The sequence below is a fragment of the Lolium rigidum genome, chromosome 1 (assembly GCF_022539505.1).
Source record: "Lolium rigidum isolate FL_2022 chromosome 1, APGP_CSIRO_Lrig_0.1, whole genome shotgun sequence".
NCBI lineage: Eukaryota > Viridiplantae > Streptophyta > Magnoliopsida > Poales > Poaceae > Lolium > Lolium rigidum.
In genome coordinates this window covers 121,398,551-121,470,639 of record NC_061508.1, presented here as the reverse complement: position 1 = coordinate 121,470,639, position 72,089 = coordinate 121,398,551, and the positions used below count along the sequence as shown (strand labels likewise).

Genomic DNA, 72,089 nt, shown 5'->3' with positions numbered 1-72,089 from the left:
GACACAATCATTCTTAACACTTCTGGACATTGCATAAAGCTACTGGACATTAATGGATCAAAGAAATTCATCCAACATAGCAAAAGAGGCAATGCGAAATAAAAGGCAGAATCTGTCAAAACAGAACAGTCCGTAAAGATGGATTTTATTGAGGTACCAGACTTGCTCAAATGAAAATGCCCAAATTGAATGAAAGTTGCGTACATATCTGAGGATCACTCACGTAAATTGGCTTAATTTTCTGAGTTACCTACAGAGAATTAGACCCAGATTCGTGACAGCAAAGAAATCTGTTTCTGCGCAGTAATCCAAATCTAGTATTCACTTTACTATCAAAGACTTTACTTGGCACAATAAAACATAAAACTAAGATAAGGAGAGGTTGCTACAGTAGTAAACAACTTCCAAGACTCAAATATAAAACAAAGATACTGTAGTAAAAACATGGGTTGTCTCCCATAAGCGCTTTTCTTTAACGCCTTTCAGCTAGGCGCAGAAAGTGTAAATCAAGTAACATCAAGAGACGAAGCATCAATATCATAATTTGTTCTAATAATAGAATCATAAGGTAGCTTCATTCTCTTTCTAGGGAAGTGTTCCATACCTTTCTTGAGAGGAAATTGATATTTAATATTACCTTCCTTCATATCAATAGTAGCACCAACGGTTCGAAGAAAAGGTCTTCCCAATATAATGGGACAAGATGCATTGCATTCAATATCCAAGACAACAAAATCAACGGGGACAAGGTTATTGTTAACCATAATATGAACATTATCAACTCTCCCCAAAGGTTTCTTTTTAACATTATCAACGAGATTAACATCCAGATAACAGTTTTTCAATGGTGGCAAGTCAAGCATATCATTGACTTTCTTAGGCATAACAGAAATACTTGCACCAAGATCACATAAAGCATTACAATTAAAATCATTGACCCTCATTTTAATGATGGGCTCCCAACCATCCTCTAGCTTTCTAGGAATAGAAGTTACAAGTTTTAGTTTCTCTTCTCTAGCTTTTATGAGAGCATTTGTAATATGTTTTGTGAAAGCCAAGTTTACAGCGCTAGCATTGGGACTCTTAGCAAGTTTTTGTAAGAACTTTATAACTTCAGAGATGTGGCAATCATCAAAATCTAAAACATTACAATCTAAAGCAATGGGATTATCATCCCCAAGGTTGGAAAAAATTTCAGCAGTTTTATCACGAGCAGGTTTCAGCAGTTTTAGCGGTTTCGGGTAATTTTGCGCGCTTTGCACTAGGAGTAGAAACATTGCCAACACCAATTATTTTATCATTGATAGTAGGAGGTGCAGCAACATGTGAATCATTAGCATTGCTAGTGGTGGTAATAGTCCAAACTTTAGCTACATTTTTCTCTTTAGCTAGTTTTTCATTTTCTTCTCTATCCCACCTAGCACGCAATTCAGCCATTAATCTTATATTCTCATTAATTCTAACTTGGATGGCATTTTCTGTAGTAACAATTTTATTTTCAATATCCCTATTAGGCATAACTTTCGATTTCAAAAGATCAACATCGGAGGCAAGACTATCAACCTTAGAAGCGAGAATATCAATTTTATTGAGCTTTTCCTCAACAGATTTGTTAAAGGCAGTTTGTGTACTAATAAATTCTTTAAGCATAGCTTCAAGTCCAGGGGGTGTATTCCTATTATTGTTGTAAGAATTCCCATAAGAATTAGCATAACCGTTACCATTATTATAAGGATATGGCCTATAGTTATTACTAGAATTGTTCCGATAAGCATTGTTGTTGAAATTATTATTTTTAATGAAGTTTACATCAACATGTTCTTCTTGGGCAACCAATGAAGCTAACGGAACATTATTAGGATCAACATTAGTCCTATCATTCACAAGCATAGACATAATAGCATCAATCTTATCATTCAAGGAAGAGGATTCTTCAACGGAATTTACCTTCTTACCTTGTGGAGCTCTTTCCGTGTGCCATTCAGAGTAATTAACCATCATATCATCAAGAAGCTTTGTAGCCGCCCCCAAGGTGATGGACATAAAGGTACCTCCAGCAGCTGAATCCAATAAATTCCGCGAAGAAAAATTTAGTCCTCGCATAGAAGGTTTGGATGATCATCCAAGTAGTCGATCCATGGGTTGGGCAATTTTTAACCAAAGATTTCATTCTTTCCCAAGCTTGAGCAACATGTTCATTATCCAATTGTTTAAAATTCATTATGCTACTCCTCAAAGATATAATTTTAGCAGGGGGATAATATCTACCAATAAAAGCATCCTTGCATTTAGTCCAGAAATCAATACTATTCTTAGGCGGAGATAGCAACCAATCTTTAGCTCTTCCTCTTAATGAGAAAGGAAACAATTTCAATTTAATAATATCACCATCTACATCTTTATACTTTTGCATTTCACATAGTTCAACAAAATTATTAAGATGGGTAGCAACATCATCGGAACTAACACCGGAAAATTGCTCTCGCATAACAAGATTCAAGAAAGCGTGGTTTAATTTCAAAGAATTCTGCTGTAGTAGCAGGTGGAGCAATAGGTGTGCATAGGAAATCATTATTATTTGTGGTTGTGAAGTCACACAACTTAGTATTTTCAGGGGTGGCCATTTTAGCAGTAGTAAATAAAGCAAACTAGATAAAATAAATGCAAGTAACTAATTTTTTTTTGTATTTTTGATATAGCAAACAAGATAGTAAATAAAGTAAAGCTAGCAACTAATTTTTTTTGTGTTTTGATATAATGCAGCAAACAAAGTAGTAAATAAAATAAAGCAAGACAAAAACAAAGTAAAGAGATTGGGAAGTGGAGACTCCCCTTGCGGCGTGTCTTGATCTCCCCGACAACGGCGCCGTAAATTTGCTTGATGCGTGTAGGCGACACGTCCGTTGGGAACCCCAAGAGGAAGGTGTGATGCGCACGAGTGGCAAGTTTCCCTCGTAAGAAACCAAGGTTTAATCGAACCAGTAGGAGTCAAGAAGCACGTTGAAGGTTGATGGCGGCGGGATGTAGTGCGGCGCAACACCGGAGATTCCGGCGCCAACGTGGAACCTGCACAACACAACCAAAGTACTTTGCCCCAACGAAACGAGTGAGGTTGTCAATCTCACCGGCTTGCTGTAACAAAGGGTTAACTGTATTGTGTGGAAGATGATTGTTTGCAAGAAAACGAGTAAAACAAGTATTGCGAGCAGATTTGTATTTCGAGTATAAAAGAATGGACCGGGGTCCACAGTTCACTAGAGGTGTCTCTCCCATAAGATAAAAGCATGTTGGGTGAACAAATTACAGTCGGGCAATTGACAAATAGAGAGGGCATAACAATGCACATACATGTCATGATAAATATAGTGAGATTTAATTGGGCATTACGACAAAGTACATAGACCGCTATCCAGCATGCATCTATGCCTAAAAAGTCCACCTTCGGAGTTATCGTCCGAACCCCCTCCGAGTATTAAGTTGCTAACAACAGACAATTGCATTAAGTATTGCGCGTAATGTAATCAATAACTACATCCTCGGACATAGCATCAATGTTTTATCCCTAGTGGCAACAGCACATCCATAACCTTAGAGGTTCTTGTCACTCCTCCAGATTCACGGAGACATGAACCCACTATCGAGCATAAATACTCCCTCTTGGAGTTACTAGACTCAACTTGGCCAGAGCCTCTACTAATAACGGAGAGCATGCAAGATCTTAAACAACACATAGGTAATAACTTGATAATTAACATAACATAGTATTCTCTATCCATCGGATCCCGACAAACACAACATATAGCATTACGGATAGATGATCTTGATCATGTTAGGCAGCTCACAAGATCCAACAATGAAGCACAATGAGGAGAAGACAACCATCTAGCTACTGCTATGGACCCATAGTCCGGGGTGAACTACTCACTCATCACTCCGGAGGCGACCATGGCGGTGAAGAGTCCTCCGGGAGATGAATCCCCTCTCCGGCAGGGTGCCGGAGGAGATCTCCGAATCCCCCGAGATGGGATTGGCGGCGGCGTCGTCTCGATGAAGGTTTTCCGTATCGTGGCTCTCGGCATCGGGGGTTTCGCGACGGAGGCTTTAAGTAGGCGGAAGGGCAACGCGGGGGGCCACACGAGGGCCCCACACCATTGGTCGGTGCGGCCAGGGCCTGGGCCGCGCCGCCCTAGTGTGGCGGCGCCTCGTGGCCCCACTTCGACTCCCCTTCGGTCTTCTGGAAGCTTCGTGGCAAAATAGGACCCTGGGCGTTGATTTCGTCCAATTCCGAGAATATTTCGTTACTAGGATTTCTGAAACCAAAAACAGCGTAAAACAGACAATCGGCTCTTCGGCATCTTGTTAATAGGTTAGTTCCAGAAAATGCACGAATATGACATAAAGTGTGCATAAAACATGTAGATATCATCAATAATGTGGCATGGAACATAAGAAATTATCGATACGTCGGAGACGTATCAAACCCTAGGATATTATTCAAGACCTTCCCTAGAGAGAGAACCCATTTATGTTAAACATAGATATTGGTGACTACATCATTATCTTTGGAGAATAACCTTGGGTTGAATTGAAGTCCTTCCCAAATGAGAGAGACCATTCATACTAATCCTAGCTCTGTTTATTTAAGAATAAAGGACAACCTTTGAACTAAAGTATTAGGTTGTAAACCATTTCCCTTGGAGTGGTGAGATAACCTAATATCACATGGAATAATACCATATCCATGAATTGATAAAGTAAAGAGGAGATTAATTCAACAAAGATAGCCAAGTGGAGTTTTAGACTAGATATCTATTGAGATATGGTGAATACACCATAAACCCTACAATAAACCATTCCTTTATAAGAGAGCCCAAGCTAAGGTGCTACCCTCAAGAATGATAAAGCCAACACTTGAATGTGAGGGAGAGAACTATCCATATACCCAGATGATAATGTCAACATTATTTAAGTGGAACCCTAACAGAATATCTCAGGCATTTTCCTGGGATATAAAACTATTGAGACAACCATGACCATGTCCATCCTAGAAAATAGAAGTGCTATACCTTAATTGATCAAGACAATGTTTGATCATGGAAGTGAGAACCCCATTTAATGAGAGATCCTTAGGAAGCCAAACCTTGATCATTATAAATTGAGTAATGATCATAAACCCTAAGAACTTGAGGTAAAGATATCAAGAACAAGTTGATCAGGTCTAACCATGATCATGCTCTTGAGTTATGTAAGGATAAGTTAAACCCTAATAGGATAAGTAGATATCATTCATCACATGAAATCATAGGGAGGTAACTAGTAAGCAACCCTAGGCTTATATCCCAACCTTAACTTGTGAATCACTTGGTGATCATAAGTACAATTCTACCACATCTACATTCCACCTATCCTTCACTTAAAGAACCTAAGAAAACCTTAGAGTCAAACTCTATACTTTATATGATGAGCAACTAATCATCATTAGAACCAAAGTTAACTATAAAAAGAACCATACCTACTTTAGTTACTTTAATAATGGATTAAGTATAACAATAGTGGAATCAAATAGAACCAATTCTCAGATCCTTAGTAACTAGAGGAGCACATGAAATACTAAACAAGTAACTACTTTATCATGCATGGGGAAAACTAAACCTTAGCCATTATAAGTAAGAATGCAAGCCTTGAGAAATTATCCTTAGACCCCAAAGAGAAGGAAACTTGAATTGTCACTATTAAAATGTTTATTTGAAAAACCTATCCATATTCAAAACATAAATGAACAACCATATGGTCAAGAACATTGCCAGGGCCTAATGGTATTCCTACCATGAATAATCCATCAAGTTCAATTGATTCAAATAGAATTATATTCCAAATAAAAAAAGGAGTTTAAAACAACACCTATCTCCATGCCTATTTGATATTAATGCAATAGAATCAAATATAAAATATTTGTTTCAAATAGATAAGTGATGTAGAGATCATTGCACTACATCTTAATGGAATTAATGTAATAAGAACCCTGCAAGTAAAACAGAATTCAAATTAATCTCAAGACAGAAAATAGAAAATAATACAAAACAGAAAAAAAAAATGGAAAAAGGAAACTAAGAGAGAAGGGGGCTCACATGTCCACCACGGCAGCCAATGAAGCCCAGTAGCAGTCCACCAACGCGGCCCAGACCAAGACTAAAGCCAACCCAAACTCCAAACCGACTCGCTGAGGAAGAAAACCGAGGTCGTCTTCTTCCCCGATGGCGACACGGCGGCGAGTAGCTCCTCGTCTCGTCATCGATTCGGATAACGTCAAAGCCACGTGATCCTCTGGACATGAACCGCAAGGCACCCTCTCCATCCTCATCCAAACACGAAGTGATTCGTGCAGAAAACCTAGCCGTCATCTCCGCCGTATCCCGGCCATTGGCGACGGATTGCTGTTGATTTTGTGCCCGCCTTGAGCTATAAAGCCACACCGAGGAGCGCTGTGCTGCACTTGATCTCCAAATCCTCCAACCACACTCTCTGGTTCTCTCCATTTCGCGAAATCCACCGACGGGCATCGCCGGCGTTCATCACGTTGCCGTCGATGGAGGCCACCCCGGCGTCTAATAAGTGGATCTAGAGATGCGCCTCGACGCGTAGAGCATGTGTGCGGAAGCTGGCATCCAGGGGAGCTTGGAATCGGCCTAATTTCAACAATTCCTCCCTCAGCACCTCGCCGGAATCGGCGAATTTCTCGCCGTCTCCGCCATCAATCGCCGTCGCCGACCACACCGTTCGCTTCAGGGTATGAATCCGCTTCGTTAGCACCCTTTCTTGCATCCTAGGTTCGCCTGTAGCTCGCTTTCGAAATCTGGCCGGAGTGCGCGCCGCAGACAAGCTCACCGGAGTAACTCCGGTGAGCAATAGGTGGTGGTGATGTTACTCTAGAAATTATCTTTGTTATCGATTACCTGCTCGGGACGAGCAGGAACTAAGCTTAGGGATGCTGATACGTCTCCGACGTATCGATAATTTCTTATGTTCCATGCCACATTATTGATGATATCTACATGTTTTATGCATACTTTATGTCATATTTATGCATTTTCCGGCACTAACCTATTAACGAGATGCCGAAGAGCCGATTCTGTCGTTTTCTAGCTGTTTTTGGTTTCAGAAATCCTAGTAAGGAAATATTCTCGGAATTGGACGAAATCAATGCCCGGGGGCCTATTTTGCCACGAAGCTTCCGGAAGACCGAAGAGAAGACGAAGTGGGGCCACGGGCGCCGCCACACTAGGGCGGCGCGGCCCGTGGGGGCCGCGCGGCCCTAGCGTGTGGGGCCCCGTGACGCCTCCCGACTTGCCCTTCCGCCTACATATAGTCTTCGTCGCGAAACCCCCAGCACCGAGAGCCACGATACGGAAAACCTTCCACAGACGCCGCCGCCAATCCCATCTCGGGGGATTCAGGAGATCGCCTCCGGCACCCTGCCGGAGAGGGGAATCATCTCCCGGAGGACTCTTCACCGCCACGGTCGCCTCCGGAGTGATGAGTGAGTAGTTCACCCCTGGACTATGGGTCCATAGCAGTAGCTAGATGGTCGTCTTCTCCTTATGTGCTTCATTGTCGGATCTTGTGAGCTGCCTAACATGATCAAGATCATCTATCCGTAATGCTATATGTTGTGTTTGTTGGGATCCGATGGATAGAGAATACTATGTTATGTTGATTATCAATCTATTATCTATGTGTTGTTTATGATCTTGCATGCTCTCCGTTATTAGTAGAGGCTCTGGCCAAGTTTTTACTCTTAACTCCAAGAGAGAGTATTTATGCTCGATAGTGGGTTGATGCCTCCATTAAATCTGGGACAGTGACAGAAAGTTCTAAGGTTGTGGATGTGCTGTTGCCGCTAGGGATAAAATATTGATGCTATGTCCGAGGATGTAGTTATTTATTACATTACGCACCATACTTAATGCAATTGTCTGTTGTTTGCAACTTAATACTGGAAGGGGTTCGGATGATAACCTGAAAGTGGACTTTTAGGCATAGATGCATGCTCGGATAGCGGTCTATGTACTTTGTCGTAATGCCCAATTAAATCTCACTATACTCATCATATCATGTATGTGCATGGTCATGCCCTCTCTATTTGTCAATTGCCCAACTGTAATTTGTTCACCCAACATGCTATTTATCTTATGGGAGAGACACCTCTAGTGAACTGTGGACCCCGGTCTATTCTTTTACATCGAATACAATCTACTGCAATACTTGTTCTACTGTTTTCTGCAAACAATCATCATCCACACTATACATCTAATCCTTTGTTACAGCAAGCCGGTGAGATTGACAACCTCGCTGTTACGTTGGGGCAAAGTACTTTGTTTGTGTTGTGCAGGTTCCACGTTGGCGCCGGAATCCCTGGTGTTGCGCCGCACTACACTCCTCCGCCATCAACCTTCGACGTGCTTCTTGGCTCCTCCTGGTTCGATAAACCTTGGTTTCTTTCTGAGGGAAAACTTGCTACTGTACGCATCACACCTTCCTCTTGGGGTTCCCAACGGACGTGTCGACTGCACGCATCAAGCTATTTTTCTGGCGCCGTTGCCGGGGAGATCAAGACACGCTGCAAGGGGAGTCTCCACAATCCAATCTCTTTACTTTGTTTTTTTCTTGCTTTATTTTATTTACTTTTTTGTTTGCTCCATTATATCAAAACACAAAAAAAATAGTTGCTAGCTTTACTTTATTTACTGTCTTGCACTCTATATCAAAAACACAAAAAAATTAGTTACTTGCATTTGCTTTACTTATTTCAACATGTTTCCTTTTAATTTTACTGTAAAAGATATACTCGTGGGACAAGGGTCTATAATTGGAAGAGATAATATAGAAGAATTTTTCACCCATGTTAGTATGCATGAAGATCTTAAAGATATACCCCTTGCAAAAGCTGTCCCTACTTATGAAGATGCCTCTGTTTGTTTGGTACGCATGATGGAAGCTAGATTTATTAGTCTCAACCCCATGATACAACACATGTTTCTTACACTTTCTGATATAGAGCGGGGAGAGAAGAGAGATTTTGTTCTAAAAGACTTAGTGCGAGAATTTGCGGATATAGCTAAAGAAGCTAGAAAAGTTTTTAGTAAGCACGAGAGGCTTGGTATGATCACCGATTTTAAAAGAAAACTTGAAAAAATGGATATGGATAGAATTAAGTACACTAATAGTGTTAATGATGGTGGGGAGATTAAAGCACCAATACCATGTAAGCTCCTAGCGATGCATGAAGCTTTAGATGATAATTATGCTTGGCTTGTTCCTGAAAATTTGTTTGATGAGAGTAGCAAGCCCAAGACCAATGAAAAGGGAGCCGCTGAAACCTATGTATCCAAAATACTATGCATGGTTGAGAAAACTCCAAACCCCGCTGTCGATGCATCATCTCTTGATAATACTTGATACACACTTTCTGCGCCTAGCTGAAAGGCGTTAAAGAAAAGCGCTTATGGGAGACAACCCATTATTTTACTACAGTACTTTATTTAATATTTGAGCCTTGAAAGTTGTTAATACTGTAGCAACCTCTCCTTATCTTAGTTTTGTGCATTGTTGTGCCATGTGAAGTCGTTGATAGTAAGGTTCATACTAGATTTGGATTACTGCGCAGAAACAGATTTCTTTGCTGTCACGAATCTGGGCCTAATTCTCTGTAGGTAACTCAGAAAATTATGCTAATTTACGTGAGTGATCCTCAGATATGTACGCAACGTTCATTCAATTTGAGCATTTTCATTTGAGCAAGTCTGGTGCCTCAATAAAATTCGTCTTTATGAACTGTTCTGTTTTAACAGATTCTGCCTTTTATTTCGCATTGCCTGTTTTGCTATGCTTGATGAATTTTTCTATTCCATTGACTTTCAGTAGCTTTGTGCAATGTTCAGAAGTGTTAAGAATGATTATGTCACCTCTGAACATGTAAATTTTGATTGTGCACTAACCCTCTAATGAGTTGTTTTGAGTTTGGTGTGGAGATAGTTTTCAAGGATCAAGAGAGGGAGATGATACGATACGATCAAGGAGAGTGAAAGCTCTAAGATTGGGGATGCCCCGGTGGTTCACCCCTGCATATTTTAAGAAGACTCAAGCGTCTAAGCTTGGGGATGCCCAAGGCATCCCCTTCTTCATCGACAACATTATCAGGTTCCTCTAGTGAAACTATATTTTTATTCCATCACATCTTATGTGCTTTGCTTGGAGCGTCGATTTGTTTTTGTTTTTTGTTTTGTTTGAATAAAATGGATCCTAGCATTCATTGTGTGGGAGAGAGACACGCTCCGCTGTTGCATATGGACAAATATGTCCTTAGGCTTTACTCATAATATTCATGGCGAAGGTTGAATCTTCTTCGTTAAATTGTTATATGGTTGGAATCGGGAAATGCTACATGTAGTAATTCTAAAATGTCTTGAATAATTTGATACTTGGAAATTGTTGTGCTCATGTTTAAGCTCTTGCATCATATACTTTGCACCCATTAATGAAGAAATACATAGAGCTTGCTAAAATTTGGTTTGCATAATTGGTCTCTCTAAGGTCTAGATAATTTCTAGTAAAGAGTTTGAACAACAAGGAAGACGGTGTAGAGTCTTATAATGTTTACAATATGTCTTTTATGTGAGTTCTGCTGCACCGGTTCATCCTTGTGTTTGTTTCAAATAACCTTGCTAGCCTAAACCTTGTATCGAGAGGGAATACTTCTCATGCATCCAAAATCCTTGCGCCAACCACTATGCCATTTGTGTCCACCATACCTACCTACTACATGGTATTTCTCCGCCGTTGCAAAGTAAATTGCTTGAGTGCTACCTTTAAAATTTCCATTCTTTACCTTTGCAATATATAGCTCATGGGACAAATAGCTTAAAAACTATTGTGGTATTGAATATGTACTTATGCACTTTATCTCTTATTAAGTTGCTTGTTGTGCGATAACCATGTTCCTGGGGACGCCATCAACTACTCTTTGTTGAATATCATGTGAGTTGCTATGCATGTCCGTCTTGTCTGAAGTAAGGGAGATTTACCACTCATTTAATGGTTAGATCATGCATAATGTTAGAGAAGAACATTGGGCCGCTAACTAAAGCCATGATCCATGGTGGAAGTTTCAGCTTTTGGACATATATCCTCAATCTCATATGAGAACATTAATTGTTGCTACATGCTTATGCATTAAAGAGGAGTCCATTATCTCGTTGTCTATGTTGTCCCGGTATGGATGTCTAAGTTGAGAATAATCAAAAGCGAGAAATCCAATGCGAGCTTTCTCCTTAGACCTTTGTACAGGCGGCATAGAGGTACCCCTTTGTGACACTTGGTTAAAACATGTGTATTGCGATGATAATCCCGGTAATCCGAGCTAATTAGGACAAGGTGCGGGCACTATTAGTATACTATGCATGAGGCTTGCAACTTGTAAGATATAATTTACATAACACATATGCTTTGTTACTACCGTTGACAAAATTGTTTCTTGTTTTCAAAACCAAAGCTCTAGCACAAATATAGCAATCAATGCTTCCCTCTGCGAAGGGCCTTTCTTTTACTTTTATGTTGAGTCAGTTCACCTATCTCTCTCCACCTCAAGAAGCAAACACTTGTGTGAACTGTGCATTGATTCCTACATACTTGCATATTGCACTTGTTATATTACTTTACATTGACAATATCCATGAGATATACATGTTATAAGTTGAAAGCAACCGCTGAAACTTAATCTTCCTTTGTGTTGCTTCAATACCTTTACTTTGATTTATTGCTTTATGAGTCAACTCTTATGCAAGACTTATTGATGCTTGTCTTGAAAGTACTATTCATGAAAAGTCTTTGCTTTATGATTCATTTGTTTACTCATGTCATTACCATTGTTTTGATCGCTGCATTCATTACATATGCTTACAATAGTATGATCAAGGTTATGATGGCATGTCACTCCAGAAATTATCTTTGTTATCGTTTACCTACTCGGGATGAGCAGGAACTAAGCTTAGGGATGCTGATACGTCTCCGACGTATCGATAATTTCTTATGTTCCATGCCACATTATTGATGATATCTACATGTTTTATGCATATTTTTTTATGTCATATTTATGCATTTTCCGGCACTAACCTATTAACGAGATGCCGAAGAGCCAGTTGTTGTTTTCTGTTGTTTTTGGTTTTAGAAATCCTAGTAAGGAAATACTCTCGGAATTGGACGAAATCAACGCCCAGGGGCCATTTTTTGCCACGAAGCTTCCAGAAGACCGAAGAGAAGACGAATTGGGGCCACGGGGCGCCGCCACACTAGGGCGGCGCGGCCCAGGGGAGCCCGCGCGGCCCTAGCGTGTGGGGCCCCCGTGACGCCTCCTGACTTGCTCTTCCGCCTACATATAGTCTTCGTCGCGAAACCCCCAGTACCGAGAGCCACGATACGGAAAACCTTCCAGAGACGCCGCCGCCAATCCCATCTCGGGGGATTCAGGGATCGCTCTCCGGCACCCTGCCGGAGAGGGGAATCATCTCCCGGAGGACTCTTCACCGCCATGGTCGCCTCCGGAGTGATGAGTGAGTAGTTCACCCCTGGACTATGGGTCCATAGCAATAGCTAGATGGTCGTCTTCTCCTTATGTGCTTCATTGTCGGATCTTGTGAGCTGCCTAACATGATCAAGATCATCTATCTGTAATGCTATATGTTGTGTTTGTTGGGATCCGATGGATAGAGAATACTATGTTATGTTGATTATCAATCTATTATCTATGTGTTGTTTATGATCTTGCATGCTCTCCGTTATTAGTAGAGGCTCCGGCCAAGTTTTTACTCTTAACTCCAAGAGGGAGTATTTATGCTCGATAGTGGGTTCATGCCTCCATTAAATCCGGGACGATGGACAGAAAGTTCTAAGGTTGTGGATGTCTTGTTGCCACTAGGGATAAAACATTGATGCTATGTCCGAGGATGTAGTTATTGATTACATTACGCACCATACTTAATGCAATTGTCTCGTTATTTGCAACTTAATACCGGAAGGGGTTCGGATGATAACCCGAAAGTGGACTTTTTAGGCATAGATGCATGCTCGGATAGCGGTCTATGTACTTTGTCGTAATGCCCAATTAAATCTCACTATACTCATCATATCATGTATGTGCATGGTCATGCCCTCTCTATTTGTCAATTGCCCAACCGTAATTTGTTCACCCAACATGCTATTTATCTTATGGGAGAGACACCTCTAGTGAACTGTGGACCCCGGTCTATTCTTTTACATCGAATACAATCTACCGCAATACTTGTTCTACCGTTTTTACGCAAACAATCATCATCCACACTATACATCTAATCCTTTGTTACAGCAAGCCGGTGAGATTGACAACCTCGCTGTTACGTTGGGGCAAAGTACTTTGGTTGTGTTGTGCTGGTTCCACGTTGGCGCCGAAATCCCTGGTGTTGCGCCGCACTACACTCCTCCGCCATCAACCTTCGACGTGCTTCTTGGCTCTTCCTGGTTCGATAAACTTTGGTTTCTTTCTGAGGGAAAACTTGCTACTGTACGCATCACACCTTCCTCTTGGGGTTCCCAACGGACGTGTCGACTGCACGCATCATGCGCCGCTGCAGACAAGCTCACCGGAGTAACTCCGGTGACCAATAGGTGGTGGCGATGATACCATATTGCTCAGGGTGACGAGAGGATTCGAACGCACTAATTTTTGTAGTCCCTAGTGGTCTCTACCGTCACTGCCGTCGCTCACCGGAGCATCGCCGGCGTCCTCTCCGGTGAGGTGATGTGGCAGTGGGGGCCTTAGCGATTTTGACCCAGTCAAACACCCACCTGGCAGTTGACGTGGCGAAGGCCCACCAGTCAGCGAGTAGGTCTAGAAACGAATCGGTACAAATAGTATTTACATTTAAATGAAAAACCCAGAAAATATCTGAAACTTTGAATTAATGCAGAAAATTATTTATAACTCAGAAAAATATAATTAAGACATCAAAATTCTTAGAAAAGTAAACTCTACCCAATAAAAATATAATATGAAATTTTTATTTTTAATAAAAAATTAATTGTTTTAAACTTAATAATTAAGCTTTTTCTTTTATTCTTAATTGAATTAAAATTCAATAATTAGGAAAGAATTATAAAATAAATAAAACCAGTAAAGTAAATATAGAAAACATTAAAAATAATTTTCTTTATTTGGAACTTATTAAATCTTTATTAATAGGATTTAAACCCTGATTAATAATTACCCTAATTATTAATTGTTTAAAAATAATAAAATGCCAAATTCAATATTATTTTTATTTCCAAGTTACTAATAACTTCAACTTAAAAAATGAAGTTATTAATCATGGAACCACATGGTAAATAGCAAACCCTAATTCCATATGAACTGATATTACAACCTTATCATTTCATGTGATTCCTAAAATCCTAATCCAAATTGGAACCCTAGCTCCACTATTTTATTTGAACCCTAATTTACTTCTAAAACCTAAACCCTAGATCCTCACATGTAATCATGGTGTCTAATTTTCATACATCGAATCATAATAGCAATTAAATACTTGCCATGCCACATAAAATTGTAGGAGCCCTATTATCAATAAATTTAGTAGTCCATGTATGCATACCTATCCAACCTAGTTGATCAAATAAGGGCAACCAAATGCAAACCCTAGCTCCGATCCTTAGAGATATCAACCTTAATTAACCATGCTCAGCATCACACCATTATGATGAACTCCAATAGCATCTATGCCAATAGTATCATTACATAACCATAGTCCACTAAACCCTACAAGTACTTCATAATTATGAACCATCCTATTTAGGAGCCAATCATTTCTTACATAGTGGATCCAACAGCAAACCCTAGGCAACCTCAACCTTAATTGTAATACTTCTTATTACTTAAGAAGTATGTTCTTCAAAAGTTATTCTTTTGAAGAAAGTAAGGAATCATCATCAATCCTGCCTAATAGAACCTATAGCCAATAGTCAGCTATCATCAGCAAGGTAAACCAACCTTGATAGTAACTATTTATATTAAATTGCTCAAGATGCCTAGGCTTAACTCAACCTTACAAGTTCTAGCTTTTGATGAATCCAACTATGTTGTGATCCATCTCATACTCACTCCAGAAACTACTTGGAACCAGAATAAACTATAGCAAACCACAAACCCAATTGTCCTACTTGTTCTTTATTAAAGAACATGTTCTTCAAAAGTTATTCTTTTGAAGAATATAACAAGTAATCATTAACCATGCCATATAGTATTAAAATTGACAACTGCTCTTTACTTATTATACAACTACTATTCCTGGGTGTGTATGATTGTTACTATGCATTTTACCACTTGCTTATGATACTAAAACAACACAACCCCGAATAAGAACCTTGTTTGTGAATCACTCTAAAAGTGCAACACACCTTGAACTAATCATTACCACTCACTAATCCTAAATCATTGGGGTTAGGTCACGCTTAGAGCGATTGCATCTCATACTTATGCATTATTGCATCCTTGCCAATCTTTTAAACATCGTCCTTACTGGACGATGATGCTATTTCAGAATTTGGAGTTATTACGTATCGAAGACCTTGCCTGCATAATCTTGCAGTCAAGAAAGGCAAGTTCGTCGCTTGCTCATGTCATTTGAGTATTTTTATCAAATTACTTGCAAAGTACTATGTTTATCACTATTGCATAAAAAGCAAAACCACTATTTTCATAACTATGAATATGACTAAGTGGTGGGCAATGGAACCATGGATTGTGTTGATATGGTGGAGGTTCCATTGCAAGGGTTTATATCCATCTAGGATTAACAACAAATGTCGTCTAGTGATTCTTGTGTCGTAATACCCGTGTTAACCATAAGATCTGGAGTGGGACGGAATAGTCAATCGTATTTCCACCTCTCGTTCATCAACGGATGCGCTTTACCGTAGTACACTTGTAATCCAAGGGGGCAAGCTGGTGAGGCTGGGGAGTCCTAAGTCCCCACGGCATTGTCCGTAGTACACTTGTCGCCCGAAGGAGCAAGCTGGTGAGGCTGGGGAGTCCTAAGTCCCCACGCTATTGCGGTCTGGGATGGGTTGCAGCTACCGGCGAAGGAGTTTGGTTTGATCCCAGACTGTCGTCGTGGTCGGGGTCCATCCTTAATATGTGTAAGAGGACCGGCGAGGACCCAGGGTCGGGGCATGCAACAAAGGGTGGGTGTTCGAGGTAGCGGAGGAATATGATTGGCTATGACCTTATACCGGGCCTCACACCAAAGGAAGTGTGGACGGGTTGCGCGCCCGGTTGGCACCAAGGTTAAGATCTCTTATGGGTAAAGCAACACACCTCTGCAGAGTGTAAAGAACCGTGACCTGTCACTCCCTGTTCCGGGATTTGGAACTGCGAACGCTGTCGGAAAGGAACTCCATGAAGTTCTAGTAAACCGGTGAAGGCTGACGGACATAGTTCTTCTGAATAAAAGCAACCTTTTGAAGAAATGGTTATGAAAACTTGCATTGGTATTAGACTTTCTGGTCTAATGCTGTAGCTAGTGCATCACACACCTCTTTCCTATAATGAACTTGTTGAGTACGCTCGTACTCATCCCACTCTTAAATCCCCTGCTTAGATTTGGAGGCATCGAAGGAGGATCTACAGTGCAACTCGAAGGCCGAGGAGTCAACAACTACTTCAAGAGACAGGACCCTGCCAGAGGAGTCAGATACCACAACCAACAAGGAGAAAACCTAGTTTAGCCATAGAAGGGAACTAGCTTCCTAAACTTAGCTCCTACTTAGTTAGAATCTATTCTTAGCCTCTATAACTAGTTAAATACTCTACAAATAGAGTCCGTGATAATATTAGACTACGAGTCGTTCTTCTGGAGTTTATTTGCAGTTTTACCTCATTGTAAAGTAGGAGGCTGTGATGATCTTATGTAACAGAATCGATGTTGTAATTCTATAGACATGCCTTGGACCCGCATATGTTTCTGTTGTACCACTCTGAGCGATATAATACTAGGGGAACGATGTTTCATTGGTGTTATATCAGACTTGCATACTACACCATGCAGTGGTATGCCGGGTCACCATAGTTGGTATCAGAGCAAATGCTTTGACCCTAGGATTAAAACCCTTTAAAGGAGACCTATAGGATTGGTAGTGTCTATAGGAATTTGTCCTAGGTAAACCAAATACTTCTTATGACTTGAGATGGATATTCACTTGAGAATAATCCTGACACACTTGAGTCAACATTTCTTACCTAACTTACCAAGATAAAGTAAAGTTAGTCAGCTAATCCCAAGTATGTAGCATCCCATTAAGTTCTCAAGACAATATATGAGTAGATCACATTTGGTATACAATACATGGTAGTCCAAAGAGAGGATACAACCATAAGGAAGATATCCTATTGGAAGATGTGTACCAACACTTGTTATGGTTAAGTAAGAATTATCCAGACCTGTAATAGGAGTAATATCAAGTGATGAAGATAGTTGTATGAGGAAAATATCCTATTAGAAGGTGTAAACCAATACAAGTAATGGATAAGTAAAAATATCCCAACTTGTGAAACATTTGATAGTAAGTGGTAAATATAAGTTAGATGCAGTAGTATAGACCATGATGAGTCAATCATGGAGGAAATAAAGAGAGATAGGAATAAAATATGTCTACTTATAGGGTAGAGTTGTTAATCATGTACGATTCACCTGAGAATCGTTATGTGATGGACTAGAACATCATAAATATTTAGGAGAAGTACAATAAGAAGTCAAGTACTAAACAATAGTGCAAGAATTGTGTTCCAAAACAATGGGAAGTGTGCCAAGCACATCATGACCATAGTCTAATGATAGAAACACTTGGAAGTATAGGAGTTATATCTTAATAGATATGTATTCAGAGTAGCCATGCTAGAACTCAATGTATCATCGGAAGTAGTCCTCAATAGCACTTATATATGGTATACTACTTTGTTAGAAGTTCTAAAGAAAACTAGGTTAACCTTAACTATCCTATACCACTTTGTTTCAAGTTTATCTCATTGCAAATGTGCAATGAAGGTAAAGGTTGAGACAAATAGTAGAATCCCATATATTCGTGCTAAGTATCACGATATAAACCTATCTTATGTGGTGTTATATACTACACATCTCAGCCTGATGATTAGAGATGTCTTACTCAACTATCATATTCAGGCTTATGATGATATGTATTATAAACACAAAGATGAATCTTCTTGGATTTTATTGGATTTTCATTGTTTGACTAGATCCATACATAAAGTTTGGACTCTGCTATGCAAATGCATGTTGCAATATCAAGTTCTTACTTGATGCTATAGATCTAGAGGGTAATGGTAAACGTGTGAGGAAGTGACGAATTCTGGAAGATTCCGAAGAGAAGATGAAGGTGCATCAGAAAAAGGAAGTAAAGTTGTGGGAAGTAACCACAATACTCTGAAGAAAGTATCAATCAAAACTCATACTTAGTCTCAACAGAGGAGTACTTTAGTACATGAGAAGCATGAAGGTAAGAAATATGGTGATTATGGTGAAGCTGAAGCAGATCCATAGTCAACATAGAAGAGGGAATGCATGGGAAATCACTTAGGATACTATATTCATAGTGTCAGCTAGTGGTTTTCTTACAACAATAAACCCTCGAAGAAAGGAAGATGACCTATGAAACCATAGAAAATATAAGAAGACCACAGTTGGTATCAGAAGACCACAGTTGGTATAGGATCAAAACGGCGAGATAAAGTAGAAGATGTCTCGTCCAGTTGATAAGAACATATAATAGAATCCACTTTTAGTTAACAAATAGCCACAATTGGTATCAAGTAGTCCACCATTGGATTGTTTGTACCAAGAAGTTGTGAACAAATAAAATTTTGTTAGCCAAATAACAATGACCTATAATCATTTAGTCGAAGGATTAACATTGGATGTCCACAATTGAGTGGATACACCACAAACATTCTTCGTGAGACTTTTAGACAAGTATAAACCATAAGTTAGACCCATACCAGTATCCTAACCATAAGTCCAATGGTTGAAAGAAAAGGAGTTGAAGACCATAAGAAAACTCTAAGGGGTAGAGTAAAGATTGAGTTGGATGTACAATAACTCAATATTTTGAGCAAGATAGATGATGAAGGTCTGAACTGAGAGGAAGTTCGATCTTATTTTCATAAGATTATCAAACACTACCTTCAGAAGGATGTCAGACCAGAAGCCGAGGTTTATACCTCGAGGAAGTAAGAAGATGAATATAACTTGAGAAAGTGAGTAGTACCTACTCACAAGTACGAAAGCTCAAGTAAGTCAAACATAAAGAAGTTGGACGAAGAAAATACCGTAGGCCAAATACAGCTCAAGAAGGCCAAAGACCGAAGGAGATTGACCCTACCAAAACTAAAGTCTATTTGAAAGATTCCTTTCGTGGAACCTAAATAACCCAAAATAGTTATAGGTATCAACTATAAACCATGATTGGATGGACTAAATGAGTCTAATCCATTCTTAGTGAAATAAATAATCAAGACCATTTCCATGGTAAGTACCTTACCAAGTACCATTATTGCACTTTTGGTAGTAAGGGAAAATTAAAGACATATTAACCAATTAGGAGTTTATTATCAAATTAGTCCTCAGTTAAGACTAGCAGCACCAGAAGAAGTCCCATCATAGAATGTTCAAGGAGAAAGGAAACATGATTATAGTATTGAAAGGAATCATGGAATTGAAGTAAGAAGCCATGATTCAAAGACAGACACTATTGGATTCCAGGAAGAATCTGAACAAGGGATATATTTAATTATATCCAGTGAGATCACCACAGAGTTTGAGAAAAGATGTAGTCTGCACAAGTCAGATCCACACTCCAAAACGTGAGAGATATCAAACTTCGAGGACGAAGTTTAGTTTAAGGGGTAGAGACTGTAATATCCCAGGTAATGGGGTTACAAAAATAGAGGAAACAGATGTGTGCATTGCATTCATGCATAGAAAATCTGGGGAATTTTCGCGCTTTAAAGTAAAACAGTCACAGTAACTGAAGTTTCAGTTGATCTTGGTGGAATTGAAGTAGCTCATCAAGTCAAGTGCTATAAACCTCAATGTGACTTTGCTAAAACCTTGTTTTGGGTAGAGATGATTTGATCTAAGGGGTTAGATCAAATGGAATTAAAACTAACACAACAACCCTTTAATCAAGGATCAACTACTTGATCTTATTAAAGATCACAACATGGTATTCCTTGCCATAACATATGAACATCCATTTAATTGGAAATCAAGTAACAATAATTGGAGAAACTATTCTTCACTTATCTTTTCCATGTCTTAAGACTAATCCATGATCCTACCATGAAACCTCATGGTATTCATTCCACATCAACATTGGAATGTATAACAAGGAGATCCACTCAAGAAGTATATATTCTTCTCTATTCCAAATAGTTTTACATCAAACCTAAAGAGGTGAGAGTCCTATTTTATTTAGGGAAGCAATGACAAACCTTGAGGCAAACCTTGGATATAAATATCCATATGATCACAACATCATCTTCAAGAGGAACCCTAAGATATTATTCAAGACCTTCCCTAGAAAGAGAACCCATTTATGTTAAAAATAGATATTGGTGACTACATCATTATCTTTGGAGAATAACCTTGGGTTGAATTGAAGTCCTTCCCAAATGAGAGAGACCATTCATACTAATCCTAGCTCTGTTTATTTAAGAATAAAGGACAACCTTTGAACTAAAGTATTAGGTTGTAAACCATTTCCCTTGGAGTGGTGAGATAACCTAATATCACATGGAATAATACCATATCCATGAATTGATAAAGTAAAGATGAGATTAATTCAACAAAGATAGCCAAGTGGAGTTTTAGACTAGATATCTATTGAGATATGGTGAATACACCATAAACCCTACAATAAACCATTCCTTTATAAGAGAGCCCAAGCTAAGGTGCTACCCTCAAGAATGATAAAGCCAACACTTGAATGTGAGGGAGAGAACTATCCATATACCTAGATGATAATGTCAACATTATTTAAGTGGAACCCTAACAGAATATCTCAGGCATTTTCCTGGGATATAAAACTATTGAGACAACCATGACCATGTCCATCCTAGAAAATAGAAGTGCTATACCTTAATTGATCAAGACAATGTTTGATCATGGAAGTGAGAACCCCATTTAATGAGAGATCCTTAGGAAGCCAAACCTTGATCATTATAAATTGAGTAATGATCATAAACCCTAAGAACTTGAGGTAAAGATATCAAGAACAAGTTGATCATGTCTAACCATGATCATGCTCTTGAGTTATGTAAGGATAAGTTAAACCCTAATAGGATAAGTAGATATCATTCATCAAATGAAATCATAGGGAGGTAACTAGTAAGCAACTCTAGGCTTATATCCCAACCTTAACTTGTGAATCACTTGGTGATCATAAGTACAATTCTACCACATCTACATTCCACCTATCCTTCACTTAAAGAACCTAAGAAAACCTTAGAGTCAAACTCTATACTTTATATGATGAGCAACTAATCATCATTAGAACCAAAGTTAACTATAAAAAGAACCATATCTACTTTAGTTACTTTAATAATGGATTAAGTATAACAATAGTGGAATCAAATAGAACCAATTCTCAGATCCTTAGTAACTAGAGGAGCACATGAAATACTAAACAAGTAACTACTTTATCATGCATGGGGAAGACTAAACCTTAGCCATTATAAGTAAGAATGCAAGCCTTGAGAAATTATCCTTAGACCCCAAAGAGAAGGAAACTTGAATTGTCACTATTAAAATGTTTATTTGAAAAACCTATCCATATTCAAAACATAAATGAACAACCATATGGTCAAGAACATTGCCAGGGCCTAATGGTATTCCTACCATGAATAATCCATCAAGTTCAATTGATTCAAATAGAATTATATTCCAAATAAAAAAGGAGTTTAAAACAACACCTATCTCCATGCCTATTTGATATTAATGCAATAGAATCAAATATAAAATATTTGTTTCAAATAGATAAGTGATGTAGAGATCATTGCACTACATCTTAATGGAATTAATGTAATAAGAACCCTTCAAGTAAAACAGAATTCAAATTAATCTCAAAACACAAAATAGAAAATAATACAAAACAGAAAACAAAATAAAAATGAAAAAGGAACATAAGAGAGAAGGGGGCTCACATGTCCACCACGGCAGCCAACGAAGCCCAGTAGCAGTCCACCAACGCGGCCCAGACCAAGACTAAAGCAAACCCAAACTCCATACCGACTCGCTGAGGAAGAAAACCGAGGTCGTCTTCTTCCCCGATGGCGACACGGCGGCGAGCAGCTCCTCGTCTCGTCATCGATTCGGATAACGTCGAAGCCACGTGATCCTCTGGACATGAACCGCAAGGCACCCTCTCCATCCTCATCCAAACACGAAGTGATTCATGCAGAAAACCTAGCCGTCGTCTCCGCCGTATCCCGGCCATTGGCGACGGATTGCTGTTGATTTTGTGCCCGCCTTGAGCTATAAAGCCACACCGAGGAGCGCTGTGCTGCACTTGATCTCCAAATCCTCCAACCACACTCTCTGGTTCTCTCTATTTCGCGAAATCCACCGACGGGCATCGCCGGCGTTCATCACGTTGCCATCGATGGATGCCACCCCGGCGTCTAATAAGTGGACCTGGAGATGCGCCTCGACGCGTAGAGCATGTGTGCGGAAGCTGGCATCCAGGGGAGCTTGGAATCGGCCTAATTTCAACAATTTCTCCCTCAGCACCTCGCCGGAATCGGCGAATTTCTCGCCGTCTCCGCCATCAATCGCCGGCGCCGACCACACCGTTCGCTTCAGGGTATGAATCCGCTTCGTTAGCACCCTTTCTTGCATCCTAGGTTCGCCTGTAGCTCGCTTTCGAAATCTGGCCGGAGTGCGCCGCCGCAGACAAGCTCACCGGAGTAACTCCGGTGACCAATAGGTGGTGGCGATGATACCGTATTGCTCAGGGTGATGAGAGGATTCGAACGCACTAATTTTTGTAGTCCCTAGTGGTCTCTACCGTCACTGCCGTCGCTCACCGGAGCATCGCTGGCGTCCTCTCCGGTGAGGTGATGTGGCAGTGGGGGCCTTAGCGATTTTGACCAAGTCAAACACCCACCTGGCAGTTGACGTGGCGAAGGCCCACCAGTCAGCGAGTAGGTCTAGAAACGAATCGGTACAAATAGTATTTACATTTAAATGAAAAACCCAGAAAATATATGAAACTTTGAATTAATGCAGAAAGTTATTTATAACTCAGAAAAATATAATTAAGACATCAAAATTTTTAGAAAAGTAAACTCTACCCAATAAAAATATAATATGAAATTTTTATTTTTAATAAAAATTTAATTGTTTTAAACTTAATAATTAAGCTTTTTCTTTTATTCTTAATTGAATTAAAATTCAATAATTAGGAAAGAATTATAAAATAAATAAAACCAGTAAAGTAAATATAGAAAACATTAAAACTAATTTTCTTTATTTGGAACTTATTAAATCTTTATTAATAGGATTTAAACCCTGATTAATAATTACCCTAATTATTAATTGTTTAAAAATAATAAAATGTCAAATTAAATATTATTTTTATTTCCAAGTTACTAATAACTTCAACTTAAAAAATGAAGTTATTAATCATAGAACTACATGGTAAATAGCAAACCCTAATTCCATATGAACTGATATTACAACCTTATCATTTCATGTGATTCCTAAAACCCTAATCCAAATTGGAACCCTAGCTCCACTATTTTATTTGAACCCTAATTTACTTCTAAAACCTAAACCCTAGATCCTCACATGTAATCATGGTGTCTAATTTTCATACATCGAATCATAATAGCAATTAAATACTTGCCATGCCACATAAAATTGTAGGAGCCCTATTATCAATAAATTTAGTAGTCCATGTATGCATACCTATCCAACCTAGTTGATCAAATAAGGGCAACCAAATGCAAACCCTAGCTCTGATCCTTAGAGATATCAACCTTAATTAACCATGCTCAGCATCACACCATTATGATGAACTCCAATAGCATCTATGCCAATAGTATCATTACATAACCATAGTCCACTAAACCCTACAAGTACTTCATAATTATGAACCATCCTATTTAGGAGCCAATCATTTCTTACTTGGTGGATCCAACAGCAAACCCTAGGCAACCTCAACCTTAATTGTAATACTTCTTATTACTTAAGAAGTATGTTCTTCAAAAGTTATTCTTTTGAAGAAAGTAAGGAATCATCATCAATCCTGCCTAATAGAACCTATAGCCAATAGCCAGCTATCATCAGCAAGGTAAACCAACCTTGATAGTAACTATTTATATTAAATTGCTCAAGATGCCTAGGCTTAACTCAACCTTACAAGTTCTAGCTTTTGATGAATCCAACTATGTTGTGATCCATCTCATACTCACTCCGAAACTACTTGGAACCATAATAAACTATAGCAAACCACAAACCCAATTGTCATACTTGTTCTTTATTAAAGAACATGTTCTTCAAAAGTTATTCTTTTGAAGAATATAACAAGTAATCATTAACCATGCCATATAGTATTAAAATTGACAACTGCTCTTTACTTATTATACAACTACTATTCCTGGGTGTGTATGATTGTTACTATGCATTTTACCACTTGCTTATGATACTAAAACAACACAACCCCGAATAAGAACCTTGTTTGTGAATCACTCGAAAAGTGCAACACACCTTGAACTAATCATTACCACTCACTAATCCTAAATCATTGGGGTTAGGTCACGCTTAGAGCGATTGCATCTCATACTTATGCATTATTGCATCCTTGCCAATCTTTTAAACATCGTCCTTACCGGACGATGATGCTATTTCAGAATTTGGAGTTATTGCGTATCGAAGACCTTGCCTGCATAATCTTGCGATCAAGAAAGGCAAGTTCATCGCTTGCTCATGTCATTTGAGTATTTTTATCAAATTACTTGCAAAGTACTATGTTTATCACTATTGCATAAAAAGCAAAACCACTATTTTCATAACTATGAATATGACTAAGTGGTGGGCAATGGAACCATGGATTGTGTTGATATGGTGGAGGTTCCATTGCAAGGGTTTATATCCATCTAGGATTAACAACAAATGTCGTCCAGTGATTCTTGTGCCGTAATACCCGTGTTAACCATAAGATCTGGAGTGGGACGGAATAGTCAATCGTATTTCCACCTCTCGTTCATCAACGGATGCGCTTTACCGTAGTACACTTGTAATCCAAGGGGGCAAGCTGGTGAGGCTGGGGGTCCTAAGTCCCCACGGTATTGCGGTCTAGGATGGGTTGCAGCTACCGGCGAAGGAGTTTGGTTCGATCCCAGACTGTCGTCGTGGTCGGGGTCCATCCTTAATTGGTGTAAGAGGACCGGCGAGGACCCAGGGTCGGGGCATGCAACAAAGGGTGGGTGTTCGAGGTAGCGGAGGAATATGATTGGCTATGACCTTATACCGGGCCTCACACCAAAGGAAGTGTGGACGGGTTGCGCGCCGGTTGGCACCAAGGTTAAGATCTCTTATGGGTAAAGCAACACACCTCTGCAGAGTGTAATGAACCGTGACCTGTCACTCCTCGTTCCGGGATTTGGAACTACGAACAGCTGCCGGAAAGGAACTCCATGAAGTTCTAGTAAACCGGTGAAGGCTGACGGACATAGTTCTTCTGAATAAAAGCAACCTTTTGAAGAAATGGTTATGAAAACTTGCATTGGTATTAGACTTTCTGGTCTAATGCTGTAGCTAGTGCATCACACACCTCTTTCCTACAATGAACTTGTTGAGTACGCTCGTACTCATCCCACTCTTAAATCCCCTGCTTAGATTTGGAGGCATCGAAGGAGGATCTACGAGTGCAACTCGAAGGCCGAGGAGTCAACAACTACTTCAAGAGACGAGGACCACGCCGGAGGAGTCAGATACCACAACCAACAAGGAGAAAACCTAGTTTAGCCATAGAAGGGAACTAGCTTCCTAAACTTAGCTCCTACTTAGTTAGAATCTATTCTTAGCCTCTATAACTAGTTAAATAATCTACAAATAGAGTCCGTGATAAGATTAGACTACGAGTCGTTCTTCTGGAGTTTATTTGCAGTTTTACCTCATTGTAAAGTAGGAGGCTGTGATGATCTTATGTAACAGAATCGACGTTGTAATTCTATAGACATGCCTTGGACCCGCATATGTTTCTGTTGTACCACTCTGAGCGATATAATACTAGTGGAACGGTGTTTCATTGGTGTTATATCAGACTTGCATACTACACCATGCAGTGGTATCCCGGGTCACCACAATATTTGAGTCTTGGAAGTTGTTACTACTGTAGCAACCTCTCCTTATCTTTACTTTATTGCATTGTTGTGCCAAGTAAAGTCTTTGATAGTAAGGGTGATACTAGATTTGGATTACTGCGCATAAACAGATTTCTTGCTGTCACGAATTTGAGTAGGCCTCTCTGTAGCTAACTCAGAAAAATCTGCCAATTTTCGTGTGTGATCCTCAGATACGTACGCAACTTTCATTCAATTTGAGCTTTTTCATCTGAGCAAGTTAAGTGCCTCTAAAAAATTCGTCTTTATGGACTGTTCTGTTTTGACAGATTCTGCCTTTTATTTCGCATTGCCTCTTTTGCTATGTTGAATGGATTTCTTTGTTCCATTAACCTTCAGTAGCTTTGAGCAATGTCCAGAAGTGTTAAGAATGATTGTGTCACCTCTGAATATGTGAATTTTTGATTATGCACTAACCCTCTAATGAGTTTGTTTTGAGTTTTGTGTGGAGGAAGTTTTCAAGGATCAAGAGAGGAGGATGATACAATATGATCAAGAAGAGTGAAAATTCTAAGCTTGGGGATGCCCCCGTGGTTCATCCCTGCATATTTCAAGGAGACTCAAGCATCTAAGCTTGGGGATGCCCAAGGCATCCCCTTCTTCATCGACAACTTATCAGGTCACCTCTAGTGAAACTATATTTTTATTCCGTCACATCTTATGTGCTTTACTTGGAGCGTATGTATGTTTTTATTTTTGTTTGTGTTTGAATAAAATCAGATCCTAGCATTCTTTGTTTGGGAGAGATACACGCTCCGCTCGTTCATATGAACACTGGTGTTCTTAGCTTTACTTTTAATGTTCATGGCGAAGGTTGAAACTGCTTCGTTCATTGTTATTTGGTTGGAAATAGAAAATGCTTCATGTGGTAATTGGTATATGGTCTTGAATAATTTGATACTTGGCAATTGTTTTGCTCAAATAGATCATGTTTAACCTCCTGCATCATGTACTTTGCACCTATTAATGAAGAACTACCATAGAGCTTGTTGAAATTTGGTTTGCATGATTGGTCTCTCTAAAGTCTAGATATTTTCTGGTGAAGTGTTTGAACAACAAGGAAGACAGTGTAGAGTCTTATAATGCTTGCAATATGTTCTTATGTAAGTTTTGCTGTACAGGTTCATACTTGTGTTTGCTTCAAACAACCTTGCTAGCCAAAGCCTTGTACTGAGAGGGAATACTTCTCGTGCATCCAAATCCTTGAGCCAAAACCTATGCCATTTGTGTCCACCATATACCTACCTACTATGTGGTATTTCTCTGCCATTCCAAAGTAAATTACTTGAGTGCTACCATTAAAATTTCATTCCTTGTCTTTGCAATATATAGCTCATGGGAAAATAGCCTTAAAAACTATTGTGGTAAAGAATATGTAGCTTATGTATCTTATTTCCTATAAGTTGCTTATTGAGCGGTAACCATGTTTCTGGGGACGCCATCAACTATTACACCTTTGTTGAATATCATGTGAGTTTCTATGCATGTTCGTCTTGTCTGAAGTAAGGGTGATTTATCATGATCAAATGGTTTGAGTATGCATATTGTTAGAGAAGAACATTGGACCGCTAACTAAAGCCATGAATCATGGTGGAAGTTTCAGTTTGGACGTTAATCCTCAATCTCTTATGAGAATATTATCTGTTGTTGAATGCTTATGCATTAAAGAGGAGTCCATTATCTGTTTTCTATGTTGTCCCGGTATGGATGTCCTTAGTTGAGATCTATCAAAAACGAGAAATCAAATGCGATCTATCTCCTTGGACCTTTGTACAGGCGGCATAGAGGTACCCCTTTGTGACACTTGGTTGAAACATATGTAATGCAATGATAATCCATGTAAATCCAAGCTAATTAGGACAAGGTGCGAGCACTATTGGTATTCTATGCATGAGGCTTGCAACTTATAGGATGTCTTATGCATAACACATATGAATTATTACTACCGTTGACAAAATTGTTTCTATGTTTTCAAAATAAAAAGCTCTAGCACAAGAGTAATCTCTGCTTCCCTCTGCGAAGGGCCTTTCTTTTACTTTATGTTGAGTCGGTTTACCTACTTCTTTCTATCTTAGAAGCAAACACTTGTGTCAATTGTGTGAATTGATTCCTACATACTTGCTTATTTGCATTCATCATATTACTTTGTGTTGACAATTATCCATGAGATATACATGTTGAAGTTGAAAGCAACCGCTGAAACTTATATCTTCCTTTGTGTTGCTTCAAAATTTTCTACTAAGAATTTATTGCTTTATGAGTTAACTCCTATGCAAGTCTTATTGATGCTTGTCTTGAAAGTACTATTCATGAAAAGTCTTTGCTATATGATTCAGTTGTTTAGTCATTGTCTTTACCATTGCTTCGAATCACTTCATTCATCTCATATGCTTTACAATAGTATTGATCAAGATTATGATAGCATGTCACTTCAGAAATTATCCTTGTTATCGTTTACCTACTCGAGGGCGAGTAGGAACTAAGCTTGGGGATGCTTGATACGTCTCAAACGTATCTATAATTTCTTATGTTCCATGCTAGTTTTATGACAATACTCACATGTTTTATACACACTTCACATCATTTATACGTATTTTCCGGCACTAACCTATTAACGAGATGCCGAAGCGCCAGTTCCTGTTTTGTGTTGTTTTTGGTTTCAGAAATCCTACACAGGAAATATTCTCGGAATTGGACGAAACGAACGCCCAGGCTCTTATTTTTCCACGGAGCTTCCAGAAGACCGAAGAGGATACGAAGTGGGGCCACGAGGCGCCCTAACCATAGGGCAGCGCGGCCAGCATGGGGCCCGCGCCGGCCTATGGTGTGGGGCCCTCGTGCCTCCTCCGACTCTGCCCTTCCGCCTACTTAAACTCTCCGTCGCGAAAACCCTATTACCGAGAGCCACGATACGGAAACAGTTCCAGAGACGCCGCCGCCGCCGCCAATCCCATCTCGGGGGATTCAGGAGATCGCCTCCGGTACCCTGCCGGAGAGGGGAATCATGACCCGGAGGACTCTACATCACCATGATCGCCTCCGGACTGATGTGTGAGTAGTTCATCCTTGGACTATGGGTCCATAGCAGTAGCTAGATGGTTGTCTTCTCCTCATTGTGCTATCATGTTAGATCTTGTGAGCTGCCTATCATGATCAAGATCATCTATTTGTAATGCTACATGTTGTGTTTGTTGGGATCCGATGAATATGGAATACTATGTCAAGTTGATTATTGATCTATCATATATGTGTTGTTTATGATCTTGCATGCTCTCCGTTGCTAGTAGAGGCTCTGGCCAAGTTGATACTTGTGACTCAAAGAGGGAGTATTTATGCTCGATAGTGGGTTCATGCCTCCATTGAATCTGGGACGATGACGGAAAGTTCTAAGGTTGTGGATGTGCTTGTTGCCACTAGGGATAAAACATCAATGCTTTGTCTAAGGATATTTGTGTTGATTACATTACCGATACGTCTCCAACGTATCGATAATTTCTTGTGTTCCATGCCACATTATTGATGTTATCTACATGTTTTATGCACACTTTATGTCATATTCGTGCATTTTCCGGAACTAACCTATTAACAAGATGCCGAAGTGCCGGTTCTGTTTTCTCGCTGTTTTTGGTTTCAGAAATCCTAGTAACGAAATATTCTCGGAATCGGACGAAATCAACGCCAAAGATCTTAGAATCCCCGGAAGCATCCAGAACACACGAGAGGGACCGAGAGGGGGGCACAGGCCCACCACACCATACCCTGGCGCGGCCTAGGGGGGGCCCGCGCCCTCCTAGGGTTTGGCCAGCCCTTCGACCCCCTGGCGCCGCCTCTTCGCCTATAAAAAGCCCCTGGATCGAAAACATCGACAAGTTCGACGAAACCCACAGAAACCTTCCAGAGTCGCCGCCATCGCGAAGCCAAGATCTGGGGGACAGGATCTCTGTTCCGGCACCCTGCCGGAGCGGGGAAGTGCCCCCGGAAGGCTTCTCCATCGACACCGCTGCCATCTCCACCGCCATCTTCATCACCGCTGCTTGCTCCCATGAGGAGGAGTAGTTCTCCATCGAGGCTCGGGGCTGTACCGGTAGCTATGTGGTTCATCTCTCTCCTATGTGTTTCAATACAATAATCTCATGAGCTGCCCTACATGATTGAGATTCATATGATGATGCTTGTAATCTAGATGTCATTATGCTAGTCAAGTGAGTTTTACTTATGTGATCTCCGGAGACTCCTCGTCCCACGTGTGTAAAGGTGACGAGTGTGTGCACCGTGTGGGTCTCTTAGGCTAGATTTCACAGAATACTTACTCATTGAATGGCATAGTGAGGTGCTTATTTATATCTCTTTATGATTGCAGCATGTTGTATCACAATTTATCTATGTGCTACTCTAGTGATTTGTTATTAAAGTAGTTTATTCCTCCTGCATGTGTGCAAAGGTGACAGTGCGTGCACCGTGTTAGTACTTGGTTTATGCTATGATCAAGATCTCTTGAAGATTGCGAAGTTAACTATTGCTATGATATTATTGATGTGATCTATTCCTCCTACATATGCATGAAGGTGACAGTGTGCATGCTATGCTAGTACTTGGTTTAGTCTGTTGATCTATCTTACACTAAAGGTTACTTAAACATGAGCATTATTGTGGAGCTTGTTAACTCCGGCATTGAGGGTTCGTGTAATCCTACGCAATGTGTTCATCATCCAACAAAAGTGTAGAGTATGCATTTATCTATTCTGTTATGTGATCAATGTTGAGAGTGTCCACTAGTGAAAGTGTAATCCCTAGGCCTTGTTCCTAAATACTGCTGAGTTACTACTGCTTGTTTACTACTGTTGCGTTACTACTGCTGAGTTACTACTGCTTGTTTACTACTGCTGCGTTACTACTACTGCGTTACTACTGCTTGTTTATCGTCCCGGGCAAAACACTTTTCCGGTGTTGTTGCTACTACTTATTCATACCACCTGTATTTCACTATCTCTTCGCCGAACTAGTGCACCTATTAGGTGTGTTGGGGACACAAGAGACTTCTTGCTTTGTGGTTGCGGGGTTGCATGAGAGGGATATCTTTGACCTCTTCCTCCCCGAGTTCGATAAACCTTGGGTATCCACTTAAGGGAAACTTGCTCGCTGTTCTACAAACCTCTCGCTCTTGGAGGCCCAACACTGTCTACAAGAATAGAAGCTCCCGTAGACATCAAGCACTTTTCCGGCGCCGTTGCCGGGGAGGAAAGGTAAAAGGCTCTCATACTACGGTCCCGGGTAAAGTATTTTTCACGGCGCCGTCGTGTGTGTGCTCGAAGCTATTTCCTTTAGATCCTGCAATTGCATCTTGTTGTTTCTTGTTTACACTAGTTTGGCATAATGTACAAGAGTGAGCTTCTTATTCTATTTCCTGATTTAAAACATGGATTGTTTGATGCGAAAATTAAAAAACCTATGAAATCTTCTTTGCATGCTGGTAGTAATATTAGTATGAATGCTTTGAACACCATTGTTGATAATGATATAGAAAGTTCTAAGCTTGGGGAAGCTGGTTTGCATGATATTTTTAGTCCCCCAAGCATTGAGGAGAAAATTTTCTTTGATGATACTTTGCCTCCTATTTCTGATAATGATAATGATAGTGGTCTTTTTGTGCCACCTACTATGGAGAGTGAATTTTATTGTGATTATACTATGCCTCCTACACTTGATGAGAATAATAATGATAGCTACTTTGTTGAATTTGCTCCCACTACAACTAATAAAATTGATTATGCTTATGTGGAGAGTGATAATTTTATGCATGAGACTCATGATAAGAATGCTTCATGTGATAGTTATATTGTTGAGTTTGCTCATGTTGCTACTGAAAGTTATTATGAGAGAGGAAAATATGGTTGTAGAAATTTTCATGTTACTAAAATGCCTCTCTATGTGCTGAAATTTTTGAAGCTACATTTGTTTTATCTTCCTATGCTTGTTACTTGGCTCTTCATGAACTTGTTTATTTACAAGATTCCTATGCATAGGAAGCATGTTAGACTTAAATGTGTTTTGAATTTGCCTCTTGATGCTCTCTTTTGCTTCAAATACTATCTCTTGCGAGTGCATCATTAAAACTGCTGAGCCCATCTTAATGGCTAAAAAGAAAGAACTTCTTGGGAGATAACCCATGTGTTATTTTGCTACAGTACTTTGTTTTATATTTGTGTCTTAGAAGTTGTTTACTACTGTAGCAACCTCTCCTTATCTTAGTTTTGTGTTTTGTTGTGCCAAGTAAAATCTTTGATAGTAAAGTAAGTACTAGATTTGGATTACTGCGCAGAAACAGATTTCTTTGCTGTCACGAATCTGGGTCTAATTCTCTGTAGGTAACTCAGAAAATTATGCCAATTTACGTGAGTGATCCTCAGATATGTACGCAACTTTCATTCAATTTGAGCATTTTCGTTTGAGCAAGTCTGGTGGCCTAATAAAATCCATCTTTACGGACTGTTCCGTTTTGACAGATTCTGCCTTTTATTTCGCATTGCCTCTTTTGCTATGTTGGATGAATTTCTTTGATCCATTAATGTCCAGTAGCTTTATGCAATGTCCAGAAGTGTTAAGAATGATTGTGTCACCTCTGAACATGTTAATTTTTATCGTCCACTAACCCTCTAATGAGTTGTTTCGAGTTTAGTGTGGAGGAAGTTTTCAAGGGTCAAGAGAGGAGGATGATATACTATGATCAAGAAGAGTGAAAGCTCTAAGCTTGGGGATGCCCCGGTGGTTCACCCCTGCATATATCAAGAAGACTCAAGCGTCTAAGCTTGGGGATGCCCAAGGCATCCCCTTCTTCATCGACAAATTATCAGGTTCCTCTCTTGAAACTATATTTTTATTCGGCCACATCTTATGTACTTTACTTGGAGCGTCTGTTTGTTTTTGTTTATGTTTGAATAAGTTCATCATGCTTGTGTGGGAGAGAGACACGCTCCGCTGGTTCGTATGAACACATGTGTTCTTAGCTCATAATATTCATGGCGAAGTTTCCTCTTCGTTAAATTGTTATATGGTTGGAATTGGAAAATGATACATGTAGTAATTGCTATAATGTCTTGGGTAATGTGATACTTGGCAATTGTTGTGCTCATGTTTAAGCTCTTGCATCATATACTTTGCACCTATTAGTGAAGAATACATAGAGCATGCTAAAATTTGGTTTGCATAATTGGTCTCTCTAAGGTCTAGATAATTTCTAGTAAGGTGTTTGAACAACAAGGAAGACAATGTATAGTCTTATAATGCTTGTAATATGTCTTTTATGTGAGTTTTGTTGTACTAGTTCATACTTGTGTTTGTTTCAAACAACCTTGCTAGCCTAAACCTTGTATCGAGAGGGAATACTTCTCATGCATCCAAAATACTTGAGCCAACCACTATGCCATTTGTGTCCACCATACCTACCTACTACATGGTATTTCTCCGCCATTCCAAAGTAAATTGCTTGAGTGCTACCTTTAAACAATTCAAAATTTATCACCTCTGATTTGTGTCAATGTTTTATAGCTCATGAGGAAGTATGTGGTGTTTATCTTTCAATCTTGTTGGGCAACTTTCACCAATGGACTAGTGGCTTCATCCGCTTATCCAATAATTTTGCAAAAAGAGCCGGCAATGGGATTCCCGATCCCAAATTAATTAACAAAAATAGACACTCCTCCATGTTATGTGATTGTTGGACGGCACCCGAAGGATTCGGTTAGCCATGGCTTGTGTAAGCAAAGGTTGGGAGGAGTGTCATCATAATAAAACTAAAATAAAAAGGCACTCCTTCATGGTATGAGATTGTTGGCGAGGCACCCGAGGATTCGGTTAGCCATGGTTTGTGAAAGAAAGGTTGGAAGGAGTGCCACCCAAAAATAAAATAAAATGGGAGCCGCTCTTTGAAGGTTTGCCTGGCAAGGGGGTTAGAGTACCCGCTACCATTCGTTGACAACAACATACACCTCTCAAAACTTTACTTTTATGCTCTCTTTATGTTTTCAAAATCAAAGCTCTAGCACAAATATAGCAATCGATGCTTTCCTCTTTGAAGGACCATTCTTTTACTTTTATGTTGAGTCGGTTCACCTACCTCTCTCCACCTCAAGAAGCAAACACTTGTGTGAACTTTGCATTGATTCTTACATACTTGCTTATTGCATTTGTTATATTGCTTTGCATTGACAATTATCCATGAGATATACATGTTATAAGTTGAAAGCAACCGCTGAAACTTAATCTTCTTTTGTGTTGCTTCAATACCTTTACTTTGAATTATTGCTTTATGAGTTAACTCTTATGCAAGACTTATTGATGCTTGTCTTGAAGTGCTATTCATGAAAAGTCTTTGCTTTATGATTCACTTGTTTACTCATGTCATACACATTGTTTTGATCGCTGCATTCACTACATATGCTTTACAAATAGTATGATCAAGTTTATGATGGCATGTCACTCCGAAATTATCTTTGTTATCGTTTTACCTCGCTCGGGACGAGCGAAACTAAGCTTAGGGATGCTGATACGTCTCCAACGTATCGATAATTTCTTGTGTTCCATGCCACATTATTGATGTTATCTACATGTTTTATGCACACTTTATGTCATATTCGTGCATTTTCCGGAACTAACCTATTAACAAGATGCCGAAGTGCCGGTTCTCGTTTCTGCTGTTTTTGGTTTCAGAAATCCTAGTAACGAAATATTCTCGGAATCGGACGAAATCAACGCCAAAGATCTTAGAATCCCCGGAAGCATCCGGAACACACGAGAGGGACCGAGAGGGGGGCACAGAGCCCACCACACCATACCCGGCGCGGCCTAGGGGGGCCCGCGCCCCCTAGGGTTTGGCCAGCCCTTCGACCCCCGGCGCCGCCTCTTCGCCTATAAAAAGCCCCTGGATCGAAAACATCGACAAGTTCGACGAAACCCACAGAAACCTTCCAGAGTCGCCGCCATCGCGAAGCCAAGATCTGGGGGACAGGATCTCTGTTCCGGCACCCTGCCGGAGCGGGGAAGTGCCCCCGGAAGGCTTCTCCATCGACACCGCTGCCATCTCCACCGCCATCTTCATCACCGCTGCTGCTCCCATGAGGAGGGAGTAGTTCTCCATCGAGGCTCGGGGCCGTGCCGGTAGCTATGTGGTTCATCTCTCTCCTATGTGTTTCAATACAATAATCTCATGAGCTGCCCTACATGATTGAGATTCATATGATGATGCTTGTAATCTAGATGTCATTATGCTAGTCAAGTGAGTTTTACTTATGTGATCTCCGGAGACTCCTCGTCCCACGTGTGTAAAGGTGACGAGTGTGTGCACCGTGTGGGTCTCTTAGGCTAGATTTCACAGAATACTTACTCATTGAATGGCATAGTGAGGTGCTTATTTATATCTCTTTATGATTGCAGCATGTTGTATCACAATTTATCTATGTGCTACTCTAGTGATTTTTTATTAAAGTAGTTTATTCCTCCTGCATGTGTGCAAAGGTGACAGTGCGTGCACCGTGTTAGTACTTGGTTTATGCTATGATCAAGATCTCTTGAAGATTGCGAAGTTAACTATTGCTATGATATTATTGATGTGATCTATTCCTCCTACATATGCATGAAGGTGACAGTGTGCATGCTATGCTAGTACTTGGTTTAGTCTGTTGATCTATCTTACACTAAAGGTTACTTAAACATGAGCATTATTGTGGAGCTTGTTAACTCCGGCATTGAGGGTTCGTGTAATCCTACGCAATGTGTTCATCATCCAACAAAAGTGTAGAGTATGCATTTATCTATTCTGTTATGTGATCAATGTTGAGAGTGTCCACTAGTGAAAGTGTAATCCCTAGGCCTTGTTCCTAAATACTGCTGAGTTACTATTGCTTGTTTACTACTGCTGCGTTACTACTGCTGAGTTACTACTGCTTGTTTACTACTGCTGCGTTACTACTACTGCGTTACTACTGCTTGTTTACTGTCCTGGGCAAAACACTTTTCTGGTGTTGTTGCTACTACTTATTCATACCACCTGTATTTCACTATCTCTTCGCCGAACTAGTGCACCTATTAGGTGTGTTGGGGACACAAGAGACTTCTTGCTTTGTGGTTGCAGGGTTGCATGAGAGGGATATCTTTGACCTCTTCCTCCCTGAGTTCGATAAACCTTGGGTATCCACTTAAGGGAAACTTGCTGCTGTTCTACAAACCTCTGCTCTTGGAGGCCCAACACTGTCTACAAGAATAGAAGCTCCCGTAGACATCAATTACGCACCATACTTAATGCAATTGTCTGTTGTTTGCAACTTAATACTGGAAGGGGTGCGGATGCTAACCCGAAGGTGGACTTTTTAGGCATAGATGCATGCTGGATAGCGGTCTATGTACTTTGTCGTAATGCCCTAAGTAAATCTCATATTAGTCATCATGATATGTATGTGCATTGTTATGCCCTCTCTATTTGTCAATTGCCCAACTGTAATTTGTTCACCCAACATGCTATTTCTTATTGGAGAGACACCACTAGTGAACTGTGGACCCCGGTCCATTCTTTTACATCCGAAATACAATCAACTGCAATCTCTATTCTCTCGTTGTTCTTCACAAGCAAACATCATTCTCTACACCATACGTTTAATCCTTTGTTTACGACAAGCCGGTGAGATTGACAACCTCACTGTTAAGTTGGGGCAAAGTATTTTGATTGTGTTGTGCAGGTTCCACGTTGGCGCCGGAATCCCTAGTGTTGCGCCGCACTACACTCCTTCACCAACAACCTTCACGTGGCCTTCATCTCCTACTGGTTTGATAAACCTTGGTTTCGTACTGAGGGAAACTTGCTGTTGTACGCATCACACCTTCCACTTGGGGTTCCCAACGGACGTGTGCTTCACGCGTTATCAACCAGCACCCCCGCCGGCCACCAAGAGCCAGTGCGCACCCCACCTCTCTCGAGTTGTCAACCAGATGGCCTCCAAAATGCCCGAGCCGCCAGGTCCCCGGAACTGGAGCAAGGCCGTAGTAAATAGCGCCGCCACACCATGACTGGAAACCAACCGGAGCCGAGCATCGCGCCACCACGCAAAGGACATAGCTCGCGCGGCCCAAATCTGACCCAATCGGGCCCGCGCAGCCAGGTGTGAAGTAGCACGCTAGCGCGTCGCACCTTCCGACCTCCACCGCCCCGCCTGGAACTGCCGCATCTCGGTCCACCACTGCGCCGACGCCCACTTGGGCGAGGCCATCTTCACCCGCACCGACGCCCACTTAGGCACGGCTGGCCAACAAACCCCTTCCGCGTCCACCGCGAGCTCCCCCCAAGACGCCTTTGGAGGCCGGGGCCGCCACCACCGCGACGAGGCCAGCGGCAGCGGCGGAGAAGGAGGGCCCTAGGAGGAGGACCTGGCCGGAGGCGCTCGAGTTTCTCCGTGCCGCCCAAGCAGAGCGACGCCTAGTTTTTTTTATTGTTGCCGAGCAAGAACTCCAACCTGACACTCAAGATACCATCACCTAGAATCTTTCCAAATCTGGCAATTACACTGCTAAATCAGCATATAAGACTTTATTTGAAGGCTCAAATTTTGCCCCTTGCCACGGTTCCATTTGGGAGTGTTGGAGCCCTGTGAAGTGCAAAATCTTTGCCTGGCTTGCTTTCTTGGGTCGGTGTTGGATGGCAGAGAGACGGTGGCGCCATGGTTTATCCGATGATGACACATGCGCGCTCTGTGATCAGGAAGTTGAGTCCATCTCCCATATGCTTGTCCAATGTTCTTTCTCCCAATAAATCTGGCACAATCTTATGTCCAAGCTAAACCTGCTAAGCTGCATGCCCCGCTGATGAGAATTTTAACACCTGGTTTGCTTCAGCCGCCGCTGGTGCTAGCTCTACCCTGCAAAAAGGTGCCAAATCACTTATCTTGTTCACCATCTGGCGGCTATGGAAGATTAGGAATGAGGTGGTTTTCAAGGAAATTACCCCCAACATGCAGGATTTGGTGGTTTCCATTCTTGAGGAAGCAAAGCTATGGATGCTAGCTGGTGCTAAGGCACTTCGTCGCCTACCCCTGCACTCCAGGCCCCGAGATGACATGTTAAACTAGAGCATGTCAGGCTAACAAATGTTAGCCTTGTATAGTCTTCCTCTATCTTTTTTGGTTGTTCTTTGTTTGCTTTAGTTGTCCTTTCTTTTCTGTTCTATTCTTTTTGGTTGGTAGCTTGGCTACGCTGTTGTTATGTCCGTTTTCTTTGCGGTTTTTTCTAAATACAAAGACACACGCTTTGGCATGTGTTCGAGAAAAAATGATAAAAAATTGAGAAGGGGGTTGATTTGAATCAATCTCACTGTGCCTAAAATGTTCTGACTCAACTCAGCCCTTTTTTGTGTGTTTTTTCTCTCTGCCTTCCGTTTCCTCAATGGTTGCACTTGGTAATGAAGTTGTTTATGCGAATCTCTATCAAGAATGCTTATGTATAAAATAATGATCATATTAGCATCTTTAAAATTAAAATTATGTCCATTCAAGTGCTTGGTGCATCGGCTTAAAATTTATCTAAATCAAACAATTTAAGTCCTTTTCTGCAATGGTACAACAAAATACTTAATATATTGGCTACAGTATAGATAAAATTTTACCCAGGAAACATTTGTTGTAATGGAGATTTACTTGGAAGATTTTTACATAAGCATGAAGAATTCACATCTTTCATTTTGTATATCATATTTCCTGGAAAAGTTGGGTTGGACTTCCATGCATGGTATTTGTTTCTTTTTTCACGTTTGGGCCTTAGATTTAGATTTCGCATAGGCCCCCCAAATCTATAATATCTATAAAATTCATCCCCACTAAAATGCATTTAATGTTTGCAAGCTAAAAAATGAAGCAGCCACGTCACCCAGATTACTCCCATTCGTAAGATTTCAAATCAAGGGTCACTAGCTTACACACCTATAATCCTCAGCTCGTGAAGCAACATCGTGCTGATTTTCTTCCCCATTCTTTCCTCTCGAAAACTCATCTCCTCCGCGGACCCAGGTCATCTCCGACCCCTGCTCTTCAACCTTGGTGTGCTCCATTACTACCCTTCCTCTTTGTCTCCTACAGGCTACAGGTCCACTCACGGCTACGCATTGATGGATTATCATTTTCTTCGTCTCCTCCGCACGGGTTATAGCACTGCTCTATTTCCATCGTCTCCACCATACCTGCAAGGCAACACCACTGCTCCTATCTGAGCAGCCATGGAGACCATCCCTCTCCAACTCTCCTCTTCTCCACCCTATCTATTACCTCTCTCTCCACCATATCCTATTTGATTCAACAAGTTTCTCTCTCGAAAAGACAGCGCTACTAATTTGTAGGCATTGGTCATCGAGGCTCATCCCCTGCTGTATGGAACGAATTTGGATCCCTTGCCGTCGCTGCCCCTACTTCATCAGGAAGCCATCTCAGGTTAGCCCAATACCTCCCCCCCCAGTCCCCCACCGCAAATCCCCAATCCCCCTCTACTGTTTATTGCTTTGTTTACACTTCCCTGCAGTTGTATGTTGATTGTTTTTCCCTGTCTCTTGTGAGTACCTTTCTTGAGTTACAAAGGATGCTATATGCCACAGATGGATCTATGAAGAATTCAGAAGTCCACATGTTGTATTTACATCCTTCATTTACCTCATGTGTAATCTGTTGCCATTTCTTCAGAGCTTGCTAATTTAGCTTGACTGAATCCAACAACCATAAATTTCTTCATTCTCTGAATAAGACGTAATAGATTAAATTTGATTACCACACAAAATAACAAAACAGGGATCATTATTCTATTAGTTCATCACAGTTTCTAACATGAGATTCTAACATAATAATATGAAATCTTCTTTTAGATCTTCTACATTTTCAGGATTGGGCGAAATGGATATCCCAAAAAGTTCTTAGCATGGTCATCCACTTTCACAACGTCGTAGATGCACACACGGACCACACCATTGATCGGTCAATGTATGCATCAGTAAGTTCTTTACGTAGTCGTGCAGTTTCACGGCGCCATGGACGCCCAAGTGGACTTTGCCATCGGTCATCAGCAACCTATCACATTCGCTCGACCAAACCCAGTTGCTGCTGCTCACTATCGCCACAGGCTTATGCAATTTATCACAGGTTAGTAAGGTTCATGAAGAATTCTCCTTAATATCGATCAAATAACAGCATATCAATAATCAGTTGAAGAATTCTCATTAACTTTGCAGACACCATTTCTGCATTCATACATACCCATAAGATTTCGTCACATTTTCTCCTTGCAGCGCCTCACGAAGATCTGTGTCATGTCATCGTGCCTTCGGCATCCATCGCGATGTCCCAGCCGCCACGTCGAGCCAAATGTCAGACCTATAGTAGATTATCTATCTGATGGATCTAAAGTCTGCTATAGATAAAATAAAATAAATCTCCTTTGCTTCCAGGTAAAAGATTTATTTCTATATTCGAAATTTCTTTCTGCATTTTTCTTCCCTTCTACCCGGATTAAATGATAAAAAACAAGTGGGTAAATTGCCAAGTACAAGTTATTAGGACCTATCAGTATCCAACTTTATGATTTGCGGTCTATCTTGGAATGGAAATTTTACTTTTCTGAGTACTGCAAATTGTGATTTTCTAAATCTTGCTGTCCATTTTCAGGTATTAATACAAAATATATGAAGATAATGATTTTGGTACTCCTGCTGCTTTTTCTTTCTAATTCGTGTGTGTTAAGAACAGTATAGAAACTCAACATCAAATTTCTGCTGCTCTGGGTACCTTACGTCTGGACGTCCATGGTTCACCTCGCATGCAACTCAAACTCTCAAGCCCGGAGTACTGCATTCTATTCCAACGATCGGATTGTGGTGAGTTACTCCATGTGCTCCAGTCAGATCTCTCAGGTATATGCACTGTAATCTATTCTAATTTGGTGTTTTTCCTTTTCCAAGATAATTGCTGACTTGTGATGACTTTCTCTAGAGGCATTGTGTTTTTAGGATTTATGCACCACGACTCGCTCATTTGCAGACCAAGTGCTACTGCAAGATTGTGTCAGCAGACGTCATCCACGGAAATTACTCTTGCCTGCGCAACCCTATAGGCCAGTCATCATATTATTTAATCATTTTTCTTAAATAATAGCATGATCTGTGTTAGCCAAGTTAAGTAATTATCTCTATATGATCTCTACATGATACTCAAATATTGGTGTGCCATATTTCTTTATTCTTGCTTCCTCTTACACGTTCTTATTGTTGAATATGGATGTGCTTCTACCAATGTTACGTATTCTAATCATATATTTTCATAGACCGTTAATGCCATTTTTTGCATAGAAGAAAGTCATCTCTAATGCCGCCGCAACGCGTGGGGCATCAACTAGTTCTCAGGTATGGCCCTGCCCGTAGGAGGATCCCTACTATGGTCTATGGGTCATCAATGTTTGTGCAGTTATAATGGACCCCTGTTGAGTTACTTGATTAGTACCAAATCAGAGGGCTTCAAACTGTCATGCAACATTAGTCATAGAGTTGTGTCATAATCATTGCCTTTCAATTGATGGCAGTCAAACTTGATGTACACAGGCATGACCATAAACTACTGATCAACCCAACACACACAAGGGACGCCCTGTTGGGTGGTTTCTTTTTCTTGTACTATATTATCAATTGTATGTGTGTACACCTAGGAGGTCTTGGAACCTCTGGAGCATTCGCTGTTGCTCCCGTGTACTTCAGCGAGCGGATCAGGCGCTGTGGCCTAGAACCAGTGGGCTCCACTTCCCCGAGTTGTAACCGCCGCAAGCACCGACGCTCGCCTCCTTCATCTCTGCCTCGGAGACGCCGTTGTTGCAGAGGTTTGCGAAGGCCCTCATGTGTTTCATGCCGTACTGAGTAAGTGATCCGCAGTGGGATTCGAAAACGCGCACCTGACAATGGGCATCATTACAGAGTAAGTTGCAACATAAAACAGAAAGAACCTGGATGTACAAGCAACAGCAGAAACTCTATGGCATTTAAATACTACTAAAAAACTATCACACTTACCATCCTCTTCAAGCAATCCCAGTCGTCGACTACTGGTTGGCCGGAGCTTCTAGGAGCTTCAAGCACTGAAGGGCCCTTCTCAAATCCAAACACAAGCTTCCCGATGAAATCAATACTGCTGTCGAGGTGCTTCCTATGTGCCACGGTTTCTTTGATCTTTTTCAGAACCTGCACCTTCTCTTCCGATCCAGCATTTAGCTGCTCATACTGAAAGCAAGAGGACACATTAGCAGACAAATTTGGCAAACTAGAACACAGGGGCAAAACAAAACATTGTTGTGCATAACTTGAGCCTATCATGGGAGGATACAGTGTTAAGCTGAAAGTTAGTATATGAGCTGAAACCCTCTCAAGTTGGATGCTATTCTTTCCGAGTACTGTCAACCTGAAACCATATCTTCTCAACACCATGAAGCTACATTTCTATTTAGAAGCTTAAGGTCATCCCCATATATTCTCTAGCAAGTCGACAATCCTGGTTATGAGGCCTTTATAACCGCATAGATAGTACTCTGACTGGTTGGCCAATGTGAAAATTACATTGGAACAACGTTTGTTTAGTACATTTAAGCATAAGTATTCAATTTCTTTTATGCTAAGGATGAATTCAAAAAATAAGCAATTAGTTTGATTTAAGCAATCATCCAAAATATCTCCTCTTTTCCTCTAGAATTTCTACATTTTATTTGGAACATCGTAAGTAACCAAATTTCAAGGTTTATGGACCGCTACATCCTTGGAGATTTGCATTCAGTATCCGAAGGAGTTCAGGAGTCAAAACACAGTAATATGCATTGTTTCGCGCAGCAAGCACTGCTTCTACATGTAGCAACCAATAACAGTGAATATTCAGGAAATAACTGGGTTAACTGAAACAGAAGAAACAACTGAAATTTTACCCTCTTCCACATGAAAAGAATGTCCGCATCCCTTTGATTGATTGCACCCTCCAGGCTGGGCAAAGGCAGCCTGTTTGTGTTGTTGACATTTGCAGGATCAAAGCCTTGATAAAGGAAAAGCTTCTCGTCCTTGAATGTCTTGTCACCATACTCCATGACATGAGAACCAGTTAGGCTATTTGAGCTTGAGGTTCTCTTTTTAACCTGCCCAAGAAAGCAGTGAATTGATGCCACTAATTAACCAGAATGGAGAAAGCGTTCTCGAGACTTACCGACTCGTACTGATCCTTGATTGCTTCCTTCTTTAGATTGTGAGTTTCACTGCAAAGTAGGTTTTATGAGATGTCAGATGAGAAATAAAGTTCAGACTGTAGAGCAAAATATATTTCAAACGATTCTTACCTGTCTTCCATCCAAGACACACTGTAGACGTCACCTAAACAGGTAAGGTATTCGTGAGGAGGTGGTGGATTCCATCCTGGGCAGTATGTTCCCCAACTACTTTCCTGTGCGTTTGCTGCTGTTGTAACATAAATATTAAGATCTTGAGGCATTATACCCTCAAACATACTGCCACTATCACACGCTTCGACATATATAACCTGCAAAGATTGTAATTTTAATCACAGATAAGACTCTAATCAAGAGTACTATTTCATACTATTTAAAAGATATATTATTTTCTTAGGGAAAAAAACAAAATTAACGTTATACCATTTTTGAATAGCTCTTGGAAGCATGCTTTTCTCGCAACACCTTAATGAAGTCGCCAGCAAAAAGCCATGGATTGTTGGGCATACCTACAAACTTGCTAAGGTTAGTTCCGCTTCAGAAGTAAATCAGGTAAATGATACGTAACATTTATGTGGGAGTATGCACCAAGAGAACCAGCCCCCCCATGATCTGCATAATAGATGAAGATGTGATCATTCGGTTTGCTGTTTATGACTTTCCTACTCCCTCCGGTAACCGCTGTTTTGTTGCCCATGAGGACCGCGAAGAAGTTTTCAGTAGTGACCTGGTCACCAGTGTAGTCCTGCAATGGATGTTAAAATTGATCAGTACGTCTAGCAGGAATACAACAACATGCATTCTGTAGTATGTCAAATAAAACAGTGCTAAAGCTACGAATCATTCTCGGCTTAAAAAGTACAATCGACATTTAGAATTTCATGCACACTCTTCTTTGAAACTAAATTAAATGGAGCACAGCCAGACAATACCTTGGGAACACCCGCGTAAACATCTTTGCCTTTAGGATGGTTGATGATGACTCCACGTCTCGGGTTCTCATGGTTATTGGCGATGTCATCGTACATAAACACCACGATGTTCTCCTCCTTCAGCCCTCCCTTCTTCAGAATCTGGTAGGCGTGGCACACATCGGCCTGTCGTGCATCAAGAACACCACAACGTTGAGCAAGCACCCATAGAATTGCTTAGTGATCGAATTTTAACCAAGCACGTCCCATCAATTTTTCATATACAGAGCAGCATTGAGTCGTCATGATCATAATCTATAAAACAAGTTGCCCCAAATGGCCCTCACCCGAACAAATTTCTTTTCCAGTTATGTGTCTCGCACTACATTTTCTTATGAACTTAGACAGAGCTCATGTCCTGCTTTCATAGATGAAGTAACCCCAGCGGGTCACCAGTTTCAGCTAAGAAACTGAACATGTCTCGAGCTGTTTACAGAGATCTAAGATCTAACACACCCCACATATTGCAGAAATCAGTAGAGAGATAACCCTCTGCTGCAGCGAACAAACACTAACTCTGCAACTTGAACCAAAACTAAAAGAAAGCAAAACAGAAAGGAAAGAACTGGAACACAACGATAGTACAGGATAGTACAGCTGAAGCAGGATTTTAAGCCCGATGAGCTCGATCAAAGAACCAAGAAAATATTAGAGCAAATACTAGCTGGAACTCCCACAGTTCTGAAGTAACAGAATGATCATCCAAAGCCGGAGTCTCACCTGGTGACGGTAGTTCCCGTAGCCGGAGGAGCCCGCAACGAGCACTGCCCACCTCGTGATCCCTTCCTCCGCCGACGGGGCAGGGGCGGGAGCAGCGTCATGCTCATCCTGCGTCGGCAGCCGAATCAGCGGCTCCGCACTCCCCTCCGCAGCGACCGCGGCCACCGCCAGGAGCGAGAGGAGTCCGCACACCCACCAGCGAGCCATCGCCACCTCAAGAACAAGCTAGCTGGAGAGATCAAGGGAGAAAGCAGAGAGCGAAGTGTGATGTTGCCGGTGAGGACTGAGGCCGCATTTTATAGCCGCAGCGGCATGCTGCACGGAGACACGTGGACGTGGTGCGCGGGCCCTGACGCCGACGAGGCAGTTCGCACCTCGCTGGCGCAGCGCTCCCTAATCGGATTTGCGTGGCGTGGCTGAGACTCCAATCCTGCCTTGGGAATGTACGCCTAAACTTGCTAAAAAGCGCCAGGCGCGACGTCGTACTCGCCGCCGGCGGTGGCGGTTGGCGTCATGAATTAGCCAGCGGCATGGCTCCGTAGTTTGCGCAGCCTCCCGGCTCCATGGCGACGGAAGAGGAAACGGTAGGAGACTGACGCTACTCCTGCGGAGAAAATGGAGTTTGGCTCCAAAACTCATATTCAAAACTAGAGCAAGGTAATTAACCTTGCCACGCTATTATCTCCTCTCAGGCTCTCCACCAAACCGACATCTATGCAGAACATAATTAGCCGACTTTGGCCGCTGAGGTGCTTGTGGTGAAAGCCAGAAAAGGAGAACATGATCTAGTGACGCCTACGGCGACGCATGATGTGAGCCGACTTCGTAGAGAAAACATAGAATGTTCCACGACTTTGGAGGGACAAGGTAGTGTGTGGCAGTGGAAAACGTGAAGAGTTCAGAGGAGCAATGTATCCACTTATGTGCTGCAGCTGAATATGTGATAGTTTCACCTCACCTAGCCGCCCAGTTCGTCCTCACTAGCAACCAAAAAGTGGAGATAGACCTAATTGTTGTTGTATTTCTATCCCCGTGTGAGGTGCACCTCTATTGTCCATCTCTGAAACAAGATATGTGATAGCTCACTATTCTCACTCCATAGCAACTTCTCTTTTCCGTCTCTCTCAAAGGAAAAACTAAAATCTGTATAACACGGATTTTCTATACCATATAAATATATGTAATGATAATTTTTAATAATAAATATCTGACATATTTACGTTGCACAAAAACTTGAGTTTTTTCTATCAAATAAGTTATATCCTTAACCTACAAAGTTTGGAAATTGTATAATGTGTTTTTGGGAGAAAAATAAATAAACATAAAAAAATGGGTATGTAGGTGCTCAGTTACAACTCACTAGTACAAAACAAACGGGAAATCCAATTCGGCCGGGAAATCCAATTCGGCTCACGAGTGCATATGAACTCGTTGTGTGAAAATACATTTTAAAGTGTTAAAAAATTCTAAATTAAAGTTTGCATGTATATCTAGACATTCTATGTTCACACGCGGGAAAAAATACTAACTTTTTGTGTCTCGTGTGAAAAAATAAATTTTGATGCTCCAACATAGGGTTGAAAATGAAACAGAAACGGACGGAAACATGCTTTATCGTTTTTGTTTCCCTCTATCTTGTTGGAATCGAAAATCCCGGAAATGAATATGAAAACGGAAATCATCGGATGTGAATACAGAACGGATATGTAGCGGATACGTTACGAAAACGGATATTTGCGACAACACAACGCGGCATAATACCTTGATTTGTAGACTGAAAGACACACATAAATACAAAAATAATAAGACGAGATATATCACTTAACTTCGACAAGCGGTAATTCAACATAAAGTAACACACATAGTTTAACAGCTGCATGCACACGTAATTATACAAAGTGATTAGGGTTAGAGTAATTAGTGGACTTAATACATGGCCAAGCCCAGTTTCATGTGTAAATGTAGGTCTACTAAATACACGGGTCTCTCTAGGTTATATTTCCGGAAACTTTCCGTATTTATTTTTCCGGAATTTCCTCTGCCGTTTTCCTTTCCGTCAGAAAGGGCTCCCTCGTTTTCTTTTCCGTTTCCGTTTATGATTTTGCCGTTTTCGTTTCTTTTCCTCCAAATGCCGTTTCATTTTCAGTATTTGGCCCTCCATTTCCTTTTTCTTCGGAAACAGAAGGAAAGTTTCCCTTTCATTTTCAACCCTACTCCAACACGACTACGTACATGACATTTTTTTTAACTTTTTTGTATATGGTACATAAAATATTGTTTTCCCACGAAAAGTTGTGTACGAACATAGAATGTCACGATGTACACCTTAAATTTTATTTCAGAATTTTTTAGCATTTTTAAATTCATTGTCTAATTAATTTTTATAATAGGTGCATTTGCACCGATGAGCCAAAACGCCACCTCCAAAAAAGACCTTATATTCTTAGCTCCAAAGAGCATTAGCATCGGTTGTGCTACAAACCTAGACTAAAGGGTGCATTAGCACCGGTTCGTGCGGCCAGGACGTCGCAAGGGACCCGCAGAGCTTTAGCAGGCGCGAAACCTTTAGCATCGGTTCGTGCCACGAACCGGTGCTAAAGGTAAACATTAGCACAGGCTCGTGGCACGAACTGGTGCTAAAGCTCCCCCCCCCTTGCCTATAAATTCAAATCGCCCCACCCAGCCCTCTCCCTCTGTTTTTTCTTGGTGGAAGGTGTGAGGGTTGTGTGCTTGTTTGTTTTTCTTTTCTATGCACAAGAGGTGCTTGATGAAATACCTAAGAGAATGATGCCACTTGATTTCACACAAAATAAATGATATGAGGTGCCCGAGCAATACTTAAGCTTTCTCCTCTTTCTTTCCTACTCGATCGAGGTTAATTAGCAACTTTACCATTTCATTTGTACAGTGGTCATTTCACTATTTATGATGTTCTATAATGGTTTTTTTGATAAACTTAATTATATGATGCGGATGAACCGGCGGCAATGGATGTACGTTGACCGACGCCTTAACGAGTTCACTGCGGGCCTGAAAGATTTTCTCCGCGTGGCTGAGGAAAACCAACGGGACGATGGTTTTATGTGTTGACTATCGGAACTTAAAGCAATACTCTTCCTGGCAAGTCTTTCACTCCCACCTGCTTCGGAAAGGTTTCATGCCCAGCTATAATTGTTGGACCAAGCATGGAGAAAGAGGGGTTATGATGAAGAAGACAATGAAAAAGAAGAGGACGATGATATATACCCTAAATACGGTGATACTGCAACGGGGCAAGCTGAAGATGAAGAGGCATCAGATGAGCCCACTGATGATCTTCGTCAGGCCATCGCTGATGCACACAGAGAAGCAGAAAGTGTAAACGAGAAGCAGAAGTTAAAGATCATGTTAGAGGATCACAAAAAAAAGTTATACCAAAATTGCGAAGATAGCAACACAAAGCTCGGTACCACACTGGAGTTGCTGCAATGGAAGGCAGGGACTGGTTTATGTGACAAGGAATTTGAGAAGTTACTGAAAATAATGAAGAAGAAGCTTTCAAAGGATAACGAATTGCGTGACAGTACGTACGAAGCAAAGAAGGTTCTCCGCCCTCTAGGATTAGAGATGCAGAAGATACATGCATGCATTAATGGCTGCATCCTCTACCGCGGTGAGGAGTACGAAAATTTGGAAGCATGCTCGGTATGCACTTCACTGCGGTATAAGATTAGACGAGATGACCCTCGTGATATTGAGGGCGAGTCCCCCAGGAAGAGGGTTCCTGCCAAGGTTATGTTGTATGCTCCTGTAATACCACGGTTGAAACGTCTGTTCAGAATCAAAGAGCATGCCAGGTTGTTGCGATGGCACAAAGAATACCGTAAGAAAGACGAGATGTTGAGACACCCCGATGACTGGTCGCAGTGGAGAAAAATCGATAGAGAGTTCCCGGACGTTGTAGGTGACGCGAGAAACTTAAGGTTTGGTCTAGGTACAGATGGCATGAATCCTTTTGGGGAGCAGAGCTGTAGTCATAGCACCTGGCTTGTAACTCTATGTACCTATAACCTTCCTCCTTGGTTGTGCATGAAGCGGAAGTTCATTATTATGTCAGTGCTCATCCAAGGCCTAAAGCAACCTAGCAATGACATTGATGTGTACCTAAGGCTATTATTTGAAGAACTCTTATAGTTGTGGGACAAATCAGGTGTACGTGCGTGGGATAAGCACAAACAAGAGCCATTTGACCTACGAGCGTTGCTTTCCGTGACCATCAATGATTGGCCTGCTCTTAGTAACCTTTCAGGACAGACAAACAAGGGATACAATGCATGCACGCACTGTTTAGATGAGACTGGAGGTATATATTTGGATAAATGTAAGAAGGTTGTGTATCTGGAGCATTGTCGATTTCTTCCAACCAAGCACACAGTGAGAAAGAAATGCAAGTGATACGTCTCCAACGTATCTATAATTTCTGATGTTCCATGCTTGTTTTATGACAATACCTACATGTTTTGTTCACACTTTATATCGTTTTTATGCGTTTTCTGGAACTAACCTATTGACGAGATGACGGAAGGCCGATTCTTGTTTTCTGCTGTTTTTGGTTTCAGAAATCCTAGTAAAGAAATATTTTCGGAATCGGACGAAATCAACGCCGAAGATCTTATAATTCCCGGAAGCTTCCAGAGCACCGGAGAGAGGCGAGAGGGGAGCCAGGGGGCCCCACCCCACAGGGCGGCGCGGCCCAAGGGGGGCGCGCCCCCATCGTGTGGGCACCCCGTGGCCCCTCCGACTCCGCCTCTTCGCCTATTTAGTCGTCCCCGACCTAAAACCTCGACCTAGTTCGACGAAACCGAGAGAAAACCATCCCGAGCCGCCGCCATTGCGAAACTCCAATTCGGGGGACAGAAGTCTCGTTCCGGCACCCTGCCGGGACGGGGAATTGCCCCGGAGTCATCTCCACGGCCGTCTCCACCGCCATCTTCACCGCCATCGCTGTCTCCATGATGAGGAGGGAGTAATTCACCCCCGGGGCTGAGGGCTCCGCTGTAGCTATGTGGTTCATCTCTCTCTTTATGTGATCTAGTTGAATATCGTCTATGTGCTACTCTAGTGATGTTATTAAAGTAGTCTATTCCTCCTGCACGGTGTAATGGTGATAGTGTGTGCATCGTGTAGTACTTGGCGTGGGTTATGATTGTAATCTCTTGTAGATTATGAAGTTAACTATTGCTATGATAAGAATTGATGTGATATATGCCTCCTTCATAGTGTGATGGTGACGAGTGTGCATGCTATGTTAGTTCTTGGTGTGATTGTGTTGATCTATCTTACACTCTAAGGTTATTTAAATATGAACATTGAATATTATGGAGCTTGTTAACTCCGGCATTGAGGGTTCTTGTAATCCTACACGGTTAGTGGTGTTCATCATCCAACAAGAGGGTGTAGAGTAGTCCTATTATGTGATCGTTGTTGAGAGTGTCCACTAGTGAAAGCGGGATCCCTAGGCCTTGCTTCCAAGCATCGAATCTCCGTTTGTTTACTGTTATGTTGCATGTTTACTCGCTGCCATATTTTATTCAGATTGCTATTACCACTCATACTCATTCATATTACTTGCATCTCACTATCTCTTCGCCGAACTAGTGCACCTTTACATCTGACAAGTGTATTAGGTGTGTTGGGGACACAAGAGACTTCTTGCCTTGTGGTTGCAGGGTTGCTTGAGAGGGATATCTTTGACCTCTTCCTCCCTGAGATCAATAAACCTTGGGTGATCCACTTAAGGGAAACTTGCTGCTGTTCTACAAACCTCTGCTCTTGGAGGCCCAACACCTGTCTACAAGAATAGAAGCTCCCGTAGACATCAAGCTATTTTCACGGCGCCGTTGCCGGGGAGGAAAGGTAAAAGGTACTCACACTCCGGATCTCGGCTACTAAGCTATTTTCGTCGTTGTAAGTACTCGAAGCTATTTCCTTTAGATCCTGCAATTGCATCTTTTTGTTTCTTGTTTACACTAGTAAGGCATAATGGAATACAACTATGAGCTTTTTAATTTATTTCCTAACTTAAGACATGAATTGTGTGATGCGAAAATTAAAGAACCTATGGAGCCTCAATTGCATGCTAGTAGCAATGTTATTAGTATGAACGCAATCACTGCTAATGCTATGGATAAGTCTAAGCTTGGGGAAGCTAGTTTCGTGATCTTTTAAGCTTCCCATCCTTAGGGGAGAAAATTTGTTCGATAATGCTTTATCTCCCATATGTGATAACTCTAATGATGCTTGTGATATTTTAAATCCACCTCATCGCAAGTACTTGCTTTCAAGATACCCATGAAAATTATTGAACGTGTTATTGATAACCGCTATGAAGGGGATGGAACTGTCCATTCCGGAGATCATTTACTTGTTTTTGCATGAATTATGCGGGTTATTCAAGTGTGCAGGTATCTCTATGGATGAAGTGCGGAAGAAGCTATTCTCTTTTTCGCTGTCTGGTAAAGCGGCGCATTGGTATAAATTGTTGAAGAATAGTCATTCTCTTGGTTGGGAGGAAATTGTACCTCTCTTTCATTCTAAATTTTATCCTCCTCATGAAGTGCATATTGATAGGAATTACATTTATAACTTTTATCCTCGTGATGGAGAGAGTATTTCTCAAGCGTGGGGGAGATTGAAGTCACTAATGCTCAAATGTCCCATTCATGAGCTCCCCGTAATGTTATTGTTAACAATTTTTATGCGAGGCTTTCGAGGACAACACAAGGACTATCCGGATGCCCGTTCGAGAGGGATCTTTCACAAGCAAGGAGGTTGAAGCTAGGTGGGATCTTCTTGATCGGATTGAGGAGAATGTTGAAGGATGGGAGAACAACAAAGGTGAAGAGTCGGGTATAAATTATGATTATGAATGCATTGAAGCTTTTATGGATACTTGATAAATTTCGAGATATGAGTGCTACTTATGGTCTTGACTCTCAAGTTGCTGCAAATCTTTATAAAGCCTTTGCTTCTCATTTTGAATTGCCTAAAAAGAATTTTGATAAGTATCATGAACCTTTTAAAGAGGCTTGCATGAAGGATGAAATTGTTGTTAATGATTGCAATAAGCATGCTCAAACTCCTAAGAATGCTATTTCCTATAAGCATGTTAATTTTTGTGGAATGCATAGACCTTGTGGAATTAATCAAATCAAAGATGAATATTGTATCCATCATATTAATGAAAAAACTAGAAAGTGGGCTAGGGCTCTAGATGATCTTGGTAAAAAAGTTTGTGCCCTCTATCCTTTTATTTGTGAAGTTTGCCATGAAGTGGGTCATTTTAATTTTCAATGCTCCACCAATGATAATTTGAACCCAATGAGTGCTGCAAATTTGTATTGTGATGATGAAATTACTCCTAATCGGCATGATGAACTCACTTTATTTTTGTGGTGTGAAGAGTTATCAAGGAAAATTTCTTTGTTAGATATTAATGATCTTGATATTGATGATGTCCTGCATGGGTGTTTGTCTTATTGCATTGATAATAGCCATACAAATACTTACATACAAAATATTTTAGAAGATGACACCTTGCCAAAATATGATAGGACCGTTGTGTGTTTTGAACTAATTAATGAAAAGGAGGAATCCTCCCAAGTTTCTTCTATTGTTTCTGAAAGTAAATCAGGTTATGCGGACAAGCCACCCTTCAAGCCTCTTCTTCTTCTTCTTCTTCTTCTTCTTCTTCTTCTTCTTCTTCTTCTTCTTCTTCTTCTTCTTCTTCTTCTTCTTCTTCTTCTTCTTCTTCTTCTTCTTCTTCTTCTTCTTCGAAGAAGAAGAAGAAGAAGAAGAAGAAGAAGAAGAAGAAGAAGAAGAAGAAGAAGAAGAAGAAGAAGAAGAAGAAGAAGAAGAAGAAGAAGAAGAAGGAGAAGGAGAAGAAGAAGAAGAAGAAGAAGGAGAAGGAGAAGAAGAAGAAGAAGAAGAAGAAGAACGATATATTATACATATTTTTGAAAATTTTGATATATTATCAATGCATGATTTTGTAACCAAACTATAGATCTCATCTTTTTGAAAATTTTGATATATTATACATATTTTTTGATTTAAAATGAATAAGTTAAGAATTTTACAAGTTTTATTCATTTTAAATCATTTCTGGAAAATCCTGGAAATTAATAAAAGTCTGACAGACTAGACCCACCTATCATGGATTTAATCATTTAGGAAAAGGTTAAAAACCTATCAAGGGGCCCCACCTATCAATGTATTTTTATTCACAGAAAATAGAAGAAAAACAAAAGAAAAGGGCGGCGGGTCCACGGCGGTCAACCGTCGGGGTCAACCACGGCGGCCGGCGCAGGCGACCATAGCACGGCGGCGCTAGAGGGCACCCCTGGACGCGCGGATGGGCGCGTTGGACGCGCCTGTCCGAGGCGAGCAGGATGGTGGTGGCGCCGTTGGCTGGGGGTGGCCAGAACAGCGTCGGCGACGAGCTGCTGCGGCGGTGGACACGGGCGCTCGTGGCGGTGGCGAACTAGGGCGGCAGGGAGAGAACGAAGGGGCTGCAGAGAACCAGTAGCTCACCGCGAGCGTGGAGGAGGGGTCGGCGAGGGCTGAGGAGGCCAGGCGGCGTCGGGAACGACGATGGAGGTGGCGGCCGGACACGGAGAACAAGGCCTGGCGACGTTGATTCCGAGCACCACGGGTTGATTCCTTCGACGAGCATGGTCCTGGCGACGAGGCGGAGCTCCCAGGCTACTCGCCAGAGCATGGGGATGCGAGTAACAGCGAGGGCGTGACGGTTGCTATGAGCTCGGGCTAGGGTTTCGCACGCGCAGAGAGCTAGGGGAAGAGGGGTAGCGCGCGACAGAGGAGAGGATAGGGACGGAGGAGAGGAGAGGCATGCAGGGATCTGCGTCTTGAGAGGGTCGACACGACCGGCGGCAGAGGGGAGGCCGGCACGCAGCTGCCTGCCTGGCAGGAGGAAGAAGACAACAAAAGTTTTGCCAAAAACCCTGGCTTTTGGGCATTTCCGGGGAAAGTTAAAAACACAGCTAAAATCAATTATATTTTGTTATTTTGATCTCTTTTGCAAACCCAAAAAGACTAACTTTTTAGCAAAGATATAGTGGCCTTCCTATTTATATTGGATGGTGCACATATTTTGTTTGAGAATTTTTGAAACACTTCGGAGCATTTGATTTAGAGAGATTCAAACAACACTTAGGGTTTTCAAATATTTCTTTAATGCAATTTTCTTAGGAAAAATACATGATGCTCATGATGCACAAAAAACCCTAATAAGGTTTAGTTAAAAGAGGGATGTTACAGATCTATCCCCCTTAAAAGAATCTCATCCAGAGATTCCAAGGTAGGAATAGAGAAGGTAACAAAGACTACACTGGTCTTTGACGATCTTGTCGATACCGCGACAATGTTCCTTCTTGAAGAGGTTGATCCACGACGTCATGAAGAAGTTGATCCACAACACCATGAAGAGCTCTTCATTTTGCTTTCTTCGAGGTTGTTGCTCAACAACACCTAAAGGAAGGAGGAAATGGCACTGGATGGTGGATCTTCACAAAGATCGAGTATCTCATGGTCAACTCATGGAAGGAGTGTTTAAAAACAACTCTTGAGCTAACAAACATGAAACACATCAAAGTAATGGAGGAGAAGGAAGAAGTTTCAAATTTTGGTTGACAATTGCTCCACGCTTTACAAGAATATGGAGGACAAGGTAGCGAGGAGTTAATCTGCCTTTGATACCATAACGAGGCACTCTTGGAGAGGGTGACTCATAGCACCACGAATGATTATCCAATGAGAGCAACTTTGGATTTCAAAATCATACTCAATCTTCGGGCAAGGATACATGAAACGATTATTGTCTAGCCAAAAGGTTGGGGCCTAGATGAGTGACGAATTCACACAACGTGTGAATTGATTAGAACTTCAGGTACAAACCAAAGGAAGGGAAAGAGCACTGACTAGTGAAGTGCCAAGGGTTATGATATTACTTCATGCTACTTGAACAAATAGACAACAGAGATTTGGCACCCTAAGAAAAGATACTTCTCTGAGGCTTTGAACTTTGAATATGACAAGAGGATTGTCATTTGGTTAATTAAAGCTTGATCAGAATTACTAGGGTCACATATGACTGGTGAATTCACACAATGTGTGAATTAAATATATCTTCAAGTAAAACCCAAAGGAAGGGGAAAAGCATTGTTGAATGACGTAGTAGAATCACCGGGGAGTGAAATTTCTCCTGACGGAGTTGTTGTCACAAGAGAAATGCTTTTGAGGGATTGACCGAGAGATATTTAGCAACTTTGCTTATAATGTTCTCCTTGATGTGACACCAATTTTAGGCTTTTGAAAAGCCTTCAATAAGTCATCAAGTGGCCAGACTTCGAATTGAAAAGACATCATAAGGGCCACTCCTAGAATAAGTTGCTCAAGATCCTCATGGAGAGTGGTTGCTCTTGTTGTTTCAGGAGATTATGACATTTGACCTTCTGACTAATTGTGTTAACCACGACGTCAATCTTGCCGGAGTTACAAAGAGACCTATGTCAAAAATCCTTGAGAAACACCAACCATCGTTGCTGCTTGAGATTTAGCTTAGGTTAGGTGTAAAGATACTTCAGACTCAAAATGTACGAATAGACATTGCAATAGCTACCACCAAGGTAAAGTTGCTAGATTCTCAAGTTATGGATCGACTACAATGTCAAGCTCCAAAAGATTGAGCTAGATTGCGTAATCCATGTGGTTGTGATTGCGAAAAGGCAAATGCGCGCATATGAACTGCTTGCAATGAAACACAATTGAGTCCTAGCGAGGACACCGAAGAAGATATTGAAGTTATTAAGCTTCTTCTCTTTCTTGAACAAACCAGTTAGTGGCTTAGTGTGCATAGAGGAACGTTCCAAGAAATGGAGGCAACAATCTACCATCTCAAGAATATTCCGCACATGCATGATCGACTTGCGATGATTCCCGAGGAAAGAAAAGGGAACCCTACTCGGATCCACGGCGACATTGTAACATCCCAAATTTTAAAACAAAGAAGAAAATGAATTCACATATTTCAAAAATTGGAGCCAACAACAAAATTTGGATTACTTTCTCTTATGTGCATAGTGTCCATACATGTGTGTGGGGTTTTTAACATACATATTTGATTGAAGTATTAAACAAGATCAAAACCCTAAAACCCTACCCTTCTCAAAACCAAAGAGGAACAAATAAAAATAAAATAAAATAAAAGGTGAGACATATGTGGGTTTATGGCCATTTCTCCAAATAATGGCCTATGCCCTATTTACTTTACCCAAATGGTGAAACCCTCCATCAACCCAACCTAACATCAAATGAACCCAAAACAATGATCTTTTGGATCAAAGAGAAATAAAGGAAAAGAAAGGAAAAATAAAAATAGTAACACATATGAGGCTATGGCCACTTTTGCAAATCTTTAACCTAGGCCATTTTGAATGGTGTCAATGGTTTGGAAGTGTTACTAAACTAGTAAGAATCACTTTTGAATCAAAGAAACACAAATCAAATCAAAAGAAATAGCAAAACCTAGTGACATGTGATAATGGTCACATGAGCCATTTTTAACAACATACCCACTTTGAGCCTTGGTTAACTTTTTCCAAACTAAACTTTCAAATCTTTTTGCCCAGATCTATTGTACTCATAAAAGTGAACAACTTGGTCAAAGTCAACCTTGCTGGTTCAAAGTAAAACTCTAAATATAAGCATGCCAAGATGCCACTTTGAAACAGATTCTAGATTCCCCCAACCTTTAGAATTTTCACAAAACAATTCCAAAATTCAAACCAATGCCACCAATTGCTGACCAACACTATTTAGAACACATCCATGAATTAATTTGGCCAAAATCAAAAACAAGTGTGACCATTGCTTGTCACATATGTTGATCACATAGTGTAAATTAGGGTACAACCACTATTCCAACCACTATGTACCCCTCACCCTCTCTCTCTCTTTGGCTCATCTATAGTGCACCATGTACCACAACAACTCCCTAAAGAGATGACCTAGTCTTGCCATGATCACCATGCTAAGGACATTGCATGTGTCACATATATTTTGGCATTAATCCAATGTGCAAGCCCTAGCCCTCTCCAGCCATGCTCACCATGTCACATACCTTGGACTCACCCCACTCAAGCTTGCAGCACTCATAGACCAAGAAAAGAATGCATGGAGGACCAATGCCATGCCCATGCCAATCATATGACATCACCATGCCAACCCATGTCATCCTCCCTCTCTTGTCCTTCTAACCTTGTCAAGTAGACTCACCTCACCTCACTCAAGCATCCATGCACTCAGACACCAAGAGAAATGCACAAATGATCCATGTCCTGACCATGCCGGCCACCATGATCACCACCATGCACACGTGCTCCTCTCTCCTCACCTCTCTCTCTAACCTTGTCAAACAAGTTGACCTTGACCCCCTGACCTCACTGGCGCAAGCCCTGGCCAAGGAGAGGCCGACAACACCCAGAACGTGACGCGCCCACGACGACCGGACGCGCCAGAGCGTGCATGACCACGCTCTGGACACGCCAGTACATGAGCTCGCCCCATCGCCTCACACTCTCTCTCGCTCCCTCCTTTCTCCCACAGACTCTCCGCGACACCAGCGACCTCGTAGACATGCTCTCCTGCACGCGCACGCCCTGTAGACGACGCCATCAACGACGATCGTCCGCCACAGTACACGGGTACGCGAAGAAGATGACGACGCCCCAGTCCTCCGTTTTCAGCGCCATGACGCGCGTTAGGTCCGCGGAGACATCGCCAACACGACGCGCCCCTTACCTTGCCCTCTCGTGACCTCCAACGCCGTTGTCACCACTCACCTGCCCGCACCCCCTCGGCCACCACTCGCCGCTATAAAAGGAGGCCGCCCCTGGATGATCTCTTCACACCCATCTCTTCTGCTCTCATCCCTAAGTCTCCTCGAGCTCTTGCTGCACCACATTGAGCCCTCAGTCGCCGGAATTTCACCGGAGTACCCGCAGTAGCTGTGACATCGAGATAGCGATTTCGCCCACCTCTGTACCTCCTGTGACCCTCCATCGACTCGCTGTCGTCTCCGCCGCCGTTTTCCCGCCTCGCCGACCTCGCTGGACGCCGGTAAGCCCTCCATCGCGACCCCGCTGCCCCCCGCCAGTAGCTAGGTTTCCCTCGTGCTCACCGTCGAGGAAGGTGACGACCTGCAGCCGTGCGATTCTCTTTTAATCCAACAGCTCACCTCGATGCGTACCGTTTCGGTGTTAAAAACACAATGACATGTGGGTCCCTCCCTGTCAGGCAGCCCGCGCGTGCGAGACACGCTGCTGGGCCGGCCCATTCGCTGTCTCCCTGGCCCAACTTCGTTTCCCGCCTAGACCACTCATTTGAATTCGATTTAATTCAATTCAACTCAATTCAATACTTGTGCTTTACTAGAATTTGAATAAAACTAAAAATAGCAATCCAAATTGAGTGAATCCAATTTTGGGTGAAAGCTAATGAATAGCTCTATCCAACCCCACTGGTCTCAAATCCTAATTCATCATAGATCATTTGCAACAAAAATGACAAGGCAGTAACTTTTCAAATTTCAAACATTTGTTAAAAATCAACCATAAGTGATTTTGAGTTGATTCAAACTCTCATAAATCCCATTTCATATTGTCTAATTGATTATGTAAAAATATGACATGGTTGTTTGCATGATCATGGGCTAGAGCAAAATAATGGCTATGTGGCCATTTCTAGTCCATTTAAAATTACCCAAAGTTATTTCTTAAATAGTATGAGGGGTTTCCTCTCATTTAAATCTTTGTCTCAAGTGATTCAATATGAGGAAATGATCTTAGATATAGAAACCTCATACTTGATTACTTGGAGATATTAAATTGTTGCAATAGTAGTGTTTAAATTGCATGAGGTGTAGTACCTCATTTAAATCATTTTCCCAACTGATAAATGTGAAGTGTTGACCTTGGTCAACATAATCTCACACTTATTCATTGAGGAGATTAAATCTGAATAAGATTCAATGAGAGTAAATTATTTCTCCAAAAGAAATAAATAGAAACCCTAATCCATATTTCACTAAGAGGAAGTTATTCTTCTTACAAGTTTTATTAAAATAAAACAAAGCCCACCACCTTGTTAGTAATGTGTGCTGATAGGATAGCTTGTGTGATCCATTTGTGTTTTAAGTCTAGCACTTAAGCTTTGTGTGGTGATTGTATACCTCGTATCCGTTTATAGACGCTAGTACCGAGGACTACCAGGAGGAGGAAGTCTTCTACCAAGAGGAAGAAGAAAGCTTTGATCACTGTACCAACCAAGGCAAGCTATACTCTTGCAAGTTACCCAAGTGCAAGCTCAACTTGAGAAAGGCACTAATACCATACTACTTTGTGCTTTACTTTCCAAGTCCTAGTCTTTATCTTACAAAGCTTTTATTTTGATTATCAAGGTTTACTTTATAGTTAACTTGAGTCTAGATATGGAGTAGTACAAGAACATCAAAGCTAGCCTAGAGAGCTACAAGCTAGTTAGCACCCCTCATGACTAGTTGCTAGTGCTAAAACTAAAAGTGACTACTCTAGCTGGGAACTTATGAATCTTTTGAATTTTGAAAACCTTGGAATGATGAGTCATTCTATTGAAAGATTTTGAAGGTGAATGTGACTTGAATGACATGGTGATTTTGATAAAAACTGATGATTGGGTTCGGATAGGATACCATTCCAATTTTTTAGTACCCCCACAATACCTGATTATGGGTAAGGCTTTAGCTGGAAATTTATGTGTCTTAGTATGGGTTCCCTCTGAACAAGCGTCATAGGGGTTATGCCGAGGCTGCCTCCGTTGAAAGTGAAATGACGTGAAATGAGGTGAATGTCCTACCCAAGCCCTGTGCAGTTCCTAGGTTGGCGGTTTGCTATCACTGGGAGGCCAAGCTCATCGGGGGAGGTGCATATACTAGGAGGTGTAAGTGAAAGGTTAATGGTTGATGATCCGCATACTGAGTTATGATTATTCAGGGTTATCCCTGATGGATGTAATCAAATGTTGTGGCACAAGTGTGCAACCTCTGCAGAGTGTAAACCTATTCGAATAGCCGCATCCGCGGTCATGGACAGTTGGAAAGGCCATACTGTTCCGTCATCAGAACTTTTCCAAAAGGTGACTTGTGAATTGAACTTGAAAGGTGACTTTGACTTGAATCACAACAGAGTTGTGGGAATGACACTAATGTTCCCACTTGAGTTAAGTTAGGCAAATGAAGAGTCTCTGATTACTAAATGTTTATGGAATAAAACTGGCTTTATGCAAATAAACCTAGAGCTTAGAATTCCATTGATATTGTTGATAGTGCTTACACTAGTATTAGTTTGCGAGTACTTTAAAGTACTCATGGCTTTGTCTCTGGCTATTCAAATGGCCATACTATGAAGAGGAGCACTACTACCAGGAAGACGGACAGCAGGACGTCTACGATAACTAGGACTACTCCTGACGTCAACAGTTGCCTGTGGAACATATGACTGCTACTACGCTACTTTCGTTGTGTGTTTTGTATTGGATCCTTAGATCCACTATGTTGTATTAAGACTGGATCATGTGACCCTTTGATGTAAGACAATTATGAGTTGTAATGAAGGATGTTCTGTGATATCAATCTATTATGTCTCGCAAAAACAATATTCCTGGGATTGCGATGTATGGCATAATAGGCATGTGGACTTAAAAATCCGGGTGTTGACAGACATCTTTCAGCAAATGCACGCGGACCAGAGAAGATCACTTCCAGCATCCAGAACACATAATTCGTGAAAACACAAAGATGGTTCCTAAAAGTTTCCAACACTGATGCCAATTGTTCAATATGAACCTCTTTAGACATGGAGATAATAAGAATGTCATCGATTGGATCAACAATAGACTTATTAAGATACTCCAATGAGATGGTCTCATATGTTGCATGAACGAGGCAAAAGTATTGGTCAGACCAAAGGGCATGAAGATGTACTTAGGCTAACCACCATGAGTATAAACATCATGAAGATAGTCCTTGGAACTGAATTTGATTTGACGATAGCCCAAACTCAAATCAAAGATTGATATGATAGCATATCCATGAAGGAGATACTTCCTGATTTCAATACAAACAAAACTAGACATCCCTTTAAGAAGGAACAAGTCCAGTAGAGCTCTTGTCTTTCAACTCTCCAAGTTGTTGTTTAAGCTCAACCAACTAGTCCAGGATATCCAGTATGGTTTTCTTGGAGAAGGAGCGATTCAGAGAACCAACTTACTCATGAACTTGACAACACGGTCATGTAGAAACATGGCGATATTTCTAGAAAGACATCCAGAATATCACGTACCATCGATATATCACTGAGTTCGAGAGCGGAATTTGCTTTACAAGGAAAAGGATGTGGTCTTGAGAGCTTCGGCACGAACCTAACTCTTTGACCAAAAATGTGCGCCTAAATAAACAGACTTGGCAACACAGTCAAACTTTACTTAGAGATTGGCGAACCAACGGCGATAAGAATGACACATATGTCCTTAGAATTTAAAGCAATGAGAGTTGCTAAGAATCTCGGATGGCCACATCAATACATACACCCCAACATTCCCAAGCATGGACAGCTCGTGTAAGAGCATCACTTCATTAATAAGGCCATCAGATGTAGCACTACCTATAGATATAAAAGAGTGTGACACTCTAAGGTAGAACAAACTAGAAGCTACATAAGCCTTTTAATCTGCGGATTACAATGCTTTGACCAAGTCCTAGAAATGGATGAGGTACCGGAGTTTGTTTCTCCTGACATCTCGAAGTGAAATGTCTTGAAAGACCACAAGAGTAGCATGCACTAGAAAATACCAAGCACATTTACAACTTGGCTGCTAACTAGCAGACAAAGGTCGAAAAGCAACTAAGAGGAGGAACATGAACATGATCGGAAATCCTAAGATGTGTAGATGCACAAGATAGCACTCTAGCTAAATTCATGCGGAAAAGGGGAGGTGCGGCAGAGTCACAAACATAAGTATGAGACTCACAAAGAGCACTCTTGTCGTGATCCATTTGACTCCACGAAAGAACCTCTGCCAAAGTGATACGTCTCAAACGTATCTATAATTTCTTATGTTCCATGCTAGTTTTATGACAATACTCACATGTTTTATATACACTTTATATCATTTTGATGCATTTTCCGGCACTAACCTATTAACAAGATGCCGAAGCGCCGGTTCTCGTTTTCTGCTGTTTTTGGTTTCAGAAATCTTACACAAGAAATATTCTCGGAATTGGACGAAACAAAAGCCCACGGTCTTATTTTGCACGGAGCTTTCCAGAACACCGAAGAAGATACGGAGAGGGGCCAAGGCGGCCCCACACCACAAGGCGGCGTGGCCTGGAGGGGGGGCGCGCCGGCCTGTGGGCTGGGCCCCTCGGCCGCCTCCCGACTCTGCCCCTTCGCCTATTTATTCTCTCAGTCGTGAAAACCCTAGTACAGAGAGCCACGATACGAGAAAACATACTGTGACGCCGTCGCCGCCAATCCCATGTCGGGGGATTCAGGAGATCGCCTCCGGCACCCTGCCGGAGAGGGGAATCATCACCGGAGGACTCTACATCATCATGCCCGCCTCCGGATTGATGCGTGAGTAGTTCATCCTTGGACTATGGGTCCACAGCAGTAGCTAGATGGTTGTCTTCTCCTCTTGTGCTATCATGTTTAGATCTTGTGAGCTGCCTATCATGATCAAGATCGTCTATTTATAATGCTACATGTTGTGTTTGTTGGGATCCGATGAATATGGAATACTATGTCAAGTTGATTATTGATCTATCATATACTACCTCCGTCCCAAGGAATAAGGCGCACGCGTATTCCAAGACGAACTTTGATCATAAAAATTAAGCAACAAAATCTTGGTTATATTATATGTAATTAGTATCGTTGAATTCGTATTGAAAAACACTTTCTAATGATGTTAGTTTCATACAAACAATCTTTATATATTTGAAGTAATTCTTAGTCAAACGAAAAGCACGTAAAACGAGGGCGCCTTATTCCTTGAATCGGAGGTAGTATGTGTTGTTTATGATCTTGCATGCTCTCTGTAGCTAGTAGAGACTCTGGCCAAGTTGATACTTGTAACTCCAAGAGGGAGTATTTATACTCGATAGTGGGTTCATGCCTCCATTGAATGCAGGACGAGTGATGGAAAGTTCTAAGGTTATGGATGTGTTGTTGCCACTAGGGATAAAACATCAATGCTTTGTCTAAGGATATTTGTGTTGATTACATTACGCACCATACTTAATGCAATTGTCTGTTGTTTGCAACTTAATACTGGAAGGGGTGCGGATGCTAACCCGAAGGTGGACTTTTTAGGCATAGATGCATGCTGGATAGCGGTCTATGTACTTTTTCGTAATGCCCTAAGTAAATATCATAGTAGTCATCATGATATGTATGTGCATTGTTATGTCCTCTCTATTTGTCAATTGCCCAACTGTAATTTGTTCACCCAACATGCTATTTATATTATTGGAGAGACACCACTAGTGAACTGTGGACCCCGGTCCATTCTTTTACATCTGAAATACATCAACTGCAATCTCTGTTCTCTGTTGCTCTTCACAAGCAAACATCATTCTCCACACCATACGTTTAATCCTTTGTTTACAGCAAGCCGGTGAGATTGACAACCTCACTATTAAGTTGGGGCAAAGTATTTTGGTTGTGTTGTGCAGGTTTCACGTTGGCGCCGGAATCCCTGGTGTTGCGCCGCACTACACTCCTTCACCAACAACCTTCATGTGGCCTTCATCTCCTACTGGTTCGATAACCTTGGTTTCTTACTGAGGGAAAACTTGCTGCTGTACGCATCACACCTTCCTCTTGGGGTTCCCAACGGACGTGTGCTTCACGCGTTATCACAAAGCTACTGTTAGGAAAGACCTTTGTTGCCGCAATTCAATCACGACAATGACCAAAAGCTTGAGGGCTAGGTGGATTTGAAGTTAGCCATCCTGATGTATGGTTTGACCATGGACAACAGGGGTCAACGGAATGGATCTTGGGTTAAAGGTCAGCATCATGTTCACACTAAGAGAACCTAGCACAATCTGGGACCTTCGGTTCAAGTAAAAGGATTAAAACGTAGAGAAAGGAGTAACTACTATCTGAGTGACGTGGAGGACACTGTGAGGTAGTAATCACAAGGTAACGTTTCAAGAAGCCATACCTAGCTTCAGAAGTACCCAAACAAATGAAAAGAAGACATCCGCGGTCAAAGGAAACCTTGAAGCCAAGAACAGAATTATGTGGGACCCACAACATAGAGAGATTGTGATGGAAACGAAATCTCTCGATTGAAACGAAACAAAGAGAGAACAAAGAACACACAAGAGTTTAGAGAACTCAACACTAGGTCAACATGGTAAAGAAACGAGGTCCCAGATTGACCGGATCACCAGAATTTCACCGGATCACCAGAATTTGACCGGATCCTACTTTGGTTTGTGGTGAGTTTGGGCTAGTTTGCCCATGTATCACCAGAATTTGACCGGATCACCAGAATTTGACCGGATCACCAGAATTTGACCGGATCGCCGATGGGAATCTGCCAGAATGTGTTGCGGTCAGAAACCCACCGGCGGGCAGCGACGGGCAACACAGTAGAGCCGGGAGGCTCCCAGGACTGCGGCTGGCCCTGGTCCCTCCGAGCGACGGCCCGCAAAGACTCGGCACGCACGTCCGATGCTGGTGCAAGGGCGTGCCACCCGACCTATACCTGGTCGGGAAGGTGATGGATGTGCCTCGCTTAGTTTCCTGCATGGCATACACGTAAACATTAAATACGAGCCTCGATCGGCTCTCGGGTTATCCCGTGAATCGGCTCAAGGAGCCGATCCACCCATGATCCGTACGAGGTGTACGATCGGATGGTGGTCCTGCTTGATCAAAATAAAGCTAAAACGACCTACTACGATTTAGGGTTTTCACCACATAATCGGAACATCCTACTCGTGATTGAGCTCCGGCGGCCACGCACGGTGATCGTAAACCGACCCTAGACAAGGCCTAAAAACCAACACGAAGTTGATCCCCGGAACATCCTGTCTAGGGCTAGCAAACTACACCCTACGCACCACTGGATCCTTCAACCCGTTTGTAAGGCCTAACTATGCAGATATTAAACTAATCCTTGATGAACAAGGAGCAATCATAACGGATCGGATCTACTAAATAATAATCAAGCGGGTGCCGCCCTTACACCTAAGATAGGTGTAAGGGCGGCTAGACGTCTAAGGGTTGCACGGACGAAAGCATATGATACTATGAAACAATGCTAACCCTAACACATCTATGATAACTACGTTGCTCGCCATCAACAAGGCTTCAGCACGAGCAACGCATGAACAGCGAATAAACGTGTACTGCCTAGATCGCAAGATGCGATCTAGGCAGCATGATGCTTACCCGGAAGAAACCTTCGAGACAAGGGAGTTGGCGATGCGTCTAGATTGGTTTGTGGTGAACGTGATTGTTGTTTATTTCATAAACCCTAGATACATATTTATAGTCCGTAGATTTTCTAACGTGGGAATAATCCCAACCGGGCACGAGCCAAACTCTATCTAACCGACACGTATCCTACTATATTACAGATACACGGGCAAACTAGCCCAAACTTTGCATATAAGGCCGATTCATGTATTTCTTCCATGTATATCCTTCAAGCCCATCTTCAATCGCGGCCCACCTCTCGATCCGGTCAAATTCCGGTGATAACACATGCCCCCTGGTTTTGGAAATGACAATTCCAAAATCACTCTGCTTTTTCTTCGTCGGGTCATGTCGTGGCAGAGCAGAACCGTCGCAGTATCCTTCATCATGATGCCTTGCCTCCTCCACTTCTCAGCGTGACCTGGCAAAAAAAAATTTTTCTTTGGGCACCACTTCCTTGGAAACTGCTGTGGCATTGAATCTCCACTATATCCCCTTTTATTTAACCGCTCCAAACAGTTCGCTTCTTCATCCCCTTTGCATTAGCACTCCAAAAGCCCTCCTCTACCACCATGTCTTCTTCCTCCTCTGCCTCGTCGGGTCTTTCCACCCAGTCCTCCTCCTCCCGCGAGCCGACGCCGGAGTGGGACCCGGAGGAGGCCCACGAGGCCAACATTCGCCGCGCCATCGAAGACGGGGACGAGTCCAGTCACGACTTCTCCGTCTGGTCTGAGGACGACAAGTCCTCGACCGACGGGGAAAGTGACCTCCGCTTCCTTGCCGACGGGGAAACGGAGGAGGAGAGCGATGACGATCGCTTCTCCTGGGATGACTTCACCTCCTCCTCCGAGGAGGAGGAGGAGGAGGAGGACGACGACACCTCCTCCGATGAACCGCCGGCCAAACGCTTCTGCCCCTGGCCGGGGAACCTCAGCGACTTCGACAGCGACGACGACGACGCTGACGAGGAAGACGAGGACAACGAGGGCCCTGCCGGCGGCCGCTGCAGCAGCGACGACGAGCCCGCCGGGAGTAGCGCCGACATCGGCGACGACGGCGACGATGAGGGTAGCGACGACCCATAGATAGGACCCTTAGCATAGGATCAGTAGTAGTAGATGGGGCAATGTATCCCCTGGTACTTCCTTTTGAGAGCAATCAGCTCTTTATGTAAGAAATCCCATTATCAATGAAGAATTTCCCCCAATTTGATTTTGCCGATTTCCTTTATGCTAATTTAGCCGATTTCCCCTCATACTGACTTTGCCGATTGTCAACTTAGCCAATGCTCAATGAGCCGATGGGAACGCATCGGTCCCTCACAATCTATCCTTCATCTCTTCGACTAAGGGACGATTGTCAACTTGGTTAATGCTCAATGAGCCGATGGCAACGCATCGGTCTCTCACAATCTATCCTTCATCTCTTCGACTGATGACTTTGAGATCTGGTGGACGATGTGGAAGACCCATGCCTTCAGGAGAGCCCTAGGACCGTAGCTGAAACAACTTGACGATGAAGCTGATACTTCTGCAGAACAGGTGCCACTTGCTCGCAAATCTCCTCGCGATAGTTTCCAGCGATGCTTTATAAACCTGCTCTGTTTCTTTGCAGCAACAAGATGGCCCAGAACCTGTCAATGATGGTGGATCCCCCTTTGAATTCCTCCCACCAGCTCCAGTGATCCTCTCCTGCACGACCTCACCACCTTTGAAGAAGGTTATGATGCAGGGCCAGCCGATGACACCCCAATCGGCTTCTGAAAACAGAGTATCTACCAGGTCAGCTACCCCCCGAGCCTCAGTTAAGGCGGGAATAGCGGCGAGGACACACAGTTCAGTCGAAGAGCCTCGAACTCAGGCAATTCTGAGACAGAGTATCTACCATGCAGAGCTAGCCAAACTCCACTAAAAAGGGCAGGGCAGCTCCATCCTCTCCTCGGCTCAACTTGGCCAAACCGACAGCAGAAACACCAGAGCCCATCGCCTCTTCCGCCGTTGAAAGCCGACATTGCAGACAACATGCCAACGGCTTGATGAGCAACAAGCTGCCTTGTACGCCACAATTGACACCTCTGACGGCACTGCTGAACTAGCGATTTGCGCAAAGGGTTGGAAGTCCTCGAAGAGAAGGTTCGGCCAACAAAACAGCTCATTGAAACTGAGGAAGCTCTCATTGTTCACCCCCTCGAGGAAGCAGAAGGCCTCGAAGCTGAGCTGAAGACCGACTTGGTCGAAATCTGCGCCTTGAACGCGCAGCTGGTAGATCCTGTGTAATTTGTACTAGAGTAGATGGCTGTGCATCGGCTTTGTTCCTTAGTTCTAAAGTCGATGTCCGTGCATCGGCTGTACATCATGAAATTTTTTTTACTGGCCGATTTTTCTATCGGCCCCCAATATTTCACTGCACATGTATCGCACATGTTCATCTGATTAGGTGCCCCCCGAGCCGAATCTGCCAGGTAACTGCGGATATCGGCTCTGTGGTGAGCCAAGGCACTGTATTTGAACGTCGGCTCCGTTAGGACCAATGTTGACTTCTTCCAGCTCATCAGCCGACGTAAAACCGCTGCCCATTAGATCGACGTTGAACACAGGCAGAACGTATGGTGAGAATAATTTTGGCCGATTGCTGGAATCGGCCTCCATGTTGATTGAATCGCTCAATGAAGGTTTTGCAATGTTCCTCCATAGATCTTTGGGGCCGATCCCAAGGATCGGCCTCGCCACGTTTGTCCATAGGTTTGTTCTTGCTATACGGTCAGGCCGGTGGATAAGACCAGCCTAACCCCGTTCTTCGTCACGTCGATGCGCTCGCGATCGTCCAAATTGATGCCTGAGAGTGGCTCTTGGCCTGTTGTCTCCCAAACGTTCATGCCAGCCGTTGAAATCTCGGCTGAATCATCCGCTTGGACGACCTCTACTTCATCTCCATCCCACCGTATTAAGCACTCGGTGCATCGTGGATGGAATGCAACGAGTTGGCGTGGATCCAATCTCTCCCTAGCGAGGACGAGCATAGGTGCTCTTGCTATCGACAATAAAGAACGTCGTAGGGATGGTTTTCCTTCCTATGGTCGGATCCACGTTCGTAACACCTTGTGCGTCGGATGCTTGGCCGTTGAAATCGCTCGGTGTAACGTTGGTCTTGATCAGGTCCGAGCTAGAGCGTCCCAACCGACGTAGCATGGAGTATGGCATAATGTTGATCGCCGCTCCGGTGTCCACCAAGCATCTTGTTGACGAGGCTGCCCATTGATATAACCTCGCAAGTATAGGGCCTTCGGATGTCCGTAGCTTCTTTCTCGTGGCTTCTCAAAGATAACCGGCCGTGGGCCGCAGATCAAGTTGTGCCACGAGTGCTTCGTCTAATCCTCGGAGCACTAAACTCGTCGGAAGGATGAACACCATGCTTGTGCCGGCCGATGTCTCATCATCGGCTTTCTTTTGTCCGGGGCGCCACTCTTTCCTTTGTGGCCGGCCTTCTTCGTCCGGGGTTCGCTGAATTTTCGCGGCCGGATCAGGCCGCGCCTTCCTTAACGTGTGCGAGTATAAACTTTCGGCTTCCTCCAAACCACGTAGTCGCTGAACCCTACGCTTTTGGGAACGACTGAGTCCATCAGGGCACCACCTTGGCCGGTGGTACTTATCTTCTTCTTCATCATCATCATCCTCTAGTTCCTCGAGATCTTCTACCTGAGAGGACTCAGCGTGCTTGTTCCGAGGCGGGAGAGGCCCTAGACGTTTGAACACAGACACGTTAGCTGCATCCTTCTTCTTCCGTCTACATTCACGGCGCTTGCCGATTGTAGGCAATCGGCTCATTCCTGAATCCCAGCAGTGTCTGAAGAAGGGACAGTCCCAGTGCTTATCCACGTCGTCTTGCTCTCTCGACTTTTCCTTGGCGTGGCGCTCATATCTCTCCTCGTCGCGATCATGGGTGGATCGGCTCCTTGAGCCGATTCACAGGATAACCTGAGAGCCGATCGAGGCTCGTATTTAATGTTTACGTGTATGCCATGCAGGAAACTAAGCGAGGCACATCCATCACCTTCCTGACCAGGTATAGGTCGGGTGGCACGCCCTTGCACCAGCATCGGACGTGCGTGCCGAGTCTTTGCGGGCCGTCGCTCGGAGGGACCAGGGCCAGCCGCAGTCCTGGGAGCCTCCCGTCTCTACTGTGTTGCCCGTCGCTGCCCGCCGGTGGGTTTCTGACCGCAACATGTGTTATCACCAGAATTTGACCGGATCAGAGGTGGGCCGCGATTAAAGATGGGCTTGAAGAATATACATGAAAGGAATACATGAATCGGCCTTGTATACAAAGTTTGGGCTAATTTGCCCATGTATCTGTAATATAGTAGGATACGTGTCAGTTAGATAGAATTTGGCCGGAATTTCATAAACCAGGTGAACACTTTGGAGCGTGTCGCTCTTCGGAATTTGGCCGGAATTTCATAAACCCTAGATACATATTTATAGTCCGTAGACTTTCTAACGTGGGAATAATCCCAACCGGGCACGAGCCAAATTCTATCTAACCGACACGTATCCTACTATATTACAGATACACGGGCAAACTAGCCCAAACTTTGCATATAAGGCCGATTCATGTATTTCTTCCATGTATATTCTTCAAGCCCATTTCCAATCGCGGCCCACCTCTGATCCGGGCGTGCCAGAATGTGTTGCGGTCAGAAACCCATGATCCGTACGAGGTGTACGAATATATGGTGGTCCTGCTTGATCACGGTCTTAGTGCACGGTTGGGATTATTCCCACGTTAGAAAGTCTACGGACTATAAATATGTATCTAGGGTTTATGAAATAAACAACAATCACGTTCACCACAAACTAATCTAGGCGCATCGCCAACTCCCTTGTCTCGAGGGTTTCTTCCGGTAAGCATCATGCTGCCTAGATCGCATCTTGCGATCTAGGCAAGTACACGTTTATTCGTTGTTCATGCGTTGCTCGTGCCGAAGCCTTGTTGATGGCGAGCAACGTAGTTATCATAGATGTGTTAGGGTTAGCATTGCTTCATCGTATCATATGCTTTCGTCCGTGCAACCCTTAGACGTCTAGCCGCCCTTACACCTATCTTAGGTGTAAGGGCGGCACCCCGCTTGATCATTATTTAGTAGATCCGATCCGTTATGATTGCTCCTTGTTCTTCAAGGATTAGTTTAATATCTGCATAGTTAGGCCTTACAAACGGGTTGAAGGATCCAGTGGCGCGTAGGGTGTAGTTTGCTAGCCCTAGACGAGATGTTCCAGGGATCAACTTCATGTTGGTTTTTAGGCCTTGTCTAGGGTCGGCTTACGATCACCGTGCGTGGCCGCCGTGCTCAATCACGAGTAGGATGTTCCGATTATGTGGTGAAAACCCTAAATCGTAGTAGGTCGTTTTAGCTTTATTTTGATCAAGCAGGACCACCATCCGATCGTACACCTCGTACGAATCATGGGTGGATCGGCTCCTTGAGCCGATTCACGAGACAACCCGAGAGCCGATCGAGGCTCGTATTTAATGTTTACGTGTATGCCATGCAGGAAACTAAGCGAGGCAAATCCAACACCTTCCCGACCAGGTATAGGTCAGGTGGCACGCCCTTGCACCAAGCATCGGACGTGCGTGCCGAGTCTTTGCGGGCCGTCGCTCGGAGGGACCAGGGTCAGCCGCGATCCCGGGAGCCTCCCGGCTCTACTCGTGTTGCCCGTCGCTGCTCGCCGGTGGGTTTCTGACCGCAACACATTCGGCACGCCCGGTGGGACAGTCTTCGACATCAACCGCATCGCCATCTACATCTCGAGATGGCGGAAGGCACTCCGGTCACGTACGAGGATCCGACCGAGGAGCTCAAGAAGAAGTATGACGAGGTCAAAGCGATCCTCGAAGCCGACCTCATCGGCTCTTTTCACAGAACCCGCTCACATGGCATCAGGTGGAAAGGGTTCTCACCTCAAGGCGCGCTCGATGGAGTGGACTTGTCCGCCCCGTCAGAAGAACGCACCAGGTCTCTGCGTCAGGAGATTAATTTCATGGTAGTTC

At 42.3% G+C, this 72,089-nt stretch overlaps 1 protein-coding gene across 1 annotated transcript; it reads right to left on the bottom strand.

Moving 5' to 3' along the window:
- Window positions 1-42,271: 42,271 nt before the first annotated feature.
- On the bottom strand, window positions 42,272-45,672 carry LOC124681369 (vacuolar-processing enzyme beta-isozyme 1-like). The gene is made up of 9 exons (XM_047216295.1): window positions 45,454-45,672; window positions 44,695-44,859; window positions 44,351-44,507; window positions 44,186-44,271; window positions 43,874-44,073; window positions 43,744-43,792; window positions 43,472-43,675; window positions 42,573-42,779; window positions 42,272-42,454 (listed from the first exon to the last, which is right to left on the bottom strand). The coding sequence occupies exons 1-9, from the start codon at window positions 45,658-45,660 to the stop codon at window positions 42,272-42,274; spliced, it is 1,458 nt and encodes a 485-aa protein (XP_047072251.1). The 5' UTR covers window positions 45,661-45,672.
- Window positions 45,673-72,089: the final 26,417 nt, after the last annotated feature.

Bases quoted from the DNA above. Each gene is read 5' to 3' on its own strand.
- LOC124681369 (XM_047216295.1), bottom strand. From the start codon at position 45,660: ATGGCTCGCTGGTGGGTGTGCGGACTCCTCTCGCTCCTGGCGGTGGCC. The intron at 44,860-45,453 runs GTGAGACTCCGG...GATGCACGACAG, and splicing joins ACGGGAACTACCGTCACCAG to GCCGATGTGTGCCACGCCTA. The intron at 43,793-43,873 runs GTAAGAATCGTT...CCTACTTTGCAG, and splicing joins GTGTCTTGGATGGAAGACAG to TGAAACTCACAATCTAAAGA.